The sequence below is a fragment of the Hemicordylus capensis genome, chromosome 3 (assembly GCF_027244095.1).
Source record: "Hemicordylus capensis ecotype Gifberg chromosome 3, rHemCap1.1.pri, whole genome shotgun sequence".
In the NCBI taxonomy this organism is placed as follows: Eukaryota; Metazoa; Chordata; class Lepidosauria; order Squamata; family Cordylidae; genus Hemicordylus; species Hemicordylus capensis.
The window spans coordinates 332130894-332202982 of NC_069659.1; the positions used below are offsets into that span (position 1 = coordinate 332130894).

Sequence of the window (72089 nt, forward strand, 5' to 3'; positions counted from 1 at the left end):
AATCGAACAACCCTGACATTTTAAAAAAATATTATGCCTAATGACTAACATGAACCTAAAACCATATGGAGATGATAGGACTTGTAGCACAACTGGAGAGATCAGGTAATAGTAGCAGAACTATTACTGTGAATGGGAAAAGGTGTAGTAGTGCTGCCAATGAGATGAGGTGAGTGGCTACTAGGGAGAGGGCCTTTTTGGTGGTTGCACCCCTTTTATGGAACAGCCTCCCCAATGAGGTTCACCAGGCTTCATCAATTCATTATTTTAGATGCCAGGTAATGACCTTTTTGTTCACCCAGGTCTTTTAAATTTTGATTTTCAGTTTTGATTTGATTTTTAACTAATGTTAAAGAGAATTTTTAAACTGCTTTGTATTGTATTTTCTTTTCTCCCTTTTTGTCTGTTATGATTTAATATGTTATGTGTTTTTATTGTATGTTTTAATCCTGGGTTGTGAGCCACCCAGAGAACAATTTGTTATGGGGCAGCTAACAAGTAACATTAGATCCAGTGTGGTGTAGTGGTTAGAGTGCTGGACGAGGACCGGGGAGACCCAAGTTCAAATCCCCATTCAGCCATGAGACTTGCTGGGTGAGTCTGGGCCAGTCACTTCTCTCTCAGCCTAATCTACTTCACAAGGTTGTTGTGAGGAGAAACTTAAGTATGTAGTACACTGCTCTGGGCTCTTTGGAAGAAAAGTGGGATATAAAATGTAAACATCATCATCATCATCATCATCATCATCATCATCATCATACCTATAACAACAACAATATTGATAACAAAATTCAGGCATCCCAGGTCCTTGGGAAGGATTCAATGTCTGGATAAAACAAACCAGTCAATAACACCTGTTTGACTGTGCAAACAAGAAATAATAATAATACCACCTCCTATGTCTCCAATGATACCACAAGCCCTACTCTCTCCATAGGACTTGTGGGTCATGTCATCCAATGTGGATAACATTTTGTTTAACCTCCACAAAAAGGAAGAGAGCAGAGAGGATTCCGGGAGGACCAGAGCTAGGAAAGGAAATAATGAATCCCACCTCACTGTTTTTCCGCTCACAGTGGCAACCTTTGAGTCTGTTTTTAAATAACAAACACACCATTAGATGAGAAAAACTTCACAAAACTGCTTGTAATATGCAGTTCAGCCCTTAATTTCTCACCCAGTTGGGAGCACTTATTTGTACACCTATTCTAATGACCACCTCCATTTAATTTTATATTGTTATAAGCTTAATTGCTGACCTCCATGAAGAAGCAAAATGGTCAGGTTGATGGTTTTAATATAGTTTAATCTGGATGTTTAATTGCATCCCACCAAGTGTTGTCTTCTTCCTGCGCATTCAGACACAACGGGTTTAGTTGATGTACAAGAGGGAAAGCTCTGATGAGATATCTCCAAAGGCTGTCTTGAGAAAGTCCTTCGCTTTGCACAAAATTCCACCAACTGTAATGGAGAGTGCTCTACCATTCAGTGATGACACAGAGCAGTTTTTGGTATTTTGATAGGCTATTAAAACTCTAATGACCCTAAAGAAATTAAAGAAGAAAATAACCCCTTGCTGCAAGCTTGGGCTGTGATGGACTACTTTAATTAAAGAGTTTTCTCTGTTTGGCTAGGATTCCACCAAGGATATGCAGAATGATTGTTTTAAATTAAATGTTCTGTATACTCATCCTTAAATTAATAACCTTAACCATTCGCTTCCAAAAAGTAAATGTTAAAGAGGGACAAGAGGATACATGTTGTGTCAAATGAACGGGCAAGATTTCCCCTTTAATAATGTATTTCTTCAGTTCCAAGGCAAACTTTATTGAATTATATCCTATTTGAGATAATGTCAGATCTAATGATAATATATCTAGGTTGTTTCCTTTCCAATTCAATGAGCAAGCAAAGAGCAGCATTTTCTTTTTCCTGTGGGCTATAATGACCTTAAAGCCCTTGGCAAGTTTGGTATCAGGATGAAGAGAGAAAAATACCAAGGCCACATTTTTCTTTACCTGAGTGAATGTTATATCTGGCAGTATTCCAGCATGCCACTGTCACTCAAGACACTCACAAAACTGCTGATAGAGCAAAAGAAAAAAGGAAAAAAAAGATTTCAGGTTCTTCTATTGTCAGCCAAATCAAAGTATGATTTGACTATTGTCAGCAGACAATAATTTAGCATTGTGGAAAATGTTATCTTTGATGCTGAATACAAAGGGTGAAGCAAAAACGAGTCAATTCTTTTTAAAAGACACTTCTGTGGAAAGGAAATTACTAAGATCAGTGTTTCAGTTTTTGAAGATGCTTTTTACATTTGAAAAGGAACAGAGGATCTGCTCAAAACACAATAATTTAAAGTAAAATATTCCAAGCCCATACTTACCTCAAATAATGCTTTATTAGGCTATTGGCAAGCTAGTGCAATGCTGCACGTGGGGAAAGAAACCCCAGTGGAATTCCTTTCAGTCACAGCACCTCCATTCTATAGTGCAGGGGTTGCCGACCTATGGTACTCCAGATGTTGCTGAACTACAACTCCCATCATCCCCGCTACAATTTATTGTGGCTGGGAGTGATGGGAGTTATAGTTCAGCAACGTCTGAAGTACCACAGGTTGGGAATCCCTGCTATAGTGAATCTCACAAGATTTGACACAAGACACAGAGAAGACAGGATATAATTCAAATGGGACTTTACCACCTTGGCATGCAGGTGGGGGCCGTACATTTGACTGCTTCCCCCATGTCAAACACTTCCTCTACATTGCACATCAGGGAACTAGCTAGGTTACAACTATTTCTCCCCCTGGCATGCTAGCTTTCTGCATAGAGAGAGTTTGTTACATCAGGGAGCGTTCAAATCTGTACCTGGATTGTACAATGGGACTCACCCTCGTCAGAAGGCTTTGGTCAGATGCCAGAGAAAATCAATTGGCTAGAATATTTTGCAATCAAAATGAAATATAAATAGCTAAAACTGTTCAATTTCTTTGCTCCTCAGGCTCTTTTATATAACGTTATTTGACGCTTGTATAGGAACATAGGAAGCTGCCTTATGCAAAGTCAGACTATTAGTCTATCTAGCTCAGTACTGTCTATGCTGGTTGGCAGCTTCTCCAAAGTTCCAGGCAGGAGTTGTTCCCCTCCCTACCTGGAGATGTTAGGGATTGAACCTGGGACCTTCTGCATGCTAGCTACCACTGATTAGGGGAATATCTTGCTGCAGACCATGCTCACAGGTAGTCATCCATTGAAATGCAAACCAAGGTGGACTCTGTTTAACAAAGGGACAATTCATGTTCCTTACTGCAAGACCAACTTTCCCAGTATACCTCAGTGCAGCACTTTGTGAGTCTGCAGAGCACTTTCCATGTGTTATTTTTGATGTAATCCCCACCACAACCCAGTACATATTATTGCAGCTGAAGCTGAGTGCATTGCTAAGGTCATCTAGTGTTGCTAGCTGTGCTTATTCTGCCCAGCTTCCAGGAGCCTCTCTGTTTGCAGTTGCATCTCCAGGCTTGGATATCGTGTTGGAGATCAAGCTCTGGATGGCATTGACCTTTTGCACCAGTAACCCTAATGACCACTAGGGGCATTGGGAGCAGAGATAGATAGTTAGGTTCTCCTTCTCTTTCTTATTTATCTCTGCCTCTGTGACCCCTCTATGGATAAAATGCACTCAGGAACTTCCTGAGAGTTCCTTCTCCTCCTCCTCATAATACTTCTAGCTCTCTCTCTAAGCACCATGCTTCTATACAGTCTCTTTCTGACCATCATGTAGCCAGTAGGGATGTGCATGGAACTGGCTGGCCAGCTTCAGAGTCCGGAGTGGACTCGAACCTGACCGGACCAGTTTGGGGGCCTCTGTATCCTGGCACGGCAGCCATTTTGTCTGCCGCCACACATGCACAGATGGTCTCTGCAAGGCCTGGCATGGCCCAGGGCTTCGCAAAGGCTATTTGCATGCGCACAGTGGCCATTTTAAAAAGGGACTAAAGGTTAAAAATAAAAAATAAAAAAGCCATGACCCCCCCCCCCCGAACCATCGGGGGAAGGGTTTAGTCCGAGGTCAGACCGAACGGGGGGGTTCAGTTTGACCCTGGATGGGTGAACCGAACTGGTTCAACCTAGAACATGAGGAACCTGGTTGCACATCCCTAGCAGCCAGTTGTTAGATATAGGACTTTTCTGTCATCATGGTCTTCTGAATAAAGTAGATTAGTTTAACCTTGCATCTGTCTCCATGCTTGTGATTTGCAAGCTGTTGCCCCTGAAACAGTTAACTTCTGTGGTAATGGGTTAGCTCCTAAAATACTCTGCTATATAAGTAATTTTCTATAACAGATCACACTTTGGATATGTTCAGGAGCTTACAGTAACATGAACTCTCTTTTTATTTGCCCTGCAACTGGACCCTCTCTACCCCTTTCATAGATCTAAGCTACACCCTATCTCTCTCGCAAGCCTCTTTCTCTTGCCCACCTGGAAACTTGCACAATTAGGACTTTAAGTTACAATGCTTCATTGCAGTTAAATGTACTTCTGATAGTAATATTGCTTTAATCACATATTTCTTTCTTTGTGTACCCCTCCCTACAATAAACATCTTCTTGATATTTGAAATTATAATCTTGTCTCAATCCAGTCATTTCTTGAGTTCAAATGTTTGCACAAATTAAAACTGACATGGAACCGACCCCCTTTAAGAGCTAATTCCCCCACAAAGCCCAAACACTGGGGTGCTAACCATATACCCCAGGGCAGTTCCATTAACACTAGTGAGCTCAGGGCAGAGGTAAAAGTTGGACCAGGGAGGTCCTTATTTGCAGCTCAGTCTCTTAGCCACGATGCTACACAAGCTTCTGGGTATAGAGAAAAGACCATAGCTCAGAGGTAGAGTGTCTGCTTAGTGTTCAGAAGGTCCCAGGTTCAATCCTTGGCATCTCCAGGCAGGAAATATTAATTGAAAACCCTGGAGGGCCACTCTTAGTCAGTGTTAACAGTACAGAGCTAGAAGGACCCATGGTCTGACTTGGTAGAAAGCAACTTCTTATGTAACCTATGTGTAAGGAGCATTCAATGGATAGACACATTTCTGATATATATTTATTTCAATATCTATACCCCTTTTCATTAAAATCACCCCAAAGCAGTTTATAACATGATTAAGACAATGCACAATTAAAATACAAACAGTGCAGATATTAAATATAAATATAAAAGTCATGTATCTCTATTTAAAAGTGTAAAAGCCCATATAAAACAGTAACAAGCAAAACACAGAGCAGCAGCAGCAGTAAAAACTGTACTCTCATATAAAAGCCTGGGAGAAGAGCAGTCTTCCCTCTAACAGGGATTTCCAGAAGTTGCTGACTACAACTCCCAGCATTCCCAGCTGCAATAGCCTTTGCTTGGGGAGAGGGGCATTGCTAGGGGAGAGGGGCCCCGTGTTCATCCCTCTTTCTGGCGGCCCCCCAGACTGAGGGAGATAATGAAGAAAATAGGGAGGGATGCAGCTGGCGGGCCCTCTGGAGCTGGGGGCCCATGTTCTTTGAACCCTTTCATTCAATTATAGCTACGCCCCTGCTTGGGGATTATGGGAGTTATAGTCAACAACATCTGGGAATCCCTGTTAGAGGGAACACTGGTGAAGAGCCACATTTTAGCTTATTTTCTAAAAACTGTGATGGAGGCTGAGGAGAGGATGCCAGCCAGGAGGGCCTTTGGAAGCATGCTGTCCAATGCTATCTATCTCCCATATAATGGAGGAGAGCATTCCTGGTTCCCAGTATTTTCTTTTCACAAAGTAGATGAGCTCCTAAAGCTGTTCCCCACATGAATATAGCCACACATGTGTCCAATCAGGGGGTATAGCAAGGCTGAAGTGGGTACTGGGACAAGAAGTGAAGATAAGCCCTGGGTCCTTTGCTGCCTTCTCCCCTTCCCACCTGTGTCTTTGCAGCAAAAGAACTATATAGACATGGTGGAAAACAAAACATTCTTGGCATGCCCTTTCTAGGGGTGTGCACAGAACCGGCTCCTCTGGTTCAGTTCAAGTCCAGAATGAACCGCAACTGGACCAGGCCAGTTCAGTCCGGCACTCCCTCAAACCCCCTGTCCAGTCCAGGGAGGGGATTCATGAACTTTTTTTTAAAAAAAATATTATTTAACTTATCCCTTCTGGGGGAGTTGTTGGAGGAAGTGGCAGGGGCGGTGTCCTGTGGAGGTTTCTCCTCCCCCAGGCCATGCAGAGGCCAACTGCACAGGTGTAGCGGCCTCCAAAATGGCCACGACCCCAGAGGGGAAGGCCAAAAGCTGGCCAGACAGCTGGTATGGGCATCAAGGGAGGCCGGCGGGGAGAGGGGGAACCTCCGTGGACCCCCTTGCTGCCTCCAACAACTCCCTTGGATGGGGTAAGTAAAACATAAAATAAAATAGAATAAAATAAAATAAAGATCACGAACCCCTTGAATGGTCGAGGTGTGTTCAGTCCAGGGTCCGGGTTTGGTCCAGGTTCGATGTTCAGTGCTGAACCCGTCTGCACATCCCTAGCCCTTTCTCTCACTCCTGTTCAAATAAGATCATACATTCAGTATGCCCAGAACAGGAACCAGCAGCTTGCCAATGAGCCAGGGTGGCAGGAAGGGAAGTTAAGAGAGGGCTCTTTGCTAACAAGTGGACTCTCCCTCCATCATATGGGTCCAGGGACATTTGTCCCCCTCCTTGTTCAATTTTAGCTACACCCCTATGTCTGATGGAATCTTCTTCTCTTCCTCCACCTCTCTGATGTGTGCATTGCAGCCTGCACCTCCTCTTTCCATTTTCAACCTGCCTTCTGCAATCCAGGGATTTGACAAGGAATTTACTTTTTATACGTTTTCTGCCAAGACCCTCAGTTGCAGAGTGAGGCTGGATAGTAGGCCTGTGCACATATTAAAAAATTGGATCAGATCTGAATCTGATTTGATTTGTTTTTGGAAATATCAGAATTGGATTCTTGGGGCTCTGAGGGTATCGGACGTTGGGTTGGAGTCACATTTTCAGTCGGAAATCCAACTCGGATTCTTCTTCATAGAGGTCAATGGGGAGATGGGGGGGGGATCAGGAAAAATAAAGGGCTGTGAGTAGGATTTTGGAATCCAGCAAAAGTGAAGTACAGGATGGAAGGGCTCTGTGTGATGAATTTGAAGTGAAAAAGAAAATCCTACGATTTTAAATGATTTTTAAAATGAGGTCTTCTGGTGTAAGCAATGACTCTCATTAAGGAGACCACTCCATCCTAGACTATTAACCAAAATCTTTCTATGAAATGAAAAGGCCAGTCAGCTCAGCAGCCATTACAGTATACTTCAGGAACTGCAGTGCATGAAAGTAGCAGACAGTATAGGCCTCATATGGTACCTTAGTGTTCATGTACATGCATTTATGTGCAAGTGCCCAAGAGACCAAATGCATCAAACTCCACACATATACAAGTAAAACAGCTTTAGCGGTTAAGCTAGAGAGCCTGGAAAGAATGCTGAACTCTGAAGAATGCTAATTCTAACCATTAAGTTTAACAGTATTTAACAAGGCAAAAACAGACACAAAAGAGACATATATTAGAAAATGGGGACTATTCCTGGTAAACAGAGACCAATAGATCCTGTGATCATGGCTGGTGTGCTGTTGTGGGTGGGCATGCAGGCGTACATGCCAAGAACGGAGGCACATGGATGAGAATTTCCAAGCAAAGTTTTCAATAAAGCAAAGCTAAGAATAAGGGGTCCCCTGGAAAACATATTGTTTATCTTGCAAGGAATAATTGCAGTACATTAGTCTAGTTTAATTACTATGGTAATTTAAGTGACTTGTGCATTTTTACTGTAATTATACTGCCATTTAGACCACAAATCTTGCAGAAGAAAAAAATAAATATTGCTTTATTGGAGGAGTTGTTCAGGCTATTATGTTGGAGATAGCATTAGAGAGCCACAGGACTTCATCAATCTAGTCCTTCTTCAAACACATTATTTAGAGTAATTTTTGCGCTATATATGTCAAATAACTTGCACAATATATAATCAAAGTAAGGCTAATTGAAGACTGTTTTCTAATGGCTGGCTTTTAAAAACACAAGAAGAGCCTTGCTGGATGAGGCCCAAGGCCTATCTAGTCCAACATCCTAGTTTCCCACAGGACGGTTTTTTTTCTGCTAACAATGAGTAGTAGTGTAGTTAAATTGTAAGAGATTTCACACGCATACCCTTCTTTCTATGCACCCCTATCCAAACGTTGGCAACATGCAAATTCATCTGAAAACCAAATGCCATTGATCAGTTGACAGCACTATAATTGTAACAATGCTTCAGAAGAAAAAAGATAGGTGAGATTTGACTCATCCAATGGAGTGTGTGTGTGTGTGTGTGTGTGTGTGTGTGTGTGTGTGTGTGTGTAAAAAGGTCTGGTATTGGGATGAGGGACTGGGAAATGGTACTTTACTTGTAGAAGTGATCCTTATGATCGCTGCAGGAGGCTACCGCCTTCTGCAGGGAGGAAGCCCCAAAGCGCTTACCTCCCTGCAAACGATCACTGCCTCCTCTCTGAGAGGACGGATGAAATATCATAGTGGTTATAAGGAAATTCCAAGATCATTGGAATTGCCTTATAGAATCTTGAGGAGTATTGGGCTCAGGTCATGATGGCCAGGTCATGAATTGGATACTGTAGAAGTTGCATGTTTAGCTAACATTGTTGGTAACCGTTTAATTAATCCCTTCATTAGTTTGTTCATTTCAATTTTTACCCTGCTCTGCTCCAGAAACTCGGAATGAATTAAAGCACATACAACAGGAAGCAAAACTAAAAGTAGGCATGAACATATATGGAGGTGCTTCTCATGAATGCATTTGCTCCCTTAACCTAATTTACAAGGTGGGTTCCCTAGGCAGGTTAGCCGCCGAGGCGCCACTGGGAGCCACTCAGCTCCCAGCAGTTCTTACAGGCCACCAAGCCCAGGCTTGCCTTCCTTATCCCAGTCTTGGCTGCTCGTGAGAACAGCCTTCTCGCGTTACACCCCACAGCTTATCCCTCTTTACAAATAGAGTTCTGATCCTGGTTATCTGTCCTAGTTAAATGTGGGTTAACCACGGCAGTTTGACCAGGATTGCCTAGGAAATCTGCATTCTCACATTCAGCTCCATGGAGCTCAGCAAATCTGGTTAACTCTTTAACCAGAATTGTCATGCTTGTGAGAACACAGCCCTAATAAACAAACTACATTTTGAGGTAAATGTGAAGGTTCCTACTTAGGAAAATATTAGAGGGAGGAAGAAAGAAAAGACAGACAAACCCGGAGAGTCTGTCTGCGGGGTGGGGAAATCCGAGTAATTCTAAAGAATCCGTGGTCAGCCTCTGAACTAACACTGTGCTCATGCAGCAGTACAAATTCCAGATTATTGTTGTGCTGTTGCCTGAGCAGGTGAATGGTGGATTTTTGACAATCTCCTCTTCCCTCTGAAGCTCACTGTCCATCACCAAAATACATCCCTGAAGGTCATGGGAGGCTTTCACAATCAAAGAGAGAATTCACATCCAAGTTCTGGAGTTGCACATGCAGTGCTCATTTTCATCTAGTGACCCACGCATGTGTTCCCACATGTGTGGGTCACTAGTGACGTACACAGTAGGCTTCAGAGGGAAGGGGAAATAACTGAATGTCAACCTTTCCCCCTCTCGTGTGATAGTGCAGTGGTAGCTTGGAACTCACATTGCTGCAGGCATAAAGTGTGAGTCCAGATCTCGGTCAGTGTTAGCGTAACAGTAATGAGCTTTCTCAGGCAGCTCCACACCTCTCTTACTGCAGCCTCTAGTTCTGGGAAACACGACTGTGCTTTTAAAGAACCTGCACACCAGAACTGCAGGACCTGGATTCTGGCACTTAAGGGTAGGTAGGAGACCCCTTGGTTTGTATTCTTGTTCAGTATTTGGGAAACTGCTATGCACACATTGCGGTCTTCCATTTTTCTGTTAGCAAATAACCTCTGAGTGAGTTATGTTTCTTGGAGTGCTTTCCACAGACATCTACAGTAACAGCATTCTGGTGTCATGAGGTGACATGAACTGTCTTACTCTGCATTACTCCTGTCTTCTTCCTCTCTTGCATCACTGGCAATGCCCACAAGGCACAGAATTAGGGAAGGGGGGAAAATACAGTTTTCTCCCTTGGTGCCAACAAATTTAAGTATAACCAACAGATGGTTTTGGAGTGAATAATCCAACTGGAATAATGTCAACACCTCCATTGACTTTGCCCCTGACTATATTGGATTATTCTCAAGATAAACTACTCGCTGAGCTCATTAGCTACATGATGTTCCATCCTGCTCCAAATCGAATGCATAAAGAGGGGGGAAATAAAGAATTGTAGCTGACAGTGGAGCCTTGAAAATAGCTTATAAGAAGCTTTTAAATGCTATCAGCAAACATAAAAGCAACAAACCAATTGGCCCTGCAAATGGTAACTGAGTAACCTTAATAACTGAGGTGAACATGGAAGAGAGTACATTAACAGAGGCAGGCATCCCCCTTAACCCTATGCATTAGACAAATCTGACGGTGGTTCTATATATCCTTTCTTTCTAATGAATGCCCTACTATGCATTCTGAACAACCCAACAGTTCTGCATGCATAAAGAAGGTTCTCACTGGGAAAATGTCAGTGTCTTCTTCAGAATTGCATGTTATTTCATAGGCACATGATATTTCTGCAGTTCTGTTATCTTTTTGTTGCTGTTTAATGGGTGAATGAAGCTGGTGTTTCATTGATCTGCACACAGCAGCAAACTCTTCATAGACAGCTGAGGAAGTTATGGATTGGTGTAATGATAAAGGGTGGGGGGATACAAAATCCCTCCTCTACCTGTGAGGAGTCGTAGGTAGGCTGCCACCATCCATTTTTTAAATAGGAGCAGACTCACCCTTCCAAGGGAATATTCTGGGAGAGTAAATATTCCCTCCCTACAAGAGAGGCTTGAGCAGTTTTAGGCCTTCAGGAGCGTGTGACTAGGGCAGGACCCAATGAAGAGTGACACTATATAATAACAACAACAGTTGATTTAAAACTGGATGAAAAGGAAAACTATAGAGGCATCAACAATCGCTGCTTCCATTCAAGTAAAACCCTTCCCCAGGAACTACAAGAACCATGCAGTCAGATCCAAACACTTAAACAAAAATAAATTCCCTGAAGCATCTAGCTAAACAGGTCCCTATTCTTCCTACCTACTTCCAGGTAAGAAACTCCCAGTTTATTCCCAAGGCCGTTAGACTCCCTTTGTCCTACAGTAGTTGCTGATCAGACCTCACTCAGAGACCTCCAGGGAAGAAATGAACTCTAACATACCCTTCCTTATTTCTATTGAGGCTGTTGTCCAGTAAAACCTGCCCCTTACTCTGGATTAGGCCACAGGGATTTGAACCTTTGGTTTGTCGTAAGTTTTGCAGCCCCAGCCTGAGGCAGCTGCATTGTGTCCAAACATGGACGGTGCCATAACCATGGTTTTGTTCACTTTCTGGAGCCCCAATCATAGAGACAGCAGCACAGACCTGCCCGGGATCGTGCCCGCTCCATGCCAACGGCACTTCTTGCAGGCCTCCTTTGTGATCACTTGCCACGCCCCTTTTGTCTACAATCCAAAAAAGCAGTGACCTGGCAACAGGGATGCTGCCACGTCCCATCCCAAGCTTCAAAGCCTTGTTAAACGGCCAAGACATACAGTAACATTCCCTCTGGCAACTCTGTCCCTTGCTCCCCCACTCCAGGCAATCAGGAGAGAAAGGGGACGGGATGTCACTTTGGGCACTACATGGTTTCCTCCTTGAAAAAGAAGTGAAAATGATGTAAGTTCACAAGCACACCCCTTCGAGATGGCAACACAGACAGGGCAATGCCATTTGAGTGCTGGGATGGAAATATATGGCTGTGCAGGGATACCCGGGGTTGAGTTTAAAAGGCAGCACCAACCAGGGATTTTTTAAAAAATTATTATTTCTTCTTTACACAGTCAGACAGGTGTTATTGACTGGTTTGTTTTATCCAGACATCGAGTCATTCCCAAGGACCTGGGATGCCAGAATTTTATTGTCAATGTTGTTGCTGCTGTTATAGATATCATCGCAGAATATAGGCTGTTCCCAGTAATGCTGCTTTTTGTAATTGGCTGATGGTGATTTCTGTGTCCCCTATGGTGTTGAGGTGCTCTTCAAGGTCTTTTGGAACTGCACCCAGGGCGTCAATTACCACTGGGATTATTTGGGTCTTTTTCTGCCACAGCCTTTCAATTTCAATTTGTGGATCTTTGTATTTGGTGATTTTTTTCTATTTATTTTTCTTCTATTCTGCTATCCCCTGGTATTGCTATGTCGATTATTTTGACTTGTTTTTCTTTCTTCTCGACTACAGTTATATCTGGTGTATTGTGTGGCAGATGTTTGTCTGTTTGTAGTCGGAAGTCCCATAATATTTTTACATCTTCATTTTCTTCAACTTTTTCAATTTGATGGTCCCACCAATTTGTGGCTACAGGTAGCTTGTATTTTTTGCAGATGTTCCAGTGTATCATCCCTGCTACCTTGTCATGCCTTTGTTTGTAGTCAGTCTGTGCGATCTTTTTACAACAGCTGATTAGGTGGTCCACGGTTTCATCTGCTTCTTTACAAAGGCGGCACTTGCTGTTTGTGGTTGATTTTTCGAATTTTGCTCTTATTGCATTTGTTCTTAGTGCCTATTCTTGCGCAGCCAGTATTAAACCCTCTGTTTCTTTCTTCAAGTTGCCATTTTTAAGCCATTGCCAGGTCTTGGTGATGTCTGATTTTCCACTTATATTGTGCAAACATTGATCATGCAGTGGCTTCTTTTTCCATTTTTCTGCTCGGTTCTTGACTTGTTCTTTCTTGTAGGCCTGCTTGGTTTCATTGGTGTTGAATAGTTTCTCGTTCTTGACCATTTGAAGTGCATCTTCTTCACTGTCCTTGAAATATTCTTCAAGGCCTCATTTCTCCTCCTCTACTGTTTGATGGACTTGCAGCATTCCTCTTCCACCTGAGCTGCGAGGGAGGTATAGCCTATCTACATCACTGTGGGGGTGCAGAGCATGACTGATGGTCATGATTTTCCTGGTCTTACGATCTAGCGTCTCTAGCTCTGCCTGGGTCCAGTCTATTATTCCTGCAGTGTATCTGATAACAGGTATAGCCCAGGTGTTTATGGCTTGTATGGTGTTCCCGCCATTGAGTTTGGACTTTAGGATTCTTCTAACTCTCCTGATGTATTCACTTCCAATTTTTCTTTTAACTTCAGTGTGTGCGATGTTATCTGCCTGGAGAATGTCCAGATATTTGTAATGTTCTTTCTCTTCCAGGTTCTTGATGTTGCTTCCATTGGGCAGTTCTATTCCTTCTGTTTTTCTTATTTTCCCTCTGTTCATTATTAATGCAGCACACTTGTCTAGTCCAAACTCCATTGCTATATCGCTACTGAATATACTGACAGCGTTTAGCAGTGATTCGATTTCTGACTGGGACTTTCCATACAACTTCAGATCGTCCATGTACAGCAGATGGTTGATTTTACTTGATGTTTTAGATGTTTGGTATCCGAGGCCTGTTTTGTTTAGTATTTGTGAAAGTGGGGTCATGGCGATTACAAACAACAGACGGGATAGTGAGTCCCCTTGGAAAATGCCTCTTCTAATGCTAACCTGTCCAAGCGTCTCGCCATTGATTGTTAACTGTGTACTCCACATGCTCATGGCTTTTTAAATAAATATCTGAATGTTTTTGCTGACACCAGTTGTTTCTAAACATTTTAGTATCCATGTGTGAGGCAGTGAATCGAAGGCTTTCTTGTAGTCAATCCATGCAACACAAGGAATTTTATTATTTTTATTATTTTTATTATTATTATTTATTTTTAATTATTATTATTACTAATTATTATTTCTTGTTTACACAGTCAGACAGGTGTCATTGACTGGTTTGTTTTATCCAGACATCGAGTCCTTCCCAAGGACCTGGGATGGCTGAATTTTATTGGCAATTGTTATAGATATCGTTGCAGAATATAGGCTGTTCCCAGTAATGCTGCTTTTTGTAATTGGCTGATGGTGATTTCTGTGGCCCCGATGGTGTTGATTGTTGAGGTGCTCTTCAAGGTCTTTTGGAACTGCACCCAGGGCGCCAATTACCACTGGGATTATTTGGTCTTTTTCTGCCACAGCCTTTCAATTTCAATTTGTGGATCTTTGTATTTGGTGATTTTTTTCTATTTCTTTTTCTTCTATTCTGCTATTGTTGTTGTTGTTGTTGTTGTTAATTAATTTATTTATTATTAGTAGTAGTTATTGTCATAGTTTTAAACAGTCATCCCTTGCCAACTACGGGTTTCTCAATTGAGGTTTAAATCCGCAACTGGGAAGTTGTGACAGGTATTGCCAACTGCAACCCAGGTATCCATGATTTGGCAAGATTTTTTGGTAATTTGGGCTTTTTTCACAATTTCCAAGGTCCAGGGGGAGAATTTCAGGGCTCAGGGGGTGATTTTCAGGGGTTTGGGAGTGATTTTTTCCCTATTTTTAACTGTATTTTGTGGTCTTTTTGTGATCGCAATTCCCCTAACTCCATTTGTCATTGATTTCAATGGCTCAACCATGAACTGGTCACTTGCGAGATTTTCCCAGAACAGAATACTGGCCGGACAATACTGAGAGGCTCTATTCAGCCTGAAGAGTGAGGTATTGGTACTAATGATGTTAAGGAGGCTGATGAAGCTATCTTCGCGAAATGGCTTATATCCGGAAGAGCCGTACGACATGTGAAGTCTGCTTTCATCTACAAGGGCATGAGGGGGCTTAGTCTGTGATTGATGATACCCACATTCTCCTGAGGCAACGCTTGGTTGGACTTATCTTTGCAACTTGAAACTTTTACTCCTGCATGGACGGTACTGAGATCACACCATTCGCAATATCTTCTGGCAGCCGTGTTTCTGACATCATCTTCCTTTTGTCCCTCCATACTGGCATTTATTGTTCCTTGTTATGCCATTTTTGCATTTCCTTGGTTACCCGGGTTTTTGCCTTTTTCATTGGTTTGAGCCATGTTTATGTTGGCCAGCTAGGGACAGCCAGCTGAGAGCCCTACATTATCCAGCAGCCTCATTTTTGCCCTGTTCAGTAATATCTCCTCTAAATTTCTTTGATCATTATTGTATATGTTATTATTCATGTTTCATTTCAAATTGTTATCTTGGTTCAATTATTAATTATCTTATTAGTATAAGAAATTAGATACTACATTACTATTGGCCTACTGTATATTAATACATATTTCCAACTGGTGTTTGATATACATGATTTTTAATACACTTTCGTCCCAGTCACGTTTGGTTTCCCCCCCCCGCCCTCTATTTTGCAGTAAAAGATGAGGCAAAAGTTAAACTGAGAAGTCTGTTGCTTAGACAGAAGAACACAAAGAGATCAGGTCCCATGCTTTGTTTGACAGTAGCAATGTGTGTGGTCAGCACATTTCAACCCAGGGTCTTCTTCCTGGGCAAAGGGTCTTCATCTGAGTTATTCTGGTATCATTGTCAAAACAACTCAGTATACTTCCCAAAAACCCATGGGTGAAATGTGTTGGGTGACTGTGACAAATCTGCCATTTTTATACACCAGATAGAAGCCTGCCTCTTCCTTAGATGTTCTGCTTTGGTTTGGGGGTTGCATCTCTTGCTCCCCTTCCTCTTACTCAGGCAAAAGTTAATCTACAAATAAAGTGGAGCCATTTATAGCCAGGCCAGGCTATGAGGAAACAGCGGGATTCCTCAGTGCAATGATTTTTCTCTATTTTCCAAGCAGGCCCCACTTTAGCAAAGGAAACCTTCAGCATGAGAGCCATTTCCCACTGTGCTGCCCTCTGCACAATACCATGTTTTACTCAGTTCTGGGAGGGCCCTTTGAGAGAGACATAGGCCTCTCATAAGAGCTCTAGGAAGAAAGCATTGGAAAAGGTTACACTTCCCAGCATTCCGTCCATGCCTGCTAAGATGGTAAGAGCTCCATTTCTCTTTTTAAAAGCCCCCAGCACTGGGATGGCACAGCACTGAAGTCAGAATGGTCATCTCCACGTGGTGCCAGGGCAGACTGTGCAGAGTATTCAGCTTTGTCTGAAGTTTCACATAGGCCCAATAAACAACTTGATTAGCAAGGGTTCAAATCCCTGCTGGTATGTTTCCCAGATTATGGGAAACACCTATACTGGGCAGCAGTGATAGAGGAAGATGCTGAAAGGCATCATCTCATACTGCACGGGAGGAGGCAATGGTACCCCCCCCCCATATTCTACCAAAGAGAACCACAGGGATCTGTGGTTGCCAGGAGTTGACATTGACTCAATGGTACACTTTACCTTTAGGGATGTTGGGGTCACTACTGCAATGAAGATCGTTGCCTTAGTGCCTTGCCGGGACCTAGGAAAATACTGCCCCTTCTTTGACCATTGGAATGGTTTACCACAGGAGGCACAAGTGCATTTTAGGGATGTGCACGGAACCAGCTGACCCAGTTCAGTTCGAGTCCGGACCAGACTCGAACCTGACCAGACCAGTTTGGTCCAGCACCCCATCAGAACCATCCCCCCACAGTTTGGTTTGGAGTGGGCTTCATGATTTTTTTAAAAAATCTTTTTTTTAACCTTTAGCCCCTTCGGGGGGGTTTTCCTCTAGGCCGTGGGGTGTGTGTGTCCATGAAGGTTCCACCTCCCCCTGCCAGCCTCGGTCATCATTGCCACAGGCTGTTCGGCTGCCTTTTTTGGCCTGTTCAGGCCTCCGTATGTTGGTGAGGCAGCCATTTTGTCCACCGCTGCACATGCGCAAATGGCCTCTGCGAGGCATGGCATGGCCCTGGGCCTTGCAGAGGCCATTTGTGCATGTGTGGCAGCAGACAAAATGGCCATTGCACCAACATATAGAGGGCTGAATAGGCCAAAAACCAGGCCGAACAGCCCACAGCAGTGATGACTGAGGCTGGCAGGGGGAGGGAGAACCTTTGTGGAACACCCCCACCCCACCCCACCCCCCATGGCCTAGAGGAAGCCCCCCTAGAGGGGCTAAAGGTAAAAAGAAATTGTTTTTAATTTTTTAAAAAAATCACAAACCCCTGAACCGTCGTCAGAGTTCAGTCCAAGGTCGGACTGAATGGGTGGGGTGTGTTTGGTTCAACCCCGGAACCGTCAAACCGAACCAGTTCAACATAGAGCTGAACCCCCTTCGAACTGTTCGCACATCCCTAGTGTTTTTTATCAGGAGGCTCTGTGTCCCCAGCTGATTCTAATGCTGAGTTGCAAAACTAGTGGGATCACCATATGGTGCTGTTAACTTGGGGGAGAAGGTAAAGAAGGATGTCCCCAAATATAGTGATGGGTGGCAGTCTCCCTCTCCCATTGCATTTGTGGAGCTTTGGATGAAGGTGAGCACTGCCCAGGCAACCCCAGAGACTGAATGTGAGTTTTTCTTTCCGATCCTCTGGTGGCAGCCTCTTATGCATAGATTGCAGGATTGCCCTCTCCCCAAGGAAATTGGCAAAATGATCCAGCAAAATCAACATATGTGCCATGAAGCTTCAGCACATGCTGAATCCCAGAGGCATGTGCGAAATATAGAGATGTGAATGCATCAAATCAGTGCTATGTGTTTGCATTCTAACACCAGAGCTCTTTTGAGGTATACAGTATAAAAAGAGCGCAAGGTTCAGTCCAGAGTAGTGCTGGGCTCAACCTCCTCTCCCATTTTTGCTGCTGCTTTCCTAGGTTCTCTCCCCACACTGTTCTTTAACCTGTAAACTCCACCACTTCTGCAGGCAGTTTTAAGTTAAAGGACAGCGGGGGGAGGGGGGCACACCCATGTGAACCAATGTCCTGACACCACCAGGAAGCTTTCACTCTCACACTGTTCTTGGAGGGTTACCTGCATTTATTTTTATTTTGCATTTGAGGGGAGTTGCCTGAATTTTGGCACAGGACTCCCAGAATTTGTTCTCGTCCTGTAGTACATTAAAAAGTTCAAGGTCAAATTGAGTTTGGCCCAGCAGTGGTGGCTGGTTAATAAAGGCAGGAGGAGAAGCCAATATCAGGCAGCAGCGATATAGGAAGATGCTGAAAAAGGCATCATCTCATACTGTGTGGGAGATGGCAATGGTAAACCCCTCCTGGATTCTACCAAAGACAACCACAGGGCTCTGTGGTCACCAGGAGTTGACACTGACTTGATGGCACACTTTACCTTTTACCCCAAGACCGGCTCTCCTACCTAAATGTTTTTACAAAAATGGTGAGATGCTTCTTAAGAAGATGCTCATTTCCCAGGTAAGCTACAAGAGTAATATCACAGAAAATTTTGATTCAATCGCTTAAAAAAACAAACCAACAAAAAAACCCTCATGTAAATAATTTTCGTCTCAGTGATCCATTCCAATTGATTGTTTGTTTTCCACCTACAGTATAAAGGATTGTGGGAAGAGAAAAGAAATCTCCCCTGCCTTCCCCCCACCCCCTGCCTCCCCTTAATAACATTAGAGTTTGCAAATGATGATAGATTGATGGCAGCGTGACAGTTTCATGATGCTCTGGCAACCATGAAATGGAAGGCCTGTTTTGTTCTCGGCAAAAGCCGAGAAAGCTGATTTCGTCCCGGTGGCACCTGCCTGCAGAAATTGCTTTGCGTTGCCTCAGCATGTGGTCGGTTTGTGACACGAGCTCCCAGTTCAGGGGAGCCGAGCTTGAATAACTAATCCACATTGCAATGACCTACTTTTAATCTGACACAAAGCATGTGAAAATTTAGTGATCAGGAATCCTTTCAAGGATGCAGCTTAGAGTGCCACTTACCCATGGGACGAGTTTCCTTTGAACTGTTGCTTAGTTGGAATTCCTCCTTCCTTTCTCTGAGCAGCTCACTGGATCCATGGTATGGGTTTTAAAAATCTCATCGACACATCTTTGCTTCAAATGCTTTCAGGCCCTTTCGATTTGTTGCATGATCCAAATGATCAGTGAACTTGCTCTCAATACCAGTTGCAGGGGAATAACAGAGACATCCTTTACAGAGGTATCTAGTGGGACGCTATGGGAAACTGAATGCTGGACAAGATAGGTGCTGTTTTTATGCTCTGATGTTCAATCCTCAGCCTCATATCTACGATACCGTGATAGGCATGTTATCATGCTTACTGTACAGGTTCGTGGTAAGCATTACAGCAAATGCTAAGTATAATGATGATGTCAGAACGGTGATGCACAGAACCTCACACCATTAGTCTGAGTAGACAGCACTAGCTACCATGCTGGGATTCCACAATATCCACATCTCTGTAGGGGCTCTGATGTGCATAAACATGGCATGAAGAGCTCATGTGTGTATGAGGTGCCCTTCTTGCCACCTGGAAAATGTACTGCATGCATGATGGAAGAAGTACCGTTGTACGCAGGAAGGGCAACCCAAGTCGTGACCCTGTGTATATGAGCTCAGCATGCACTCCTGTGCTGGATCTGGGTGCATTGCTCCAGCTTGTAGCTGAGACATGAGCTATCAGATGTGCTCCTGCAGAAGGACCCAAACAGAATTCCCCATTTACAAATAATACGCAGCAAGCATTTTGCTATTTCATAATGTCTGATTACTGTGCACAGTGATGTTAAATCTGTGAATGGATTCCATTGAGCAACACTGAACTTGAGGTAATGTGAGGTGATGTGAAAGTTCTGTCAGGGGCATTATATCTGGGATGGCCTATTCATTCATGCAAGTGATCATTTGATGTTACAGTCAAGTGGTTTAATTCGATGGTTTAATTCAAAACAGGGGTGTGGGGATTTCTCCAATTCCATTCCTTTGTTTTCCACTGTGTTCCACTTCTCCTGAATCCTATGTGGACTAGGGGATTTTCCAAAATCAGTTCCACAACTGAAGCATGCACCGTATGCTGCAACTTTTACTTCCTCCATCTCACGTGCATCTTCCCCCGAGATGTTACTGATGCAAATCTGTCCATGGACCGAGCACTGCAAAAAATAATTTCAGTAGCTTGGAAGCAGCCTCAACATTGTTCAAAATTAGCAGTTGCACAAGCAAGCATTTGTTGCAATGGGGGAAATTGCGGCAGCACTGCTCACACAACTTCTAGCTATGAACAGCATCAGGGCTGCTTATGAATCCACAGCAGCCCCGGGCTGTAGCATTACAGAAACATAACACTATGCATCATGTAAGGCAGTGTGATTCTTTCTATGACTGCACTGAGATTCTTTATATGATATGTTTTACTGACACATTCTTGTCCACTGCTAAAGCACTATCCAAGTCTGTTGCTGCAACACTGCCCAACTTGCACCGAGTTTGCTTTTCTGTGGTGTGTGCTCCACAGTTTGCTCCAGCTGAAACCCCACACAAAGAGACTCTTGATTGCTCCAATTGAAACACCACACAAAGAGACTCTTGATTGCTCCACTTGAAACACCACACAAAGAGACTCTTGATGCAGCCATGTACATGCTCACATAAAGATGGCTTTTTGCATGTTTTATCAGTGCACATTGGAAAGACAGAGGGATAGCAGGACATGATAGAGATAGGTAGAACGTGTAGGAACTCAAAGAACTGATAGCTGTGCTAACCTGCACAAATGAGTAGCTGGCAATAATGGCGATAAAGAGGACAAAAGCCCACTGAAGGAGGGAGTCCCATATTTAAGTTGTCTTGCCCAAGCCCACCCTCCCGTGGGGGGGGGGGGGGAATCTGGTGTTGGCACTGCTGCTCATTCATGATATTCAGTACCAAATCCAGACAAAATCCATTCTAATATATTTGAAGGGCTGTCACGTGGAAGAAAGAGCAGACTTGTTCTGTGTTGCTCCTGAGGACTAGAACCTATGGCTGACATATAGAGCAAGGATGCAGTTAGGGATGTGCACAAAACCAAATTGCCCAGTTTGGTTCGAGACCCCCCTCCAAGGCTGCCAAAGCTTTTTTAAAAAAAAACACAACTGTTTGTAATCTTTTAAAAATACAATTTAATATCACCCAGCACCCCAAATCTGGGCCCAAACTGGTGTGTGTGTGTGGTTGGCTTGACCACAAGCCAAACCGGGCCCAGTTCGATTCGAGGTCAAGCCCTCAAACCAAACTGGCTGAAGCTCGAACCTGCTCGAGATCGAGCTGGTTTGCACATCCTGAGATGCAGTGGTGTGCAGCAAGTGAACTTCCCCACTAAGTGCACCAGTGCAGTGGAGAAGCAGCAATTTTTTATACCCTCCCCTCCCTCTGTGCTATCAAAAACTATGTCCTTGAGGACTGCAGAAAATTCAGGGACATAATTTTGAGTGGCACAGAAGCTTTGTGGGGAAGGTGAGGACATCAAATTTGCCTTTCCCCCACTGCACTGGTGCACTTAGTTGGGAAGTTCTCTTAAGCAGCTCTCTTACTGCACTGCTTCATCCTTGCTCTGTATGTCAGCCAATATATTGAAATCACAAGGAAGAAGATTTAGACTAGATTTTGTGAAGAATTTACTCACTATAATAGCTATTTGACTTTGGAAAAGTCTGCCTCATGCCATGGCAGGCTATCCTTCTCTAGAGGTTTCCCTGTTTCTGTCTAGATAAGAAATGTGAGTTTGGGGTGGTGTACAAACATACTAAATAAATAAGCTGGGGGCCATTTGTTGGGGATTCTGTAGCAGTTTTGTGCACTGCACAGGGGCCTGGTGTAGATGACATCTCAAATTCTATGATTCTCTCTCAATCAATAATGAACATGGGAGAATCTTAATGCTTTGGTCCCACTTTGGAAACAAGACCAGAAAACTCAGAACTCTAAAATCCAGGGGAAAATTCAGATGAGAATTTTAGAAGCATCTCTAATCTGACCTCTGGGAAGCCCACAGGCAAGAAGTGGGGGCATGCCCTGTCGCTGTTGCTCCCCTGCAACTGGTATTTAGAAGCATCTTGCCTCTGAGGCTGAAAATGGCCTATAGTCATCAGATTAATAGCCATTGATAGACCTGCCCTCCATGAATGGCTTGGATGGAGTGTCTTGCCTAAGGCCACCTAATTCAAGGCAGAGGTGAGATTCAGATTGCAAAAGTCCAAATCCATATCTTTTAGCCACTGCACTACACCAGCTTGAAGACATCTAAAGTGCTTCATGGTCCCTCTCCCTTCTACTTCCTGGCATGTGGAAGCAGGAGGAAAAGGTGGGGGGAGGTGCACACCTGAAAGGCACCACCAGGAGGAGAACCACTCAATGTTCTGTTTTGTGTACAATGTTTTGATTTTGAAACCAGCCACTTGGTGGGAACTGGCAAACTCTTTGCCAGTATATTTCCATATTGTTCCTCTAGAGGCCGTTTCATGAGGCAAGGTGAGGAGGTTGCCTCAGGAGGCAGAGTATTGGAGCAGGGTTGCAAGATGCCCCCAGCCATCACTATTGGAGCAGTTCTTTGGGAGTGATCTGACCTTTGCAAGGAGCACCTCGCCTTGTGTGCACCTTGCAAAATGTGCAACAAGTACAAGGAGAGAAGAGGAGGCTGCTGGCAACCTGGCAACTTTCCCTCCTCCCTGTCCACTGTGCCCCTTTCAAACTTGCAAGGGCTAGTTTCAAAAGGGGGCCAGCCCCCCACCAGGGACATGGGGGAAGGCAGCATTTCCCCCCCAGGCACCACAGTACTTCAAGCTGCTCCTGGCTGGAGGCTTGTTTTCCAGTTTGGGTGCTTAGCTTTTTGAAGGCCCACCAAGAAGAAGGCCCATCAGGAAAAGACTTTCCCTCCTGCTCTGTTCTAACCAGCCCTTCCACATGGATACACAATGCCTGGAGAGAGAAGTGATGCTGTACCTGCTGGTCCCACCTCCAGTGCTCACGCATCTCCTGACCCTACCCTCTGGCATCATTAAAAAAACCCACAACTTTTATTTTTTTAATGTCTGGAGAGGAGAGCTAGTCTTGTGGTAGCAAGCATGACTTGTCCCCTTTGCTAAGCAGGGTCCACCCTGGTTGCATATGAATGAAAGACTACATGTCAGCACTGTAAGATATTCCCCTTAAGGGATGGAGCCGCTCTGGGAAGAGGATCTAGGTTTCAAGTTTCCTCCCTGGCATCTCCAAGATAAGGCTGAGAGAGACTCCTGCCTGCAACCTTGGAGAAGCCACTGCCAGTCTGTGAAGACAATACTGAGCTAGATAGACCAATGGTCTGACTAAGTATATGAAAGCTTCCTGTGTTCCTGTTGCATTATGTTGCATTGCAAATTAAAACATACAACAGCAGCTTGTGATATAAGAGAAACATCCCAAATCCACCCACCCACATAGGACACCTATTCCCAATTCTATCCGTGCACATGGAATCTTCATGTCCAATAGAACAGCCCTACATAGCTTTTCATGCTGTATTTTCAACAAAGTACAGATCTGGATGTGCCTACAGTGATTCACACATTACATTCAATGTACAAACAGTCTGACACTCTCTATCTGTCCTCTACCTGAGGGGGTCTGTGACCCAGGTCCACTTTTTAAATCAATGCACGTACTATACCATCATTCACGTACGCAAAATGTATACGTGTTCAGACACCAGCATGCACCTAAAACATCATGTGGACAGCATAGCGTACAGCCCTCCTTTTCTGACATTCCACTGAAAGTGCAGATGTTAAGGCCAGGAAGCATGTGGATGTTGGAGACAAAGCTGGGATACCATGTGCACTCTCTCCTCCCACATTTTGGGTGCATGCATGGAGCTGCTGATTAAAATAGGGCCTTTTTGCTTGCTGTGTACATATGCAGAGATTTTAAATATGCAGTCTCTTTTAAGAAGTCAGCCCGAGTTCCCATCTGAGGTACTGGAAACCCATGACAGCTAGCAGTTGCTTGCTATGAAAAATGAGCCTCCATGGTCAGAGGCAGTATACCTTTAAATACCAAGTCTTGGGGACATATACAACGGGGAAGGGCCTTTGTCTTTGTGCCCTGCTTGTGGGGCTCTTGGGGGACAACTAGCTCTAATACAATGTTTGGGAAAGAATTCTGGATTAGACAGACCTTGGTCTGATGCACCCAAACAACCTATTTATTCTATTGACTTCATCATACACTCTGTTGAATATTTGAATGAGGGCCACTTGTGGATAAAAGCAACAGGAATTCACAGTGTTAATAGCTGGGGATAGATCCTCTGACTGGTGATTATCCCTAGAAGGCATGAAAACACTAGGTTTGTCTTGATACCATATATGAAGGGGACCCTGACAGATAAGAAAAATGTTTGATTTATTACTGTAACTTTCATAGTGCAAGCAAGGTTCAGATTACACCAAGTCTCCTCACATTTGACATTTGGAAAGCACTACAGTACAGTGGTCAGCTGACAAAATACCCTATTCCCCCCACTCCTGAACTAATGTGAACCTGCCCTAGTTGCATCTGGCTGAAGACAGAAAATTCCACATTTGGCCTTGATGCATGCCCTTTTACACTTCCATCCTGACTATGCTGATTGCTCCTAAAGCTGTAACATACCACAGGCTAATTTGTCTTTCTGTCATGCTTATCATCACAGCATATCCGTTCTACCATTTGCTGCTTTCTTGCAAAGATATTTGCTATCTCTTAAAAGAGAGATGCCATAGAAGCCAACCATGACTTTCCATATGAACCTGCTTTATACCAAGTAAAGACTATTGGTTCATCTGTCCTTATACTGTCAGCTCATTGCTATTTTTGGAAGGGTGGTATATACATCAAATAAATAAATTAAAAAACTCAAACTGGCAGAGAACATAAGAACAGCCATACTGGATCAGGCCCCAAGTCCATCTAGTCCAGCATCCTTTTTATGCAGTGGCCCACCAGATGCCTCTGGGAAGACACAGACAAGAGGTGAAGGTATGCCCACTCTCCTACTCTTGCTCCCCTGCAACTGGTATTCAAAGGCATCTTGCCTCTGAGGCTGGAGGTGGCCTACAGCCATAAAGACTAAGAGCCACTGACAGACCTGTCTTCCATGAAATTTGGCCAAGCCCCTTTTAACGCCATCCGAGCTGGGGGCCATCACGACATCCTGTGGCAAAGAGTTCCACAGTTTAATTATGTGCTGTGTGGAAAAGTTATTTCTTTCATCAGTCCTAAATTTCCTGGCCATCAGTTTCATGGGATGACCTCTGGTTCTAGTATTGTGAGAAAGGGAGAAAAGACTCTCTCGCTCCACACCATGCATGATTTTATAGATCTCTATCATGTCTCCCCTCAGTCACCTTTCTGCTAAACTAAAAAGCCCCAGATGTTGTAGCCATAAGGAAGGTGCTCTAGGCCCCTGATCATCTTGGTTGCCCTCTTCTGCACCTTTCCCAATTCTATAATGTCCTTTTTTAGATACGTTGTCCAGAACTATAAACATTTCTCCATATGTTGCCATACCATAGATCGGTATTAAGGCATTATGATATTAGCATTTTTATTTTCAATCCCCTTCCTAATGATTCCAAGCATGGAATTGGCCTTTTTCACAGCTGCTGCACACTGAGTCAACACTTTCAAAGAGCTATCCACCACAACCCCAAGATCTCTCATATTGTTTGCCCCAATATGCATCAGTTTACACTTGTTTACATTGAACCACATTTGTCATTTTGTTGCCCACTCCCCCAGTTTGTAGAGATCCTTTTGGAGCTCCTCACAATCTGCTTTGGATTTCACTACCCTGAATCGTTGAATGGAGGGGTGCACAACTCCAATGTCCCGGTGGGCCGGAACCATCCATGACTTGATGTGCAGAGGCCAAAGTCAACTTTCAGTACATTAAAATTAATAATTAAATTTAAAAGTTTGGTGGTGGGGTGGTGGAGAGGGTCATTGGGCTCCAGCCCAGGAAGTGGGGACATCTGGTCTCAAGTGGTCAACTGCACTGAGCCATCGCTGCTTTTCAGCAGACGGGTCAAGAGCTCTTCATGGCTCCTGCTGTTGCTGCAGGATATTTCTAACTGCAGACCAGCAGAAAAGTCCTTGGGGCTGGACCCTGGGCTTTTTCTTGTGCAGGCCCAGGGTCTGTTGTGCAGGCTCAGGGTTTCATGTCATCAGCAAATTTGGCCACCTCACTACTTGCCCCAACTTCTAGATCATTTATGAATAAATTAAAAAGCACTAGTCCCTGTAGAGTTCCTTGGGGGATGGTGCTTCCTACTTCCCTCCATTGTGAAAACTGACCCTTGATTCCTGCCCTTCAAGGTTGCAAGAAAGGCACATTCCAACCTGGCATCCTCATAGGAAATGCCGTGGATTGAACGTGAGACCTTCTGCACACAAAGCCATTCTTCCTAAATGCTGGATAGAAAGCCTCTTTTATTCATTTGAAAAGAAACCAGAACCTGTAGAGTCAGCAGATGTAGGAATTGCATTCAATGAAATGTGTCACTTGACTTACACAGGCATTCCCTTCTGGTAGGCAAAGTGGAAAGCTAAAATGTTTTGGGGTGCATATTGATTGAGGGCTGGTTGCACAACCAGGGATATAAATGAGCCTCAAGAACAATTATATGCATAGTGTATTTTTACAAAGAGGATAATCTGGCTAGAGTAAAGCTGAAACTACAGTTTGAATACTTTTGGCAGTGCTAGGAAATGCCCCCATTTTTCAGTGACTTTTCAACATGTCTGGTAAATTTTCTGGACCAGCAGTTAGTAAGGGGGTCTCACCCACAACCCTACCCCCAGGCACCTCCCAAAAAAAAACACAATTTTGGGCAGAGGTACAATTCACTCAGAGGTACAATCCACTCATTCTTCTTGCTGACCTTGCCAACTCCTCATGGTTTAAAGTGACTTGGAGTAGTTTTTTAGGGTTCAAAAGTGCCTTTGAATGATTTTGGGGGTTCAACATTTTCCAGAGGTTCAATATGCTCACTCCTCTTGCATACCCTTAGTGATTTTAAGGGATTCTGTGTGATTTTTAGTAATCCTTTTGTATTTTTTTCTTTGATTTTTTGGTCTTTTCATGACCACAGTTCCCCTTACCCCGTCTCCTATTTATTTCAATTGCTCGCCAACCGTGAATTTGCCAATGGTGAGGTTTTGCCAGAATGGAACCCTTGCAGTTGGTGAGGGATGACTGTACACTTCAAATGTTCATTCACATTGGCAGCTCCAGAAAAATTTGAAGGGTGTGCATAATAGGGGCAAATTGCTAGCTTTAACCCAAGATTAGATTTATGAAAGAGAAATAACAGTATATTTCACATTGGCGTGTCCATTTTAAACATATTGGATGACATACACAGCAAGGATGCATTAGTGCTGGGAGTGAGCAGCCTAACAGAACTTCCAACTAACTGCACTGGGAGTTGCAGCAGGGAAGTGGCAATTTTTGACTCCCCCTTCCCCAGGAAGCTTCACCCAAGAATATGTACCTGAGGTCTATACAGACCTTAGGGATATATTTTAGGGCACCTACCTCTGCATATTTAGGGATAATCAGTTCACATACGTTCGGTTACGGGCACAGCTAGAGATGTAGATTGCCTCTCCAGGTTCAGGATTGCCATTCCCACTTGTGTGCATTTAAATGAACATTTACAATTTTTTATTTTTTAAAAAATCCTATTTAAAGTTGAGTACAAAATTCTAGGTTTCAAACTGGAATAATAGGTTTTATTATCTGATGATTCTGGGAATATTGTGCAGTATTTGGTGCTAGACTTTTTGAAAAAGACTATAGGTGGCATTTAATTCTTGTGCAGTTTTTGTCTATTCTGCAGTTTTTCTTGTGCAGTTTTTCTCTATTCTAACCCCTGCTAACTTGGCAAAGAGGCATCTTTTAACATGGTGATTCTCTTTATTTAGTAGGGGGAGAGTAACTGGCACTATCAACCCCTAGCACTGTACCTCCAGTGACTGTTGCTGGTATCTATCTTATGCTTCTTTTTAGATTGTGAGCCCTTTCGGGGGACAGGGATCCATCTTATTTATGTATTATTTCTCTGTGTAAACCACCCTGAGCCATTTTTGGAAGGGTGGTATAGAAATCAAATCTAATAAATAAATAAAATATTCTAATTAATATTCTATATTTGTGCATGGAAATGAGCATACTCAGCTGCCTTATACCAAGTTAGACAATGGGTCCATCTAGCTGAGCGTTATCTGTATTGACTGGCAGCAGATTCTCCAAGGTTTCATGGAGGATTCCTTCTCAGTCTACCTGGAGATGCCAGGGATTGAACCTGGAACCTTCTGCGTGCAAATCAGGTATTCTACCAATCAATTTCATAACCTCCAGACTCTACATCTCCATTTCTGACAGTCTTCAGAATTTCATTTTGGCTTTAAACATCAGTGACCTTGTTATGCAAAAATCATTTGCTTAGTGTTGAGTCAAATATCTTGTAACAGGAACACACTTCAATTGTTAATGAAATACTTATTTACATATTGGATACATACGTGGGGCAGTCCAGTTATGGTTGCCACCAGCTCATTTGGCAGCAACTCGGGACTGAGTGTTTGCTGTGGCTGCCCCAAAGGCTTTGGGATATGCTCCCTGTCAAAATTAAGAGCATCTCTGTCTCTGAGTGCTTTTAGGAAGACCCTCAAGACACACCTGTTTTCTCAGGCTTTTAACTGAAATTAATTCTAAACTGTTTGTTTTCATCCAATGAAAATGTTTTAACTTTTTCATTCTGTGAAATTGTTTCAATTGTTTTTACTCTGCTTTGTATTTGTTGTGTTTTAAATTGTGTACACTACCAAGAGATACACATATCAGGTGGTATAAAAATATGTTGATAGATAGATAGATAGATAGATAGATAGATAGATAGATAGATAGATTTATCCTAGTCACAAAGACCAATTTTATTTGGAAATTATGCTGACCATTTTTAAACCTGTAATTTCAGATAATGTGGTAAAGTGCTGTTTTGTGGCATCAACGCTCCGTAAAGACTGTATTAGTAATTTGAACAGTTAGTGATTTTGTAAACTTTGAAATTTCCTGAATTTTCTTATTAATGCTATTAATTGTTATTGTTTGTAAATCTGGTCTGTGACCTCAATAAACTTACTATTAGATAGATAGATAGATAGATAGATAGATAGATAGATAGATAGATAGATAGATGAAATGAAATACTCTGACTGCAGTGTCCTCCTTCTGATGACAGTAGAAATTAGAGATTACACAACAAACACAAACTCTATTAAATCCTCATCTGCAGCACAGAAAGATCTTGAGAACATAGGTGCATTTTAAAGAAGTGTGGTCATGAACAGTATACTCTTTCACACTGCAAAAAGCCCTGACAGCTGTATATAAACCAAATATCAATTTCACACGAGTATTTTGCACTTCTCTCTCTCCCTCCATCTCCATACATACGGGATGAAGAGGGGGAAAATGACTTCTACCTCAGAAACATTAAATAGCAAAGGAGGGAGGGGAGGGGAACAAAACAGAAACAGAGATACGGCCTTGTCTCTGCTCCTCTTTTCGAAAGATTAGTATCATTTCCCTAAAAGCTGCCTTGCCTTGAGGGAGGTTGAGGTGGTCACCTCAGTCAGCATATTTGAAGGCAACAGATTTGCCTTGCTTCCCTCTCTTTCTGTTGCCCCCTGCTTGCTCCTTTCCCCCTCTCATCCAGCTTGAAGAAGGAAGAAGGGGCACATCAGCTGCCCTAAATGGCTGACATGCTCTCCCTCCTCCTCCTCCTCCTGTGAGTGAGGAGGAAGGGATTTGCTGGCTCAGTTGTCACTGGGGTGGGAGCAAAGGGAGAAGCAGGGCAAAGATATCTTCCTGCCCTGCTACTCTGCCAACAACCTTAGTGCTTGCCTGCATAGGACAGTCACCTGTCCTCTCTTCTTCTTTCCCATGTGGGGGCTGCTAGGAGGTCCCTCCCTATACCATTACAGGATCACTTGACTGAGGGTGTATTTTTATATATCTATCCACCCACCCACCCACCCACACACACACATGGACCCTCACTAAAAAAACACCCAACACCCCCCAAACCCTTGATGACTTTCAGAACAATGTTGGGGGGAAGGGAGATCATTGCTTGATTTATTGTTGGACAACGTATGTCCTGGTTCTCCTTGAGCTGACACACTGCAGAGGCATCCTGCCTTTGAGGCTGGAGGTGGCCTATAGCCCTCCACCCCTGAATGAAAGTAACCTTAGCAGTATTGTGGTTGTTACATACTGATTTACCTAAAGTGAATATGTCATCAACGCAACCAAAGAGAGGTTAACCATACAGTTAACATAAAATTAAATTTCTGGATAAATTTTTGCCGTAAGAACGTAAGAACAGCCCTGCTGGATCAGGCCCATGGCCCATCTAGTCCAGCATCCTGTTTCACACAATGGCCCATCAGATGCCACTGGAAGCCTACAGGCAGGAGTTGAGGGGATGTCCTCTCTCCTGCTGTTACTCCCCTGCAACTGGTACGCAGAGGCATCCTGCCTTTGAGGCTGGAGGTGGCCTATAGCCCTCCGACTAGTAGCCATTGATAGACCTCTCCTTCATGAAGTTATCCAAACCCCTCTTAAAGCCATCCAGGTTATTGGCTGTCACCACATCTTGTGGCAGAGAATTCCACAAGTTGATTATGTGTTGTGTGAAAAAGTACCTCCGTTTGTTGGTCCTAAATTTCCTGGCAATCAATGTCATGGGATGACCCCTGGTTCTAGTCATATGTGAGAGGGAGAAAAAATTCTATCCACTTTCTCCACAAAGAACATGTGTGACACACTGGCTGACATATATACCACACCACCCTTCAAAGAGAGAAGCACTTGTGTGGCTGTTGCGAGCCAGCCAAGATAATTCCCAATGTCAGCAGAGGTGGAGCAGCAACTACACACAGCTGGGTTTGCACGGAGCCTCCCCTGCCAGTGAAGATGGGCTCTTGGCTGGCTCTTAAGCTTAGCATCCACGTCGCTCTTTGATGGGCAGCGTACTGTGTGGTATGTCAGCTAGAAAAACAATAAACACTGAGGTCACTCAGAGCGGTCATTCTCACGATCAAACACTGTATTCTACATGGGTTTGGGAGCTATGTGTGCTCCCAATTCTCAGTTGCGTGGAAGCAAGGTACCTTGCTTCCACACAGTCCCTTCTTCCCAGGTTTTCCTCTTACCCTGCTTCCACACAACCAAATATTGGGAGCACACACAGCTTCCAAACCTGGGCAGAATAGTTTTTGACTGTGAATGACCTCATTGTTTTAAAAATCATACCTACATGCAGATTATACACCCAACACCACAAGTATTCTGCAACTTTAGTCATTTAAAACAAAGAAATAAATGAATACCAGGAAATCTTGCTTATCAGAATCAAGCACTGAGCCTCTTCTCACGACCGGTGAGAAGGGCTCCAGAGCAGGCTGCGGACAAGACAGGTTACTTTCCTTCCCCACAGATGACTGCTCCTCCTGTGCTGGGTGTGTTCCCCGCATACCCAGATGATTCCCCGTGCACCCTGGCAGTGGGGAGGGTCAGGGACTGGGATGTGTCATCCCAGCCCCCCCAAATACCATCATGCATCATGTGAGTGCACAGTGCTTCATGGGGATCCCCCTCCCCAGACTCCGATCAAAAAAATTGAGTTAAGGAAGCACTCGCTCACTGATCCCTCTAAGGCATGTACACAGTTGCATGCTCACAAGTTTTTGGATGTCCACTCAGTTCAATTTAGATTCCGCTCAGGATGGATCAGGAAGGCCCAATTCTGAATGCAGGTGTGCACACATTGCCTTATACTGCCGCCCAGAACAAAACTCATTCTGCAAGAAGATGAAAAAAAATCAGAGGGACCACTGTGCTTGCTCCCTTAACCTTGTTTTAAAGGGTGGCTACTTAGGTGGGGTTTGACGCCATGATGCTGCCGTGATTGGCCCAATCCTAGTGGTTCACATGCATGCAAAACCAGGCTGATCTCGCTTAGCCCGGTATTACACGACTGTGTGAATGGCCTCACTGTGTTGTACTTAAGCACAATGAATTAACGGGCCCTTGTGCTGTCCTATTAAGAACAGCTGAGCCTCCAGACTCCCACTTAGAGTAAGAGAAACCCTGCTGCAGGCATGCATTAAGCACTCTGCCAGGGACCTGTAGATAATCCTGTTGAATAACCCTGTTCTGATACCAAACTGGCATGGAGTCTGACTATGGTATGTTCAACAGACAAAGCAAGTATTGCACTGCCCATTGCAATTTCATGCAAACGTGCTTTTCCACAAACTCAGTTGCTTCATCATAAAAGCTCTCGTATACAGCTTTCATAAACTAGCCCTAGATACTTTTGACTCCATTTTAAGAGCTACAAGCAGCTATTATTATTTTTCTGCTGTCTCCAAAGAGAAAAAGTATGTGTTAGCTTCTTTGCTCACCTGGCAACTGGTTCTCCTTACACTGGATGTTATTCTGAAGTGGTACAAGCTGTGGAGGACTGTGCTTCATGATCACTCCTTGTATGAGCAAAGCTCCTTTTACTAAATCAGATCATGGGCCCATCTAGCCCATTCTAACACAGACTACTCTTTCCTATCCTTATTGGCAGTGATTTCCCAAAGCATTAGGCAGATGTCTTCCCCAGTCGCAGGTCCTTCAGCTATGGCGATGCTAGGAACTGAACCTGGACCCTTCAGAGGTGATCTCCCACTAGCTATCAGTCTCCAGTGTATTTGTACTAATGATTCACCAGGACATTTGTTGAGGGTAGCCATCGTAATGGCCTGTTAAAAAAAAGTCAATGCAGTTTAGTGGCAACTCACAGAAGCTGATAGTAGGATTTATTTGCACCTGGTCATAAACGCTTGCCCAAGTTACAATGGCAGACCTGTGCAAGTATTTATGGTTGTTATGTGAGTTGCTGATAAGACAGGGAAAAAGAGGAATTGCCTCTTGAAAAATCCAATCTTTTTGAAAAATAGACATGTGTTTTTTGATCTCCACTTCATTTTTTTGTCTAGAAAAGAAAGTGTAATCTAGAATACTTATAAGAACTTATTCTTAAAATGTATAAGAAGCTGTTTGCCACTAAAACAGCGAAGCTGTTTGGCATAAAACAGTGAAGCTATTCACACACACAGGCAAAACTGGGATAAGGATAAAGGATAAGGATAAGGAAACCAGCCTGGTTTTACCTGTGTATGTGTGTGCCACTGGGGTCGGGCCTGATCCCAGTGGTGCCTTGGCAGCAAACCCGCCTCTGGAGCCAGTCTCCTAAACGAGGTTAGGAGAGCAAGCATTCTCCTAACCCTGTTTTCCTGATCGTCTGCCAAACCTGGTGCAAGCAGTCTGCAGGGCTCCTGGTCAGCTTCGGGGAGGGGGGATCCCCATAATGCCCTGTGTACTCACATGGGAGTTCCGGGGGCAGGGTGATGTGGGTGACACATCCTGACACCCCGACCCTCCATGCTGCTGGCAGAAGTCAGCAATCGTCTGGGCAGGCAATCCACCCACACCAGAAGGAGCCCTCAATCGTCTGTGGGGAGGTAAGCTTTTTAAGGCTTCCTCTCCACTAGCCCTGTTAATGATCGCGAGAAAGGGCTCGGTGAACATAAAATTAGGTCAGATCAAGAAAAAAATCAAGCAAATCCCATATTTATCGGAATGAAGAATGCCATTTTCCTCTACAAAACATACCATATGAAAACAGGAGAGTTAGCCAAAATAATATTTTGGCATAATTACCAAAAACAAAAATCATGCTTTGCATCACAGTTTGAGGTACACAACAGTTAATAGAGCTCTGCTTGTGCAAACATTAATTAATATCAACCCTGGCCACACAACATCATACTTGTCAAATGGTTGAACTTCAACCTTGGCACTGGTCACAAAAAGAGCTTCAGATTTCATGTGTACTTTGTACACATGAAGTTACTTGTTGATCACTTTGTTCTGGTGCCTTTAAAATAAATAATATTACATATATATTTGTATAAAACCCCTGAGTTGTACATACATGCCTTAATAATAGCTAAGGAGAGCTGTAGATTTGTAGGAAATTGGTGTCTTCGTCCACCCAAAAACTGTGCCAGGTGATTCCTTTTCTTGGGGGAGGGAATGAATATGTATGCTCTTTCCACATGCTAATTCCTGCCATAGCCCTCAATAACACTCACCCAGCTTTGAATGCTTACCTTCAACACTATCATATCACATACCAAGGTCACTCACAGTCAAAAGCCGTGTTCTACCCAGGTTTGGGAGCTGTGTGTGTGCTTCCAATTTTTAGTTGTGTGGAAGCAAGGTAGGAGGGAAACCCGGGTAGAAGTGATTATGTGGAAGCAAGGCAGGAGGAAAAGATACCAAGGTTTTCCTCCTACCTTGCTTCCACACAATCCCTTCTACCCAGGATTTCTGCTTAACTTGCTTTTACACAACCGAAAAATGGGAGCATGCACAGCTCCCAAATCTGGGTAAAACACAGTTTTTGACTGTGTGAGTGACCTCACAGGTGTCTTCCTCCTATAAAACCACATTCTGTAAGGCCTACCAAAGACAATGCTCCATGACAGAAGAAGAAGAAAATAACCTTGATTCCATTGTTGCAGTATTTACTAATAATAGCTTTTGTAATAAACATGTAGCAGCAATGCGACATATAAAAGAGACCTCTGAAGAAGAAACACTGGTCAACTCCAGTCTCATACACAGAGAACGAAAATTCATACTGGTAGAAATGCACACTTTTTGTTCCCGTCATTTAATGGGAGGTTAAACCAGGAATTCCCAACCTGTGGTCTTCCAGATGTTGCTGAATTACAATCCCCATCATCCTCATCCAGAACTGCGGTTGGGGGTGATGGGAGTTGTAGTTCAGCAACTTCTGGTGCACAGAAGTTGGGATCCCCTGTATAAAAGCGTTTGCTTTCTGTGACTCAATTTGGCTATCAATGAAAGTCTGTTCAAATAAGGAAAATATAGGAACATAGGAAGCTGCCATATACTGAGTCAAATGATTTGTTGTGTGGGAGGAGAGCTGGTCTTGTGGTAGCAAGCATGACTTGTCCCCTTAGCTAAGCAGGGTCTGCCCTGGTTGCATACTAATGGGAGACTAGAAGTGTGAGCACTGTAAGATGCTCTTCCAAGAGTGGCTCCATCCCTTAAGGGGAATATCTTACCGTGCTCATACATGTAGTCTCCCATCCATATGCAACCAGGGTGAACCCTGCTTAGCAAAGGTGACAAGTCATGCTTGCTACCACAAGACCAGGCTATATAGACATTTACAGAGACATATCAGCAGTGTCAAAAGAATGTTATTGTGCCAGTGTGCACACACTCACACTAAATTGGTAACTGAAAAAGAAAGTGCTAATTCTCTTAGTCCTATTTTTTTTTTTAAAAAAAACCCATAAAAATCCAAAGATCTGTTGCAGAGCTTAAGGCTGCGTATGATTCTCCCTTGATCCTCCAGGGGGATCAATCCCCCACCAATACAATCTAATGCAAAAATGTGTGCAATTAGAAGACTGGATTCCAGATATGGATGCCTGGCTGTATCCCAAAGAAGCTCATTCGATTTTCAAGTACACCATCACTACCATGACAATATTTCAGGCTTCTATGTAACTAACCTCCCCATCTCTGCCCTACAAACATATACTTCCAAAGAAAGATAGGATTTACACAGGTCCCGTGCCTTTAGTCTTTATGATGTGTGTGCTTGTCTCTTCCATAGCTATATTATGGAGGATACAGAAATGCCAGGGTTGCTAAGCAGCTGACTTTTCTCCACCGCCCCCATCTGTTCACCAGACCTTGTTCTCCTCCCCCAGTTAGGATTATCACACATCCCAGAGGGGTCAGGACTCAAAGCATCACTTTAGGAGACTGAGCTCTACCATACAATATTTAGCACAATACCGACTGACTGACTGAAATTGCCATCATTTTGCTAGCACAAAACAGATTAAATAAAAGGAGGGTTTTCCTTCATTAGACAATTTTTTGCATAATACATTTCTCCTGTGGATGTAGATAATCTTGCTTTATCCCATTGCTTCCATCCAATATTATTATTGCTTCTAATAATACTGCTATTAGCGATCAACCATCTCCACTAATTAGCTATCACTCAGATTAATGAATGAAAATAGGCAACAGTACGATGACCCACTTTTGATAAATGAGCAACAACAGTCTTGTCCATCAGCAATTCATCCCAACAGTATCATGAACTATTAAACCATAATATTTCACAGAAAAAATATCAGTGACATATTCCAACGTGCTGATTTGAGAGAATTTTTAACACACTCGAAAACGGTGTCGCCTACGTAAGGGAAAATAATATAACTCAATTATAGCCAAAGAAGTATTTTTAATACAAAAATCCATTATCATAAGCTAATTTCAACTGCATAAATAAGGTGCCTTCACCATTTCCAGATGAAAATTGCTACCTCTATTTAAATTGAAATGTTCTTGCCATTGATAGTATAAATAAACTATAAACATCGTTTATAACCACTTGTTCCTGCTATACTTTGATGTGCAATACTGGGTTTTTTTTCAGATGAGTTCAGCACCTTGTCAGGGTAAGATGTGAAGTTTAACCTGTTCTGTACAATACAGCATTTTGTTTTCGTGTGGAGCATTTATCAATGAAAGCATATGCCTTTCAAAGTATCTGGCTAAGCATGCTTAGCTACCAATCATGAAAAACAATTGGTAAAATGCTTGATGCAATACTAAAAAAAAGAACATAAAACCATATTGGTAAAAGATCTGTATGTTATACTTGAACTGATAAGATGGAAGTGATAGATGTATAGACATTTGGAAGAGTTTCCAATATCAAAGATTTAGACTCACTTCTAATTCACAGGAAATGTTTTGGTTAGTCTGGTGGATGGAGGTGACACCCAGAGGACTTAAGATGCAAACACCCTTTGCTAACAATACCCTTTTGAGTATATTTGACCAATGAACCATAGGCATTCTTAAATGTAGTCCTACAGAAACGCAATCCTTCCCAACTCTTCCTCTAGCATCCACCATTCTCATCTGCCTTATTTTTCTGTGCTCCTGGAGTTCAGTTTGCAACCAACCGTGTTCTGGTCCTCATGCTAGTCAAGCTCCAAAGATTCCAATTGTCTTCCTACAAGTGGGGACATGGCAGGTTCTCCCTGCTGTGGGATAAATGAACAGCCACCATATCCTGGGCTGCAGGGAATTCTAAAGGAAATCAACAACATAGGGGACGGAATGTGTACTTTTCAGGGTATAAAGGTGATCACACTCACCTCACACAAGAGGTCACTAGTTCAGAACCAAGGGGAAAGCCTTCTGGAGAGAGGCCAGAGCTTATCAGTAGAGCAATGTTTTATATGCAGAAGGTCCTGGTGGTTAAAGCATCTCAACTAGCAAGCTTGGCAGGGGGGGGGACCTCTCTTGGGCTAGATGGACCAGTAACTAAGTATAAGGCAGCTTTTCAATGTTTTAATATGCATATATATAGGCCCATTCTTCACACAGTGACACACTCTGTTACAAAGAGGCTATTCCCACGATCAACGGAAAGTAGGCTAAGCTCCCTTAGGCTGCTTTCTGTTGATTGTGGGAACCCAAGGCTGTTGATTGTGCCCCCAAGGCGGCTAGCCTGCCTAAAACACGCTCCCCTTAAATGAGGTTAATGGAGCAAGTTAACCTCATTTTGTTGCTCGTATGTCGCTGCGGCGTGTGGCGACACATGAGTAGACCCCCGATTTGGAGGCTGCAAGCTGTCTCCTGGGCTTGGGGGTCTCTCCAGGATGCCCTGTGAACTTGTGCAGGGCATCCTGGGACTTCTGGGGGGCCATGTGGACCCCGATCCCCACAGCCCCTAACAGCTCCCAGCCGGTGGCCGGCCAATCCAGCCACCCAAGGCTACGAGCTCGGTTGTCTGCAGGGGCAGTGGCCTAAGCCTGCTCTCCCCGCAGACCCAACTGAAGCGCTTCTCACTGATCATGAATAGAGCTTCAAAATGCCCAGTGTGGTTGCAGCCCTATTCTTAAACATACTTTGAACTATGTTTAATCTAACCCTGATTACGACTACCATCCTGTGGAGAATCTGGACCTTGTGCACAAACCTGTCTTAGTTCAATACACTCCATATAGCAGGAATGGTATGATGTAGCTATCTCCATTATATCTGGAGACTTCCATGGCTCTAGATATGGGATAGGCCTGTAGCTCATTGGTAGAGCATCTGCTTTGCACAGGTTCAATCTGGCATCTCCAGGTAGGGCTGGGAAAGACTCCTGCCTGAAACCTTGGAGAGCTTCTGCCAGTCAGTGGACAATACTGAGCTAGATGGACCAAGGGTCTGACTCAATATAAGGCAGCTTCCTATGTGTCTACCTTTATTTGCTATCTATAAACCAATTCCTTCCTAATACGAATAAGGTGAAGGAGAGATTGTGCAAATATGCCAATCTCCAATCCTTTGCCAGGGGTACTGGTGGCCATTTTTTAATTCCTATGTAATTAATTAATTAATTAATTCCTATGTAATCAATTCCCTATGATCCCCACACTAGTGAAGTTGGGGTGTTTGATTACAGACCAATGAAGCCCAGTGAGGCTACCCTGGCTTCAGTTCTAATGCTCCCAATGTTATTGGCAAAATGTCATGTAGGAGGAGCTGCCTGTATGTATATTTATGTATGTAGGGGAGGGGAGATGATCTTATGGTAGCAACCATGAAATGTTCGCTTGGCTAAACAGGGAGATCATTCACACAATCAAAAACTGTGTTCTACCCAGGTTTGGGAGCTGTGTGTGCTTCCGATTTCTGGTTGTATGGAAGCAAGGTAGGAGGAAAACCTGGGTGGAAATGACTGTGTGGAAGCAAGGTAGGAGGAAGGCCTGGGTGGCCTTTCCTCCTACCTTGCATCCACACCCCAGCTTCACTAGTGTGAGGATCGTGGCCAACATGTCCCAGTTATTACATAGGAATTAAAACCGCGTCTACCTAGATTTTCCTCTTGCCTTGCTTCCACACAACCAGAAATTGGGAGCACACACAACTCCCAAATCTGGGCAGAACACAGTTTTTGATTGGGGGAATGGCCGCAGGGTCTGCCTTGTTCTGCATTTGAATGGGAGACTACATGTGTGAGCACTGTAAGATATTCCCCTTAGGGGATGAGCCATAGTTCAGTGGAAGGTCCTAGGTCCCTCCGTGGCATCTCCAGGTAAGACTGGGAGAGACTCCTGCCCGCAACCTTGGAGAGCTGCTGCCAATCAGTGTAGACAATACTGAGCTAGGTGGACCAATGGTCTGACTCAGTATAAGCCAACTTCCTAGGTATGCAATATTATTTGTACCAGTAATGAATGGAACAGACTCCCCCCCCCGCCCCCCGCCCAGCCAGCAGACATTATTAGCATGTATATGACATTATGGCATGGGCAAAGTCTAACCTTCCACCCCAAGTTTCACTTCATGCAATGATTCCTTAACAAAACTAGAACAAATAGAATAACAAGAACACTGGTGCCTGCTCAAAAGGGTTATTTTCAATATAGCAGAAACATTTCATTTCCCTTGGATAGCATTTTGTTATTTTTTAGTAAGACAAATAAATAGATTTTATTTATTTTATTTTTAAATACATTTCCCTCTCTTTCTGTACGTGTGTGTATGTATGTGTATACATACACACACACACACACACACGTATGTATGTATATATATATTTATTTTTATATATAAATATAAAAATCATTGCTTGAAATCTTCAGGATTGGGGGTTTCCCCCTTGTATCTGTACACACCAAAGCAGCTAATCATATCCACATTTTCCCCTTTTATTGGATCTCTCTCTTGATGTAAGGCATTAGTGACGTCTGGTGAGTTACATTCAACGTGATGATTTTCTATTAAGGGCAGATTCGGGAGTCCAAGTGGAAAGCACCGGATGGGTTGTGCACAAGTCAAAAGTAACCTCTGGTCTTTGTGCGGCAATTGCTGGAGCTCGGACGCCATCTACTGGCCATACTGGATATTTTTCCTCCACCAAACAAAGCTTTTCCTTCGGCTTTATTCATGTGTCAACCCAGTTCTACAAGAAACAAGATACCAGCTAGATACCTCAAAAGGAAATGAAATAAACAAACAACCCTCCCATTTGTTTCCTCTTTGGTTTCACTCTAAAAGAAAGGGGGTTTACCCATAATATGCTTTAACAAGTCAATTTGGCAGCATGGTATCAATTTCAAAGTTAAAAAGAAAATCCACACAACACACAGAAAACCACTTCATCTTCTCATCTCCAGCTATGATTTCAGCCAAGCAGGTGGGAGATAAGAGAAGCCAAGATTGAATTCATGCTATTAGGCCTAATTTCTCCAATTGAGAGGGGAAGAGGCAATGTGGTGGATAACTACCCCAAATGCACCAATTTATGCTTGCCATTCTGAACAACTCCCCCTCCCCTCTAGAACCTATAAATATATTCCCATCCACGCACTTTTAAATAACTTTATGCAACTTCAACTGAAAATCCTCACATGATTCTTTCCCCCCATATCCTTGCAGTGGAACCATACATAATCCTAGGAACCAAAAGCACTGAAATAATTCAATTGCATATTTTTAACTAAGTGGTGGGGGGAACCCACTTAGACCGAAGCCAAGCAAACTGAAATGGAGGAAGAAAGAGACAGAGAGAAAGAGAAAGAGAAAGGGAGAGAATGAAAATCAGACCCCCAAGGTGCAGAACTGTATTTCGTCAAAGAACCTGCACGAATAATGATGGTGGTTAGATATTTTAACACCACAGTGGATTGTACTGCTGGCAATGAAATAGTGTGTGGGCTTAAAGGGAAGAAAAGGAACATTGATATGAAAAAAGGTATAGCTGAAGTTTAAGACTCAAGTTTTTTGTCCTCTAATATATATCTATATAATTTTTTTCAAAACTTTTTATTAGGAAAGCTATACCAGACGCATCACTGTACAATGATTAAACATTACCTTTACAATTTATATTCACTTTAAAGTACAGAATAAATATATGCACAGTTGCATTTGTGTGTCTGCATGTGAGCAAGGAAGAGAGAAAGAGAGAGAACATTAAAAGTGCTTCTTCTATCAAGATGTCTGTGACAGGTACCCAGGGTTTTTCTCCTGTATGTTTTTTTAAAAAATATGTTGGAGGCTCTTTAATTAGAAATGCGGCTCTCCGAAAACAAACTTAATGAAATGATAATGACCTTTCTTTAGGTGTAGGAGAGCCACGCAAGGGAACAAATGAAGGGCTTCTTCACTTGAGGGGATGATTTCCAGCTAGCAGTAGGTATCTCCCCCCCCCACCCACTTTTGCAGAAGGCAGAGAAATTAGAGTGGTGCCCCCTTTAGGGGTGGGAGAGGGCAGGAAGAGGGGAATGGAAGAGTACCAGGCACATTGGAATCCCTAAGGAGCTGTCTAAGGAGGCCTGGGGATTCAGAGCTGGGCTGAGACGTTTGTATTTGTGTGCATGTACGTGAGAGAAAGAAGAGAGAAGAAGACAAGAGAGTGAGAACATTCGAACGAGACCCTTCCCCTCCCCTCCCTTCCTGCAGTTTCCAGACATGCAGCAAACTGCATTTTGTTGTGGTTTTTCCCCCCTTTTGTTTTTGTTTAATAAATGTACAGAATCTGTGCCATGGTGCGGGAAAGAAGAAACCAAGCCACAAAAAGATGTTGCCTTTTAAGTCCGCCTCCCTCCCCGTGACATAAAAAGATAGAATGGAAGGGTTTCCTTCGAGAGAGGAAAAAAGCGGGGGGGGGGGGGGAGGGAGAAAAGAAAAGAAAGGCAAAACCCCAAAAGAAACAAATTTTTCAAAACCCGACAACGGGGGTGGGGGGGTGGGGAGAGCGGGCAAGAGAGTAACACACATAGAATTTACTTTGTCAGGATCCAGACAAGGATCCCCCATCGTAATAATTATAATAATAATATTCTTATACCTTAGACAACATGGCACAGTCAAAGTCTCAGTTTTCAGTATAAAAAAATAATGATTGATTAACATCTGCTGGCAAAAGTCTGCAAAGGCACTTTATCGATTACTGATCATCTGAGTTGGGCCCTCCCTCCAAACCAACATCTGGCAAGGGGGAAGCGCAGAGCTGTATCCTCTAGTATCAGCATGCGGTGGTTTGGGGGGAGGAAGGGGTGGGGAGAGGGGGGAGGGGGTCCGGGTGGGGGGTGGGTGGGTTTTGGCCATAAAAGCTAGACATTTTCAAAACCTATACGTGGTCTTCTCCAGGACTTCGAGGTAATCCGGCTTAGTTTGGAGTTTGGCCCTTAACTCGAGGTATTCACTTGGGGGGGTTTGGTGGTGGTCTGGGAAGCCCTTACCAGCCGAGAAGAGAAGGGTTTCTTTCAGCCTGGCGTCCTGCTGCAGGTCTGGGTATTGCATGCCAGGGGGGTGCACGTGCAGTTCCTTTAATTTGGGCACCGTGCCGTAGAGGCAGTCCACAAAGCCCACTGTGCACGGAGGGGCTAAGGGGGGCCTCTCCCTGCTGTCTAGAAGGGCCCCACTCGGGGGGAAGAGAACCACCCCACCGTTCTTCTCGTGATGGAAGACGGGCGGCACCAGCGCTAGCTCCCCCATGAGAGGCAGCCCCCCACCAAGTCCCCCTCCCGGTGGATGGGGGTGTGGATGATGGTTGGTGGTCACTATGGTGTTGAGCTGGTTGCTGGATACTGCCAGGCTCCACTCCTTCTCCTTCTCCAGCAAGGTCCTGTAGCAACTGCTGCTCCCGCTGTCCTTCAAAGGGTCGGCGAATTGTTCCCCTACACAGCCACTTCCACCACCTCCTCCTCCTCCTCCACCCAGAAGGATGTCCCCAGGTTGCCCGGGCTCCCCAGCCACCACGTCGTCCTCTTCCCGGGGCTTGTAGATGGGGTTGTTGCACATCTGCGTCACTGGGTGTGGGATGTAGTCATAGACGTGGCCCACAGGGGGGGCCTTCTCCGGGGAAGCACTGATCCCCCCGCCCCCGCCGCCACCTCCCTCCTCAAACAGGTGGTGGCACTGAATTTGGATGCCCGTCAAGTCGAGTGCCTCCTGCCGCTGCTTGTTCCGGAAGGGGAGTTTCTTGCGCCGTCGGCGGAGGACAAAGGCAAAAAAGCCTGCCGCGATGAAGACGGCAGAGAAGAACAGTACGAGCAGGCTGAGGATGAGCACGGAGAGTGGCACCGGGCCTCCCCCAGCTGGGGAGGCCTCAAAGGGACTGGTGGGGCTAGGGTGGCCCCAGGCCGGTGGGGCTGGCGAGGCAGCAGGAACATGTAACATCTCTGGGCACAGCACCTCCAACTCTACTGAGCGGACATCTCGGTTGGTGAGGTTCTCTGGGCTGGCGCAAAGGACATCCCCCACCATGATGACAGAGCTGATGGTCTCGATCCACTGCTTGAGGGGCACCAGGTCACACGTGCAATCCCAAGGGTTGAGCTTCAGGTCAATCTGCACGATGGCGTTGAGGTGCTCCAGGACACCTGCCACGGGCAGGTAGAGGAATTTGTTGTTCCTCAGGTTGAGCCTGGCCAAGGAGGTGCCTGCGAAGGCATCAGTAGGCAGGGTCCCCAGGAGATTGTCGTTGAGGAAAAGCAGCTTCAAGTTGGGCATGAGACTGAAGGCGGCAGGCTGGATCTCCCTGATCTGGTTGTACTCAAAGTACAGGTAATGCAAGCTCTGCAGGCCCCTAAACATGCCAGGGGTCAGCCTCTCAATGTCATTGCCATTCAAGTACAGACTCTTCAGGTTGGGCAGGTTAATAAAAGCCCCGTCCTGCACGTAGGAGATCCGATTGTTCCCGAGATGCAGGAGATCCAAGGAAGAAAAATTCCAGAAATCGGAACGGTAAATTTTCTGTATCAAATTCCCACTCAGGTACAGCTTCTTGGCGTTGAGAGGCCTGGGCAGGAGCTCAGAAATGTTGTGGAACCCCCTTTCCTTGCAGTTGACTGTCAAGCCCAGATCGCTGATGTGCAGGCTGCAAGAGCAGCCAGTAGGGCATATGATGGGGATGGGGGGCCTCGTCTGGTAGGCAGCAATTGGAGGCTGGTTGGGGGCAGGGTATAGGCCTCGAGGTGTAGGGGGCGGCTTGTGTGCCCTGGGCTGTTTGGTGGGCTTGGGTTGCTTCATGGATGTTTTGTATTCGACAGAGGAAGCAGTGAAATGGAAGGAGGACAGCATGGAAGAAGGCTTAGTAGGCCACGCGTTCTCCTTGCTTGAGGGCAACTGAGGAACACCTATACTGACCAGCTCAGAGTCAGACAGCATAGGGCAGAGTTTGTTTCTTTTGATTTCCCTCAGGTCCTTACCATGGAAGTGGAAAGGGGTCTCACAGGTTATGTCTCCCACAAGGGCAGTGTAAGGGATGCGCTCCAGCCAGCTCTTGAGCTGAACGATCTCACAAGTACAGTTCCAGGGGTTTTCCTCCAGCTGGATTTCCATCAGGCTCCTGCCAATATGGTCCAGCATCCCTCGGTAGGAAAGCACTTTCAACCTGTTCCCACGCAAGTCCAAGTGAGTTAAGGACACAGACTTAAATAAGTTGGTGGGAAGCATGGGGATAAGGTTGTCGTTTAAGATCAGGACCCGCAGCTTGCTCAGATTTCGGAAAGCCCCACTTTCAATCCGCTTAATGACATTGTAATCTGCCTGCAGATATTCCAGACTTTCCAACCCCAGGAAAGTATCATTTCGGAAAATGTCTAATTTATTCTCATGCAGGTACAACCTCTTCAGAATTTTGAGCCCATTAAAAGCTCCTGTCTGAATGTCTTGTAGAGCGTTGTTCCCAAGGTTAATAGAAACAGCATTGTTCAAGTGGAGAAAACTGTTGGTGTATAATCTCCTCATGGAGTTTCTCTGCAGATAAAGTTTGAAAGGTCTCGACCAGGACTCCGTTATCTGACTAATATTTATAAATCCCTTGTTGTCGCAGTGTATATGAAAAAGGCTTTCTTTGACTTCACAGTAACAAGGCTCAAAGCAAGGCTCCTCAATTTCCTCCGAGTCCTCTATCAAGGGAATGGGGGTAGTCCATGCTACGGCGATTGTGCTTAGAAGAATAATCCACAGCATCCTTCTTTGACGGGGAGGATCTGCCGTCGGAGACTTCATGGTTGTGATGGATTTCAAAACTGCAACAGAATTTAAAACACAGAGGGATTACAGTTAATCGGTGTTTTTATCTATCCAACTATCTATCTATCTATTTAAAAAGCCCTACCTGACAGGGGCTTTGCTGGGTTGCTTGGAAGTTCAGCAATTGTTGGGGAGGCATTCAAAACAAACTCTAGCATTGCTATTCAGAACCTTCCCTGGTTGTCGACTTAAGTGATATTGAAACATTTAATCATGCAATGGCCTTCTCCTCTCCACCCCCACCCCCTGTCCACCTCTCTTCTAGGCTGTTTAGCAAATGACACCATAATAAAAAGCAGCAAATGAACCAATAGGGCCTATACTGTGAGATGTATAGAAACATTGTTCGGCACTGAGACAACCAATGCTTAGGCGGCATATGGTATGTAATCTCAGCCTTACCTCTATATCTGCATCAATTACAGGACAAGGGGAGGGGGGGTAGAGATTTTTATCTGGTACAGATACACGCATTTGCTCCGATAATGTCTTCATAAACACACATCCACTTAACTTCCAGAGCTAATAGGTTCCAACTGGGGAATATCCACCCCACCTAACACCAGGATAGCCATTCTTTAAGGAAGCAGGGACGAACAAGTTTCCGCTATCCCTGATGTCTGTAGAAATGTCCATTACTGGGATTTGATCGCTGTACACGGTTAGCAACACTGGCTTCGAAACAGCAAGCAAGCAAAAGAAAGCAAGCAAATAAAGAAAAAGAAGAAGCCTCTTCTCTTCCGAGCACACAAAATGGATTAACGCAACTGGTATCGTATCAGATAAATGCACACTCCATATTAGTCATTTCAGCTGATTAAAGCATTTAGAGATGATTAATCTTTGGGAAGCACATGCCTCTGCCATCCGCACATCCAAGGGGGAAGGGACAGTCAAAGGCTGGGGATCAAAAAGGGTGATGCAAGGGGTGGGGGTGGGTGGAAATGAAGGTCCTGTGCCTTTAGGACCATCCAGGGGTGATCCGGCCAAAGGAGGAAGGGAGTGAGGCAGAAAGTGAGAGGAAAATGCCTTCACACTCACCACAGCAAAATAGCCCTCACTTTACAGCAAAAGATCAGCAAAGAATCTACTTAGAGGAGGCAACTACAGCACTTGGACCTACGGCTTCCTTGGTGGGGGGGGGAGGTCTTTCTCTCCTTGATGCCTCCCCCCCCCATCATTGCAACACAGGAGAATAAATCACTGTTAAAGACTCTGTCCTGACAAGGATAGCTTTGCAGCTTTTCTCGCTGCTGCCCATTCAAACCTTTTGCCAGGGTCCTGGTATTTAGTTCTGTTCTCTTCATAGCAAAGAAGCTTTACAGATATGGATTAGCTCCCACTCCCCTCACCCCTCATGCAGAGGAAAGGGAATTCCTCTCTCCCCATTGGGGAAGGGGAAAAAAACCCTTAAGAGCAAACTGATATATTTAGAAAGAGAAATAGGTGAGGGAGGGAGGCTATCAAATAAGGAATCCAACCAAGGGATCAATTTGCAAATGATGGAAATTGCCCCTTGGAAGGCAAATACCAGCTACAATGAGAACCATCAAAGAAGGAAGGTTTTGTTTTAGCATTTTCTTTTTTGCTCTTGGTTGGCTGTTTGCAAAAGAGAAACCTCTCTATTTGCCACTTAAGTTCTTTTCTCTTCTGTATTAAAATATCCAGGCAGAAAAGGGAGAGGAGGGACCGAAGAGAGATCCAGAAAGAGCTTGTACTTACCGGGTCGAAGGAGAGATTTTAGCACATTGGGTGGGTGGGTGGGGGGGGATAGCCAAACCCACTTGGAAAAAAAATATATATGTTTATATATATAATTGCAAGGATCTTTAAAAAAAAAGGATTGCTGGTTTCTCTCTTTCTCTCTCTGGTTCTATACTCCTGCTGAGGGCTGAGGCAAAAGGAAAGGGGGGGGGAAGCAAGCAAGGATGAGACGTGCTAGGAATGCAATGAGGTTCTTTAGGATGCAGAGATGCCGCTTGGCACAGTCAATGGAGGAGGGAGGCGAAGGGGGCTGCTGCAGGCTCCCAGCTTTGCTGCTGCCGCGGCGGCTGCCTTCTCTGGGTACCACCAGCTCATCTTTGGGAAAGGAGGGAGGGAAGGTCTATGGCTGGAGACACAGGCTGGAGTTTCTCCCTTTCAGTCCGTGTGTGTGTGTGTGTGTCGTTGTTGCCCCGGATCAGGCATTTCCACGTCATGAATCCGAGAGCTTCAAGAAAGGGGAACAAATGTAGGAGGGCGCGCTTGGCACCAGGTTAGCGGGTGGAGGGGGGGTGCGTCTGGGAAGCCCTGGCTGTACCAGGTTTGGATGCTTGGTCACCCCCCCCCCCTTTTGTAAGAAGGCGGAGGAGGATGAGTTATTTGAGGGGAACAAGAGTGGGGGAATCCAAGATGAGGGGGAGGGGGAGTGGCCAAGTGAGCAAGGATGGGGGAGGGGCTGATCTCCTCCCTCCCCCCCTAAAAAAATGCTCTACGGAGGGTGGGGGGAGGGGGAGATAGGGAAAATCCCCTGAGCTGCCAAGTGTGCAAATTCCATCAAATCCTTGAGAGCGGCAACCATTAAGGGGAGAGGATACCAACCTGCCCCCTCCACGGAGCAAGGAACGCTCTTTGCCTTGCTGCTTCCCCAAATACTCTGGGTAGCAAGCTCGTTCCAGCCCTTGCCTGCAGTTCTCCATCACACTTAAATCCGTCCCAGCAGAGGAAAATGAAAGGGCCGCTTGGGAGAACTTGGAGAAGGACCTTCTCTCTCTTCTTTGCTCTTTCCCACCCTCCCCTTCCTCTTTCCAACCCCCCCCCCCACCGCTGCAGCTGAAAAGGCTTCAGTCCACCGCCCCTCCGATCATCCAACAGGCTCCCGTTTCTTTCCAGCTTTTTTTTTTTTTTAAAAGCTCCTAGCCAAGTGTTAGAGCCACTTGGGTGACAAGGGAGCATTTTGCATCTTTCCTTCCCTTTCCCCAGAGAGAACAAGTGGGAGAGGATTTAACCCCTTCGTGCCTGCTGCTCTCCTTCTCCTCTTCGTCCTCCTGTTTCCCTTCTCTTCCCCCCTGGCATTGGCTTTGACATAATGCCCGGCACAAGAAAAGGAAGATCAGCCTCCCTCCCTGCTCCCCCAGTGCCTGGATCCAAGAAGAGGACAGCAAAGGAAGGCAGCCCAAAGGTAACTGACATACATCGGTGTGGTTGTCTGTGTGTGTGCATGGGTGCAGGAAGCCAACAAAGGGTTAAAAGGGGACATGGGGTGAGAGAGATGATTTCCTGGTTAGTCTCTAGAGGACAGAAACGATTCTGACTGAAACCCCTCACCCCAGTGGATCAAGTGGAGGGGGCTTGATCCCCCCACTCCAGTTTTCCCAGGACCAACTTGGCAGTCCAGTCAAGTTCCCTGAAGTGGTCCGATTATTTGCTGGTGGCGGTAGGTTTATTTGGTCCAGTTTCCAAATCCACCCACCCCAATTCCCCCAACTCTTCCTTCTCAGGAACCAGATGCCTTTAAAGGAAAACACCCAGATTATTATAACTGGTGGCTGTTTTTGAAGGAAAACCTTCGCTTGGAAATCCACTTTGTTTAGGGATCAGAGAGGGTTGGGGTTTGGGGGTTCAGGAGATCCCTGTTCTCTAATTTGATGTGGGTTTGGAATCGATGCTTTTTCTGAGCACACCCTTGAGGAAGGAAGAGGGTGGGGCACACACGCAGGTGGCACATTCATCGATTCTTTGGAGACAAGCTTTTGTCTCGAAGGAATGCCGCTTCTCTCCCCCCCCATCCCGCCCCATGAGTGCGCGCACACACAGACACCCCCCCCCCACCACTATACTCACTGGCCTGAGATTTCACTACAAGCATTCAGAACTAGATCCGTGGTGGGTGCGTTGGCAATCAGACAGTTGGGCAAGGCAGAAACGCAACAAGAGACCCACGCACCTTCTTTCCATACACCTCTTTCTGCCAACTCCAAGAAGCCCCACAAAGGTGGCCAGGCAGGATGCACCTCCATTCCCCTCCCCCGCACCTCACCCCCCCTCCCCCGCAATCCAATCGCGCCCATCAGAAGCAGCGCCCCTTATTGCATCGAACAAGTCTCTTGCAAGATGGAAGCGGTGCTAGTTGCGAATTAAAAAGAAGCTCCATCATATATGTATATATCCATATCTATCTAGAACTGAAACGCCAAGCAGTGGGGGGGGGGATCATGCTTGCGGGGGCGGGGGGAGCAGCAGAGGCAGAGAGGCTCTTTTCCCGCCAGATCTCTGCTGGGACTTCTTTCGCAACACTGCCACGCGAGCAACCCAAACGTACCCACCCCTCCTGTTCGGCGCTCTCGCACACGCGGCGCAAAGCCCCGCGATCCAGCTCCGTGTGCACGCAGTAGCCGGATCTATAGGCAAAGAGGAAAGAGGGCGAATACCTAACTAGACCCCGGCGGTGCTGGCTGCTGCTGCCGGCTGGCGGGCTCTCCCTGGGCGGCGCGGCGGCTTGGCAGGGCGAGGGGAAGACTCTTCCCTGTCCTCCTCTTCTTCCTGAAGCGCCAGCAGGGGAGGCTCCATCGTGGGCCCGGCAGAGCTCGCCCGGGTCGATTTCAGTCTCGCCGACCCGGCGCTTTCATGGGAGTAGCGACGCCACCCCAAGCCGGCTCTGGCTGTTGGTAATCCTGGCCGAGGGCTGCGGCTGCTGCTGCTCGCTTCCTTCCAAGTTCGGCCGAGGCGGCGAGCAGGGCGAAGGCGAGCGCATCAGGGCAAGGCGCGCCGCTGGGTGCAAATCGCCAGCCGAACAGGGCATGGCGCCTCCGCTAAGACGCAGCCGCCAACGCACAGGCGCCTCGCCGCCTGCCCGCAACGGCTCCTGACGCTCGCAAGGACGGACACGCGGCTCCCTCCGAGGCGCTGCTGGGCAGGAGGGCTGCTGTTGCTGCCGCCGCCGGAGCTCGGGCACCGTCTCGCCTGCTGCATCTGGACGGGCGGCTCCACCTGCCTCCTTCCGAGAACGGCCACTCTGGCTGGAGCCTCCCGGAGCCGGCTGGAGGTGGGACGCCAAGCCTCCACTTTCCCCGGCTTGGCGGTATCCTTTTCTGCCTGAAGTCCCCCGGGAGAGCTGGTGCTGGTGGGTGGATCTGTGGCGTGGCGTGGCGGCGCGGGGCGGGGGGGGGGGGAGGAGAGCGAGAGCGCGCGAATGGAAGATCAGGTCAGCTCCTTATCCGAGCCCCAGGCAGGCTGGCAGCAAGATCTCTGCGAGGAGGGCGGAGGCGGGAGCGGGAGAGGGGATCTCCTGGAGGCTGTGCATGCTTTTAAAAGCTGGAGGGTGGGGGGTCGAGAGCGAGAGGTCTGCAGTTGGGCGCTCTGCTGCTGCAGTCCGATTGTGCCGAGAAGGCAGGTTCCTAGGCGCCCCGGTTGGGGAGGGGGACTGCCCGCTGTGCTGTCAGGTAAGGACTCCAGTGCTGCTCTGCTGGGGAGGACGGGGGTGGCGGCGGGGAGGGCTTCGGGAGTGGGAAGAGGAGGAGGAGGAGGAGGGAGCGGCACGGCAGCCCGAGTGGAGCCACCTGCAGCTCACGACAAGTGCCACTTCACGCAGAAACACCCCGTCGCTGACGAGAGCCTGGGCTTGAGCCGTATGGCGCGGGCGCGGCTGGGCAGGTTCGCCGCCCTCTTCGAAGATGCGGGGGCAGGATCTAGGGGGAATTGTGGGTTTTAAAAAAAATAATGGGCATTTCATCCTCACAACAAACCTGTAGAGTAGCTTTTGGACTGAGAGAAAAGCTGCTTGCTCCAGGATGGCCAGGGAGCTTCCCTGTCACAAACACTCTCTAGACACTATATTGGACTGATTCGAATGATCCCTGGTAAGGGTCTCCTAGGAACTGCCCTTCCAACAGGAAGGACAAGGTGCTCCTGGCATCCTTGCTGGCTTCGCTCCGAACCCTCTCTGTGAAAAACCAGGAAGATTCTGATGAATCATCATCAGAAGAATCCTCTGACCCCCTAAACAATTGTGAATAGCATCCGATAATTATTCGCTTTCTACAATCCCAGGGTCATGATTACTCAGTCTGAATTGGGTACTTAACACTCTTTCTTTACCTGTTGGGTCAAGAAGGAGCCTTTACCTCCTAGTCTGTGTCCAGAGCCAGTAGCATGCCAGTTTAGCACTCTGGCACTAATGCACTAACATGGAAGTGTGTATGGGTGGAGTGGACAGGGACAGGGGTCATCCTTAGCAACTGCACCATCTCTTGGTTCCTGGTCTGCTGAGCCAGCATGCCTGGTACCTGAAAAACCCTCTGTCCGTCTGGAAGCAGAAGAGTGCTGAAATGGTGGGTTCTTTCCCCCACCCTTGCAATGCATGCTTATGGGAAATGAGGAGACTACCTATGTTGTTGGTTATGCTACCTAGAACATGTTACCTGTGTTATTGGTTATGAGCATGGAGGTAGTTGTTCTGGGTGAAATTAAGGCAGCGTATGTCTGACCCTGGGCTGGCAATTCTGTTTTTAACAGAGACTGTCTGTTGAACTGGATCAGGGGCTGAAGTGCTATAGCAGCCTGGGCTCTGCTTACTATAAGGGCCAAACTACATGTTACACTGAAATGCATAGTTTGGCAGGGTGCGTTTGCTTTACCTAAGGGATGAAGCAACCACGGGGAGGGAGATCAGGATTGGAGCCGCATCACAAGGGGAGAGGGATTTTAACCCTCCCCCCTGCCTCTGGCCCTGATCTGGATAACCCCCTCTCCCTCCCAATGGAAGCTGTTTTCTCCTAGCTCCCACTGGCACCAGTGCAGGTGCAGCAGGGGCAGGGGCAGCAGGACTGTTTAACCCCTCCCTTCCCCCTTTGAACGAAACCAGAAGTTGGGGTAGACTTTTTGTACACCTGAGCTGCTCATTCCCATTGGCATGTGTCGGCGGTTGAGGGGCTGAAGGGGAGAACTCTGACCAAGTCTCTGCTGTTGTTCTTACTTAGTGATCGTGGGTTGAGGGAGGGATTTACAAGTCCTTGGTTTGGTTTTGGCTTGGGAGAAAGCAAATGAATTGGGTAATAAGGGAGGAGGTCCTCACCTTGAAACTCTATCCCAGGGCCAGAGAATAAGTCCTTGGAGAACAGATCAGAACCCTGGGAAACCAGTTGCCTGTCTTTAGTACATGGTGCTGTTTGCTGTTGCTTATACTGTATCATGCACAGCACACAAGCACACCCCATGGAAATCCCTGACAGAGGTCAATGCAGAGATTGAGAAGCTTCTCCATGCACTTTCTTTCCCGAGCATTTTGTTCATATTTAATCTCATAAAAAATATTCATGGCAAAACAATGGAGCCTTTGCAATACAGGGAAATAAATAAATTTATTTATTTATTGTTTGATTTAGGGACATAGGAAGGGGCCATATAGCAAGTCAGACCCTTGGTTCATCTAGCTCAGTATGGAGATGCCGGGGAGGGAACATGGAACCTTCTGCATGCAAGCAGAAAGAGCGGCCCCATCACCTGTGGGGAATATCTGCTTAACAAAGGGGATAGGTCATGTTTGCTACCACAAGACCATCTCTCTTTTCATTAAAAATAATACCAAAGTGGTTTACAAAATAATTAAAATACAAAAAGGACACATAGGAAGCTGCCATATACTGAGTCAGACCATTGGTCTATCTAGCTCAGTATTGTCTTCACAGACTGGCAACGGCTTCTCCAACCTTGCAGGCAGGAATCTCTCAGCCCTGTCTTGGAGATGCCAGGGAGGGAACATGGTACCTAGATGCTCTTCCCAGAACGTCTCCATCCTCCGAGGGGAATATCTGACAGTGCTCACACTTCTAGTCTCCCATTCATATGCAACCAGGGTGGACCCTGCTTAGCTAAGGGGACAAGTCATGCTTGCTACCAAACGACCAGCTCTCCGCTTCTAGACCAGCTCTCCTCTCCTTTAATATAATATGTTTATATTAAATATAATTATAATATATCTCTGTTTAAAAGTTTTAAAAACCTATACAAAACAGTGACAGAAGTGAAATAGCTTAGATTGGAAAATTAGGAAACAAACGTAGCACTAGAGCAAACATGCTCTTTGTGGAACAGATGTCTAAATATATAAAATGCTGACCTTCAAATGTTTTATTATTGTCGTTACGAACAGAGAAGTCATTATGACTTTTTAAGCTAATCTTTGCTGTACTGTCTTCCCACCCGGTCTTTCCCCCTGTCTCTTCTTGTTGTTTTAAAATTATTTATAAACTGATCAATTTACACTATTTTTATTTCACTTTTTGTTGCCTTTAAGCGCAACAGAGAGAACTGGTTATGAGGCCTGAAGCTTACCTTGGCTTTCCAAAAAACAAATAGAATTAAATAAGCAGTACTGACCCCAATCAAAATTAAATGATCAGGGAAGCATACATATTACTGGATGCAGTCTCTCCCCCCCCCCACCCTCCAATTTTACATCCATTCTTCGGTCTCTCCTCTTAATGATAAAGATGCTCTTGTCTGAAACAGCCTTCTACAGCCACACCTTTGGGCACATTTTTGCACAAACCTGACAAGGGAATCTGCCCAGAAAGCACCCCTTTCCGAGAACATCACCAGAGCATCACGTTTCCTCTGGGGACCACCTTTAGCCTCACTGCAGTTCCATTAATGCAGTCATTTAATGCTCACTTCCACTTGCTATGTAAAATCAGTTCATTGCCTTTTCTGACAGCCCTCCCTTGATGCTTCCTTGGGAGATATCAGAATGAACATAAGAACAGCTCAGCTGGATCAGGCCCAAGGCCTATCTAGTCCAGCATCTTGTTCAGGGGAGCAACTATAATAGGGCAAGGGGAGACAGTTGTCTGGGGGCCCACTGCCCCCCCCCCCCCGAGGCAAGTCACATGACTGACTCCCCCAACCACACACCCAGCGCCCGGGCTTCCTTCAGTTGTATTCATCCTCTGAAATTGATGTGAGTGTTAAGACCAGGAGCTACCAGAACAGCATGTCTTTCTCTAGTACCATTAACCTTTTAAAACATAATTTAGGATGATGTTCTATTGTGGCACACAAGTTATTCAGATATAGGTATAGATATCGATGCTTCTTGTTACCACTATTCAGCCTCATTTAAGATTTCTTTACTTCATAAGCTGAGATTCAGTTATGGGGGGGGGAGGGCATTTTAAAATCTTGTCTCTGGGCCCACTCCAACCTTGCTACGCCCCTGATCTTGTTTTCACACAGTGGCCCACCAGATGTTTGTAGGAAGCCCACAGGCAAAAGATGAGGGCATACCCTCTCTCCTGCTGTTGCTCCCCTGCAACTGTTATTTAGAGGCATCTTGCCTCTTAGGATAGCCCTTAGACTACCTGTCGATAGACTTGTCCTCCATGAATTTATCTAAGCGCTTCTTAAAGCCATTCAGGATGGTGGCTGTCACCAAATCTTGTGGCAGAGAATTCCATAGGTTAATTATGCATTGTGTGAAAAAGTACTTCCTTTTGTAAATCCTAAATTTCTTGGCAATCAGTTCCATGGGATGACCCCTGGTTCTATTTTTATGCGAGAAGGAGGAAAAATTCTCTCTATCAACTCTCTCCACGCCATGTATAAGTTTTATAGACCTCTATCATGTCATCTTTTTTTCTAAACTAAAACTCAGTCGTCTTTTTTTTCTAAACTAAAAAGCTCCAAGTGTTGTAGCCTTGCCTCATAAAGAAGGTGCTCTAGGCCCCTGATCATCTTGGTTGCCCTCTTCTGCACATTTTCCAGTTCTACAATGTCCTTCTTAAGATATGGTGACCAAAACTGTATAGTACACAGTACTCCAAATGTGGCTGCAGCATAGCTTTGTATAAGGGCATTATGATATTAGTTTTATTTTCAAACCCCTTCCTTATGATTCCAAGCATGGAACTGGCCTTTTTCACAGCTGCCATGCACTGAGTCAACACTTTCAATGAGCTGTCCACCACAACCTCAATATCTCTCTCCTGGTCAGTCACCGACAGCTCAGATCCCATCAGCGTATATGTGAAGTTGGGGTTTTTTGCCCCAATATGCATTCACTTTACACTTCCTAACACTGAAATGCATTTGCCACTTTGTTGCCCACTCCCCCAATCTGGAGAGATCCTTCTGGAGCCCCTCACAATCTGTTTTGAATTTCACTACCCTAAATAGTTTGGTGTCCCCTGCAAATTTGGCCACCTCACTGCTTACCCCAACTTCTAGATCATTTATGAATAAATTAAAAAGCACTGGTCCCAGTACAGAAGCCTGGGGGACCCCACTTCTTGCTTCCCTTCATTTAGAGAGCTGTCCATTTATACCTGCCCTCTGTTTCCTGTCCTTCAACCAGTTACCAGTCCACACATGAACCTGCCCTCTTATCCTATGTCTGCTCAGTTTTCTCAAGAGTCTTTGATGAGGGACTTTGTCAAAAGCTTTTTGAAAGTCCTAGTATAGTATGTTGACTATATTGCCAGCATCCAAATGCCCATTGACACTCTCAAAGAACTTCAAAAGGTTGGTGTGGCAAGATTTACCTTTGCTGAAGCCATGCTGGTTCTCCTTCAGCAGGGCCTGTTTTTCTATATGCTTAACAATTTTATCTTTAAGAATGCTTTACATCAATTTGCCTGGAAAAGGCATTAAGCTAACCAGCCTGTAATTTCTTGGATCCTCCCTGGATCCCTTTTTGAAAATTGGTGTTACATTGGCTACTTTCCAGTCTTCTGGTTCAAAGCCTGCTTGTAGGGATAAGTTACATATTTTTGCAAGGAGATCAGCAATTTCACATTTGAGTTCTTTAAGAAATCTCAAGTAGATGCCATCTGGTCCTGGCGATTTGTTAATTTTTAATTTTTCCAGACAGTTTAGAATGTCATATTTTGACTCAGTTCTTTAGCCGATGTTCCTCAGAAGCTCGGTTCAGACACAGGTATATGCTCAGTATCCTCTGTTGTGATGATCGCAAAGGAGAAGAGAGCTGGTCTTGTGGTAGCAAGCATGACCTGTCCCCCTAGCTAAGCAGGGTCCGCCCTGGTTGCATTTGAATGGAAGACCACATGTGAGCACTGTAACATATTCCCCTCAGGGGATGGAGCCTCTCTGGGAAGAGCAGAAGGTTCCAGGTTCCCTCCCTGGCTTCTCCAAGATAGGGCTCAGAGATAGGGCTCAGAGAGATTCCTGCCTGCAACCTTGGAGAAGCCGCTGCCAGTCTGTGTAGACAATACTGAGCTAGATAGACCAATGGTCTGACTCAGTATACAGCATCTTCCTATGTTCCTATGACATTAAAAGAACTCGTTTAGCGTCTCTTCAGTCTCCATATCCTCCTTAATTATCCTTTTCACTCCCTTATCATCTAAAGGTCGAACTGCCTCCCTGGCAGGTTTCCTGCTTCTGGTGTATTTAAAGTTTTTGTTAAATGTTCCTCAAATTCTCTTTTCCCATCCCTTATGAAAGGTATGGGGAAGCTACCACCAAGTGATGGAGGCAACTGAAGAGGGGGGGAAAGGTTGCTGCAGGGCCAGCTCTTGAAGGTGGCAAGGATTAGCCATTGGGCAAGGCCCCAAGACTGGCAAGGAGCTCACCGCCCCAAGCCACTGCCATTCACGCAGATCACCCAACAAGTTCAGAGACAGCATGAGATCATTTTCAGGTTGCACACTTCATCTAAGGACATAAGAGGAGCTTCTTGCATATTTTGTTCTGCTAAATCAAAAAGGTCCATCCAGTAGGGGTGTGCAATTCGGATTTTCGGGTGATTCGGCTCGGACCCGAGCCGAATAACCCCCGTTCTGTTTTGTGCCCGAATCTGGGTCACCCGAATCACCCTTGATTCGGTTCGGATTCGGATTTAATCCGAATCCGAATCTGAATCGATTCGAGGGGGTAAAAAGGGGCCCAGGGGCAAAATTTTGGGGTGGGGTGGTAGTTCCCAATGGGTAGAGTCTACCACCCCAATTTCAGGGGGATTGGGCAAAGTCCTGATTTTTTGTGAATTTTTAAAGTTTTAGTGACTTTGGGGCAGTTCGGGGGCATATCATGGGATTTGGGCAAAAGGAGTGGGGTGGGGTGGTAGTGCCTAATGGGTGCAGGCTACCACCCCAATTTCAGGGGGATTGGGCAAAGGGCTGATTTTTGGTAAATTTCTGAACATTTCATGTCTTTGGGGCAGATTGGGGCATATTGGGGCAGAAAGTGGGGCCTGGGGCAGAATAGTGGTGTGGGTTGGTAGTGCCTAATGGGTGCAGGCTACCACCCCAATTTCAGGGGGTTTGGACAAAGGGGTGATTTTTTGAGAATTTTTGAAGTTTTGGTGACTTTGGGGCAGTTTGGGGGCAGAAAGTGGATCTGCCCCAAAAGAGTGGGGTGGGGTGGTAGTGCCTAATGGGTGGAGGCTACCACACTAATTTCAGGGGGATTGGGCAGAGGGCTGATTTTTTGAGAATTTTTGAAGTTTGGGTGTCTTTGGGGCAGATTGGGGGCAGAAAGTGGATCTGCCCCAAAGGAGTGGGGTGGGCTGGTAGATAGTGCCTGATGGCTGGAGGCTACCACCCATCCCCAATTTAAGAGTGATTGGGCAGAGGGGTGAATTATGGTGAATTTATTTGTATGAGGTTTGTCTTCATAAGGTGAAGTGTGCTAAAGTGATTACTTCCTCATATTATTCATAGTAAAGGAAAGTGTGAAAATGTGAAAGTGGGGTCATGAGAGTTGTTTAATTGAAAAAAATCTCATTTGCTATGATAGAATGAGAATTCACACCTCAGAAAAAACTTCTGAGGTGTGAATTCTCATTCTATCATAGCAAATGAGATTTTTTTCAATTAAACAACTCTCATGACCCCACTTTCACTTTTTCACACTTTCCTTTACTATGAATAATATGAGGAAGTAATCACTTTAGCACACTTCACCTTATGAAGACAAACCTCATACAAATAAATTCACCATAATTCACCCCTCTGCCCAATCACTCTTAAATTGGGGATGGGTGGTAGCCTCCAGCCATCAGGCACTATCTACCAGCCCACCCCACTCCTTTGGGGCAGATCCACTTTCTGCCCCCAATCTGCCCCAAAGACACCCAAACTTCAAAAATTCTCAAAAAATCAGCCCTCTGCCCAATCCCCCTGAAATTGGTGTGGTAGCCTCCACCCATTAGGCACTACCACCCCACCCCACTCTTTTGGGGCAGATCCACTTTCTGCCCCCAAACTGCCCCAAAGTCACCAAAACTTCAAAAATTCTCAAAAAATCACCCCTTTGTCCAAACCCCCTGAAATTGGGGTGGTAGCCTGCACCCATTAGGCACTACCAACCCACACCACTATTCTGCCCCAGGCCCCACTTTCTGCCCCAATATGCCCCAATCTGCCCCAAAGACATGAAATGTTCAGAAATTTACCAAAAATCAGCCCTTTGCCCAATCCCCCTGAAATTGGGGTGGTAGCCTGCACCCATTAGGCACTACCACCCCACCCCACTCCTTTTGCCCAAATCCCATGATATGCCCCCGAACTGCCCCAAAGTCACTAAAACTTTAAAAAATCGCCAAAAATCAACCATGAACCGAATCACCCGAATTTTTTTTGCCCGAAATTCGGGTGATTCGGCTCATGTCCGAAAAAATTCGGGGGACATCGGGGGTGATTCGGTTCGGCCCCGAATCACCCGAAATTGTTCGTTTCGGGCACAGATCGTTCTGTGCCCGAAATTTTTTGCACATCCCTACCATCCAGTCCAGCTTTTTGCTTTCCACATAAGCCTACCAGATGCTTTCAGGAAGCCCAAGAATCCTCTGTTGCGAATAGCAACTGGTATTCAGTGTCATGCTGTATCCAATCATGGAGGTTCCACATAGCCATCATGACAAATAGGGGTTTGTAGACCTATTCTCCATGAATTTGTCTAAGATTTTATAAAGTGGTTGGGGAGAGAGCACAGATCTAGAAATATTGTTGCTTTTTTAAGTGGCAGCAGGGCTTTCACCATCTCAACCAGTTCAGCACTCTGAGCATTACGATTCTGCACATCTTACAGAGCTAATCTTTGGCATTCACAACAGGATCAAGAGCAGAACTCTAATAAGCTCTGGCTCAAATTAAAACAGTCCGAGTCAACAACGAGACTCCGCATCGAGTCTGCATCGAGTCCAAAGCGTTGCTTGGAAAGGACCAGAAAAATTCTATGTTTGGAAAGAGGCTAGCTTTATGCACCCAATGCAGCATTTCAAGGTCTATTTGCATTTCTAATAATACCCAAAGTACAAGCATGAATATGTAGCTTCGCAGGCACGTTCTGTGTGGAGAGAACAGAGTGGGTTCAGTTTGGTGGTGAGAGGAGATTCATCAGATCAGGGGAACATGTGGCAATTCTAAGTGGGAGGGTGAAGCACAGACAAGAGAATCGTGAAGCTGATTCATTTGGTGAAGCACAAGGATCTTAAGGAAGCTGCCAAAGGCAATCGCTCTGAAAATTGAGCTCTCGCTTAACCAACAGGTACGATGATGGCATGTGGGGCTAACACCAGTGCCTTCTGCTCTCTTGAGAGCTTCATTTCCTAGACCGATTAACAAATGTCTATTTTATTTTCCTCCAATCATCTAGCTGTGCTGGGAAACCTGTCAATCTAATCTCTGTTCTTTGGCATGGCAGGGGGAAGCACCATATGCCCAATATGGGCCAATTCACACAATCATTTTTAGTATGGTGAATCATAAGAGCTGGTCTTGTGGTAGCAAGCATGACTTGTCCCCTTAGCTAAGCAGGGTCTGCCCTAGTTGCATATGAATGGGAGACCTGATGTGTGAGCACTGTAAGATATTCCCCTCAGGGGATGGAGCCGCTCTGGGAAGAGCAGAAGGTTCCAGGTTCCCTCCCTGGCAGCATCTCCAAGATAGGGCTGAGAGAGATTCCTGCCTGCAACCTTGGAGAAGCCGCTGCCAGTCTGTGTAGACAATACTGAGCTAGATTGACCTATGGTCTGACTCAGTATATGGCAGCTTCCTATGTTCCTATAACCAGTTGGCTTTTTTTTTTTTTTTTAAGTGTGGTTAATCTTAATTGTAACCAGTTGGCTTGTCTGGGAAGTTTGGAGGGCTGAATTAGCTTGTATGAATGCTCCAGTGCATCTCCTGATCGTGAATCCCCATATTTTGAAATGTTGTAGAACTAAAGCAGGTGAGCAAAAGCTCTTTGTGATGGATGTGTTTCTGGGCTATACCATTTCAGACTGCAGAGGAAGGATTCATTTGAGTGCTCCCCACAAGATCATAATGTCACCTTAAACATACAGAACTGGCACATCAGAGGAATGGCTAGCTTCCAGCCTTCTCCTTGATGCGTAGGGAGCATTATGTTGGAGAGCATTCAAGCAGTCCTCAGCCTGTGGGTCCAAAATTGTACAGCCCAGCAGGAGAGACATCCTGGGATGGACTTCTGCTTCTCTGTTTTATCTTTCAGTAGCTCCATTCATAACCATTTTTTGAGATGAAAAGACCAATAAGAAGTTATTTGTTCTCATCTCAACCGAATCATATGGTTAAAAAGGTATTCTGGAGAAGGTTGTTACTAGTGTGAGAATGGTGAAAGAGAGTAGTAATATATCCATCGAACACAGACTCATTAAGCTAATTTATTGAGATAGTTTACCAAGATTCCATTTTAGTGTAGGGCTGGTGAGTCATCCAGGTGTCTTCCTTGTCAGCCAAGGACCCTCAAGCTATTTATTAACTCCCATGGTGTTCTCAAAAGTATGTAAATACTATATGTAATAGTCCACATAATCCTTATATCAAGCATATCATTATGTAATAATTAACTTACTGATTTGACCGCACCCAATTTTTTAAAAATAAAGGCCAGATACTTACATAATTGTAACTAGGTCTGATTATGTTTAGGGGTGACTTTGGTTGTGCTATCTCTGCATTCTGTTAGGTCTCTAAACTAAATTTAAAGCCACTGGCTGTACAGTATATCCAACTGCCATCTCTGTTCTAACATGACATAATTTACCACACTTAAGATGCATGGGTGTGGCTCAACTAAAGGTAAAGTGTGCCATCAAGTCGATTTTGACTCCTTGCGCCCACAGAGCCCTGTGGGGTTTTTTGGTAGAATACAGGAGGGGTTTACCATTGCTTCTTCCCGTGCAGTATGAGATAATGCCTTTCAGCATCTTCTCATATCGCTGCTGCCCGATATAGTACCAGAACCAGCAACCTCCTGCTTGTTAGTCAAGCATTTCCCCACTGCTTCACTTAAGGTGACATGGCTCAACTACCTAATAATAATAAACTACCCTGTAGTCTACAACAATTTTTTTTTGGGGGGGGGGGAATAGGCCAGTTTCATCCTAGTGGTCCATCATCCTAGTGGTCCATCAAACTTCTAATTCCATGTAGTGCTATTCGAAAGACTGCCATGTTCCATCCTGAGTTCACAATAATAAATCGGAGGTATAATTGCATTTGAACAATTTAGACCCTTGCTTAGCGGTGGGTGAATTTAAGGTGGCATACTGACAGATTACAAGAGAAACAAGAAGGGAATATGCAAAAATGCAATGACACTGAAAAAAGAAATGGAGACGTCAATGGCTTTGTGAATGATATCTCATCTTAAATCAAACCACTGCTCGTTCAGTAGGTACAGCAATACCTTTCTACTTAAAATGGAATTCCCCCAGAAAGACCAAAGTGAAATGGCAACAAACAGCCTTCAGTGTATTGCCTCAAGGAATTGGGTGGTGGGCAACATTCCGTTAGATGCTAGGGTGGTTTTCTAGGAAGGCTAAAAACTCTGATTTTGACAATGAAGAGGGTTTTATAATTTATTGGCATTTCAGCTGGTAACTCGTTAAAAGAAGAATACCTCATTCTACAATGTTCTGTGAGCGTGTTCTACTATATTCTGCAACAAAGAAAGGTCGTTCTCATGACCATTTCAGCCCAGAGGAGAAGGTGCGGGGGGAAGGCAGGATCGATCTTACCTTCCCCCCCAGCGATCTGGATCCTTGTGTGCAGCACTAGGCTCACATGCCCACGCAATCCGTGCTTCTCTGGGCAGTGCAGATTTCAGGAGGCCAGGAAATGCAGCCCGGCCTCTGGATATCCCTAAACACACTGCATGAGGCAGACGGTGCTTTGAGGGATTTCCCCTCAGGCTGGACACACTAGGCACTTAGAGCACACACATGACCCCAGACTTGGGTATTGCCCTTCTACCTGGGTAAAAACCGAGGCAAAAATCCCAGGCTAATTGGATGGGCCTCGATTCCGGTGCTTCAAACAAGCAGCTCTACCCAGGTAAAGCTACCCAAGCCTGGGTAGGGCTGCTTGTGTGAACAGCCCTAACGCATGTTTTTGTCCATAAATTTCCTAGAGGTCAAACTTGCTTTCCCCCAGTATTTTAGCAGACCTCAGAACCTGGAGGTGCCATAGGGAAGAATAGAGAAAGAAGCGTAAAGATATAGTCATAGAAAATAGGCACCATATGTCCTCCACAGAATGGGTCCATATGTTAAAATGGCTGGTTTCCACATCCTGAAAAATGCTAGAAAATAATCACAGATGATGACACCTTGCACTATCATATAGGGGCATTTGTGGAAAGTTGTTTACCATGTGGATATGGAAGGGGGAAAGTTGGCTTGTAGTGGCTTTTCGTGTTTATATGAAACAGGTCTGGATAAAGTTGGTTCAGCCAAGCCGCCGTAGGTTTTGAGCAGTCTGTGGTGCACCATTTCACATGGGCAAGCCCTAAAACAGTAACTCCATTCAAGCAGGTAAAAACCTCACCAGTGGGTCACAGAAGAAGCTTGAAGAAGGTCTCCAAGATGCAAGCGATAGATTGGAGACAAGTGCAAGAGATTACAGACACAATCCAGAAAAAAGGTAGCTGTGACTGTATCCTTGTTCAGCGGTCATCGTACCCTGAATAATGTAAGCAGGTACAAGGCGAAAGGGAATGCTCGGGCTAGCTCTGCCCACATGTTAGCACATTCTGTAGTCAAGCCCCCTGCTTTTCCTGAGTGCAGCATTTGTCTGCTGAAGCCAACACTGTATCCAGATCCCCACGATCAGATGCCAACACTACTCCCCATGATCTAGAACAATGGGTGGCCAGCATACCAGATCACAGAAAGAACTCTCCCTGGGCAAAGCATTTACTTCTGCAAGCAGATGCTGTATTCAAGGAAAGCCGGGGGTAGCTGTGGAGTGTACTGGCAGAGGGGCAGGATTAGGTACTACATAATCCTTCCCCCCTGTGCCCAAGTAGACTGTACCCACTGTACACTAAATAGAGCTTATGTGCCATTGAAATCAATAGAACTTGTCGTGATTAGGTTAGCTACAGGTTAATTTCAAACAATATCTGCTGAATTGTGCCCGAGGACAGGATTTCCAGGACAGAAGGTCCTGGAAATGAATTGCAAGCAGCTGTAGGTGACCTATTAGGAATTTTGGGCACAAATTGGGCTCAGAATAGTCCAACACATGATACCATCACATTGATAAAAACTAATCCGATCTGGGTCAGATTCATCTGATCAGAATCCATCTTCCTGGCTGAAAGACCACTTTGGATCCTTCAGCAACCCAGAGGACATAAAGTTAATTAATTTTAGGCAGCTTCTCCCACTGAAAGTGTACTTTATGCTTGTCTGATTAGATTTTTGTAATGTATTTGTGTATATAATACATTATTAACCCATCTTTCTGTTGTCATGAAGATCAAGGTATCTTGCATGGGGTATCTTGCACCTATCCCAGCACTGGCCAGATCTAAACCTGTTAGCTTCAGCAAAGTGCTCTCAGAGCAAGACCCTGATCTACCCTGAAGGTATGGAGGCATAAATGCCCCAGAAAAATGTTAACAACTGAATTATAGTTTCTCAAGAAGTCGTCACCTTGACTTAATCAGCTTAATCCTGATCTTCAAAAGCCAGCCTTCCACATATTCTAAATTGGTATAATGATGCATATAAGGGGAAGGTTACAGGCTTCATCCTAACCTACACATAGTCATTAGAATAGCTGTCGAAAAACCCTGCATATACCACAGTATTCACAGAAGGCTCTCTGCATGATCAGGAAACAAATATGACAACTTCCCCTTCCACAGGAAGTACTTTGTGCCTCCTGAAAATACATCCCTGAAGGTTGCAGTGCCCTCAGGGACATATTTTTGTGTGACACAAAGGGCTTCCAGGAGAAAGGAAGGTCCTTTTAAATCCCCACAAATGCTAGTACTAGTGTAGTGTTAATCTGAAACACTTCAGAAGCACTGGTACTACACCAGTGCATTTCCTATCACACTGTTGTTCCATTAGCAGAATGTCAGCCACTGTATAAATGTTCAATTTAAAAGTGAAGCTGTGTACAGGCCCTCTCAAATGCAGAATACAGATAGGAAATGTACTGCTGTGCATGTGCTGAACATATTAAGGCTATGCACACAACCAGGAGGTGGGGAGGGTGGGCTGTTGGGGGAAGGCTGCGGCAAACTTAATCTTCCCCCAGATGATCATTAAATGGTGGTGGGAAGCACAGATCTCCAGAGGCTTGGCCAGGAACTGTCATTACATCATCAGCTGTCCCCTGATTGGCCACAAAGGGGCAGGAGGCAGGATCAGCCTTAATGAAGGCATTACAAAGGATTATTGAGTGTGCCTTGCAGAGCAGCACATTTCTTTCTTTCTTTTAACATATTTTTATACCGCTCAAAACTCACGTCTCTGGGCAGTTTACAACAAGCAAACAAACAGAAAACCTAAAACATTAGTTAAAACAAAATAAATGATACAGTAAAAATTAAAACATTACAACAATTTAAATTTTAAAACAACATGTTAAAACTGTTAAAACAATATTTAATTAAAAGCCTGGGTGAATAGATGCGTCTTTAAAGACTTTAAAAACGTTTTCAGAGATGGGGAGACTCTTATTTCAACAGGGAACGCATTCCAAAGCTTTGGGGCAGCAGCGGAGAATACCCATTCCCAAGTAGTCACCAGATGAGCCAGTGGCAAATGCATCTCTCCTGATTATCTCAATGGGTGGTAGGGTTCATAATGAAGAAGACATTCTCTTAAATAACCAGGGCCCAAGCTGTTTAGGGCTATATAGGTTACAACCAGCACCTTTTATTTTGCCCGGAAATTTATCAGCAGCCAGTATAGCTCTTTCAATACAGGAATAATATGGTCTCCAAAATGACCCAGAGACCAACCTGGCTGCTGCATTCTGTACCAGTTGTAGTTTCCGGACTACACACAAGGGCAGCCCCACATAGAGTGCATTGCAGTAATCTAGTCTGGCATATGAACTGCTGTTCTGAGGTCATTTATCTCAAGAAACAGATGCAGCTGGCCTATCAGCTGAAGCGGATAGAAGCCACTTCTGTCCACTGCCTCAACCTGGGACACCAGGGAGAGGCATGGATCCAGAAACAACCCCAGACTGCATACCTGTTCCTTCTGGGGAGGTGTTCACAAATGCCAACCCCTGTAGCCACAGCACTCTGTTGCAATAATGGCTGCTGCTGCCTGAGACCAAGTATCAAAGGCAAAGGCACACAGATGACCAAAACATTCTGGTAGGAGTGCTCACTTTTTGTCCTACCTAGGTTAAGAGCAGGGCAGAGGATCTGGGTTACCCAGATTTGAGTGAGCTGAGTAGGAGGGATTCCTGTGCGTTCATACAAACATGAATCCTTGGCTATACTGCCTCCTACCTTTTTCTTGGTTGTGAGAATGGGCTCAATTGGTTGTGAGAGTAGGGCTTATGTATAAAAGCCCTGCATATGTGTGGGTGCTCTCTATACTACATGGGTATACATAGGTTAGGAGCAGAGTCTGTTTCAGGGATGCCACCCACTCATGCATTCATTATACCAACTTGGAACATCTAAAGAATTTTAAATGTGGTTTTAATTTTGATCATTTGTTTTTAATTGTTTATATTATTGTTATCATTTTAACCCATTGTAAACTGCCATGAGACACTTGTTTTTGGTGGTATAGAAATGTGCCAAATAAATAAGAAGGGCTACAGGACCTGTGAACATTGCTCAGCTTTGGATTTTGATATATCTCCAGAAAGGAATCCAATAACTTGTGAGAGCAGGGCAGCCGATGAGAATGGCTTGTTGTTGAACCTGAAATTGAGCTTCTTGAGCTTCCTTCACTGAAGCTGGATCCTGTGTACCCACACATCACTAACTGATTGACTCCCATGGCAGATTGGAGTGTACAACCCATAGCAGCTAGCAAATCAAGCAAAACACAAAATAAAAAGACTAAAACAATGCCCCCCCCTTGCACTCTTGAGTGTGCATCTGGCAGCAAAAATTAGAATATTAAAAAAGCTTATTTGTATTTCAGAATCTGAATTTGAATAACCAAAACAATACGAGAATATCTTGCAAGAGAAATGAATGCAGGCGCGTTTTGAAGCTTACAGGCAACTGAATGTAAGTTTGGAGAGCAGGGTGGGATACGGTTCACTGTGCAGCACAGAAGCAGAGTTGAAGAAGGCAAAACTCAGAGGTAGTATTGCATAATGGCAAAACGCTCCGAGTTCAGCAGGGTTAGCGGCAGTCACTAATGAAAACCTCCAGTGGTATTCACAGGGCACTGATCATGTAATAATGCCTTAGAGTCAGTAATGACCTGAAATGGCTTCCAACTACTAAGTAAAGGGTGAAAGTCTTCAAATCTAATTGCCAGTCTACTGAGCCATTGATATTTTGTACAGAATATACTTGTTTGTCTTTTTATTATTGCTGTTTTGGTCAAGATAAGTGTGTTTTAAAATGTGGGTGTCTTGCATCTGGTTCTCTCCCCCCCCCCCCCGTTTCCTCTTCCTTTGAGCAAGTAATGATATAACAGGTGCTATTGACCGTGATAGGTGAGCATCATAGAGTGGCAACAAAGCCAAAGGCCATTTATCCTCAACTACAGATTCCCACACCACAGTTTAGTTCATATCCAGACTTCAGAAAGTTGGTGCAGAATGAATACAATTAGATATATTTGGTAAATAGCCAATCAGACCTGGAGGACAATTTGATCCCAATAGTGATGATCAGCCAGCCCCTAAAGAGAAGTTACGTAGCTCAGTTGTAGAATACAGGAATTACATGCCTAAATTCCCAGTTCAGTCCCTGATTTAAAACTTCAAACAGTAGGGCTGAAAAGACTGCCTGAGAATATGGAGAACCTTTCCCACTCAGAGCAGACAAGGTTGAACCATGTAGTCTCTACAGCACTCTGCAGAGATGTATTTATTTCTGACATTTCTATCCTGCCCAGAGTGAATATTGGGTCCTAGAGCATGGTCTAAGGCAGCGGTGGGCAAACTTGGTCCTCCAGCTGTTTCTGAACTACAACTCCCAGCTTCCTCAGCCACAATAAAGTGTAGCTATGGATGATGGGATTTGTAGTATAACAACAGTTGGAGGGCCAATTTTTGCCACCCCTGCTCTAAGGGCACATGATTCTGTTGATGAGGAGCTGTTTTGGACTCTGCTGGGCTATGGAAGCTTGTACCAAAAAGGAACCATGTGCCCAGAAACTGAGCCAAATGAAGACAAAGAGAAAATGTAACATTTTGCTTTGTACTATGAAAGACTCTAGCAGAGATGCCGTACTTAGGTTAACTTTCCTTGAAGGAAGAAAGGGCCTCTGAGCAAGAGAGATGCACAATTTGGTACCATTTAGCCAAAGAGTGCTTGAAGATAAGGCAGTAAATATTTCTGGCAGTCACAGGTCTCGGAATGTGTGTGAGGAGGAGACTGGAAGACCAATTCGACCCATGCCTTGTCAAGTTGGTATATGGTTCCTGGTACCGTATTGAATAATGAAGAAGAATTACAAGGCCTGAGGATAGCAGTTAACTGGAAGAGTAAAGAAGCCCTGTCAAAAGTGGGGGATTGGATTTTTTATGAGCTCTAGTTTGACATGATCAGCACAGAATATTAGATTTCTAATGACAAGAGAAATAGGGAACCCAAAGAGCCAATGAGAATCCTGGTGCAACAGGTGGAAACCAATCAAGGGTCTGAGAGTACAAAGAAGAGAAGTTTGACTTTTGGGGCATAAAATGTAAAGTCAGTAAGAAAATGGATTTCCTCTCTTTGTTCCTATATATTTTAACTTCCTTTCTTGCACATCTCTCCTTTGTTTCTCTCCTCTTGAATTCTCTGTCCAAGATGCTTTATCTCTCAATTGCTATTTTTAGCCTAGTTTCCAGTAGGCTTATGAGATTACCCAGCATTCTGTGTATGTGTCCGTCTGTGTGTGCACCCCCCTCCATCAACTTCACAACGCCTGGACCAATTTGAACCAAATTGGGTACAATTGCATTGAGTGACACTTCAATGGCATAGATTGTGATGATGTCATCCACACCGATTCAAGATGGCAGATGCATAAACTTTTGAGGCACAAGTGGGCTAACTTGTAAACCGCTTAACTTATTTGAACCAAATTTGCTGCAGCTGTAGGGACACCTAGGGACACCTCAATGGCATAGCTTGTGATGATGTTATCTCCCCCAATCCAAGATGGTGGACATGTGAACGTTTGAGCCTCAAGTGGGCTAACTTGTGGACTGTCTTAACTGATTTGAACCAAATTAGGTACAGTTGTAGTGAGTGATACACAGGGACACCTCAGTGGTGTAGTTTGCAATGTTGTCATCCACTCTGATTCAAGATGGTGGAACCATAAACTTTTGAGGCGCAAGTGAGCTAATTTGTGAACCGCTTAACCAATCTGAACCAAATTTGCTACAGCTGTAGGGACACCTCAACGGCGTAGTTTGTGACAATGTCATCCACCCCAATTCAAGATGGACATGTAAACTTTTGAGGCACAAGTGCACTATCTTGAGAACTGTCTAACTGATTTGAACCAAATTTGCTACAGTTGTAGTGAGTGACACACAGGGACACCTGAATGGTGTAGTTTGTAATGATGTTATCCACCCCGATCCAAGATGACGGATGCATGAACATTTGAGGTGCAAGAGATCTAACTTGTGGACCTCAATTTGAACCAAATTTAGTCCAGTTGTAGAGACAGTGAAAGGAAAGTAGGCTGATTAGTTCTTACTAGAACATCTTGTCTTTCTCTTCCCTTCTCTCCTTCACAACAATAGCCTCAAGTATTCTATCCTCTCCTAAGGATACAGACTTCATCTATACAACTTACTATATTCCTATAGACTTATCTATTCACTGAATAGCTAATTCTTTACTCAGTTTCTTATTTTTAAGTTTTTTCCTGAATGCTTTTTGGAGAAGCCTGACTATACCACAAGCTGCCAGAAGGGTAAATATAACTTTTTCTTTAGGGGTATAGGTTAAGGGGTTTAGATTCGCTTACTATAGAAAAGGGCTAGGGAACATTGGGGTGGGTTTTATTATTCACAACATTTCTCTTAATAATAACTTCAAATGCCACACATTTTATGTTTCCTAGAATGTTATAGTTCAATCTGCACTTTGGGACCACTTTGTCATGAACAGTTCAGAAGTTCATAGTGGCCATGACAACTATTGCCCTGTCCCAAGTGGTCTCAGGACTGACACGTTGCTGGTCACATGCTCAGTTTAGTCTTCTGCTCTGGTCAGGGTAGTGTTTCGTGGGTGGCGACACTTGTGATTTCCCCATTGTCATGGATGGACCACCACTTTGTTAAGGTTGGGCTGACTACCACAACCCACCTCTCTGGGGGTGAAGGACATATTGGTATGGTCCACCCAAAGAGGTCATTGGATCCAGTAGGGTTCCAAGAAGCCTTAGAAGGGTTTTGAGTTGGCTCTGCTGATGATTCTGTCAATGCTCTGGGGCAGACATGGAATAAGGAACTCACTTGAGCAGTTAACACAATCTCTCGTAAGCGTCCTCTCCAACCAGCTTCAAAATTAGCACCATGGTATTCGGAAGAATTACAAGCACTGAAGTGGAAAGGCACTTATTTGAGCTGAGGTGGAGAAAGACTTGACTTAAATCCGACATTACAGCACAGCGCGCATATGAAAATCTATGCTCGGGCACTATGTGCAGCAAAGAAGCCGTTCTTTTCTGTGTGCATCGCATCCACAAGCTTGCATCTAACAAATTTGGCTATGGTTGTGAGGGGACTATTATATGGGTGTGCATGGAACCAGTACGCCCGGTTTGGTTTGAGTCCAAATTGGACTCGAACGGAACTGGGAATGTTCTGCTCTGCCCCCTGAACAGAGCCCTGTGGTTCAGCTCGAATTTGAGCCAGTCTGGGGATTCTAATGGGGAAATTTTTTTTATTAAGAACATTATTTCCTCTGGGGGGCACTACCATAGGAAACATAGGAAACGGCCATATACCGAGTTAGACCATTGGTCTATCTAGTTCAGTATTGTCTTCACAGACTGGCAGAGGCTTCTCCAACCTTGCAGGCAGGAATCTCTCTTAGCCCTATCTTGAAGAAGCCAGGGAAGGAACTTGAAACCTCCTGCTCTTCCCAGAGCGGCTTCATCCCCTGAGGGGAATATCTTGCAGTGTTCACACATCAAGTCTCTCATTCATATGCAACCAGGGCAGACCCTGCTTAGCTGTGAGGACGTCATGCTTGCTACCACAGGACCAGCTCTCATCACCATGGCCATGGGGGGAGTCTCTGGTGGTTTCCCCTCCCCCCACCAGCCTCCCCCCGGTCTCAATTCAACCCGGTTCGGGCTGTTTTCAGCTGTCTTCAGCCTGTTCTGGGTCTTTTTGTGCTGGTGGCAGCCATTTTGGAGGCAGCCATACATGCACACTGGCCATCTTCATGGCCATGCAAATGGCCAGTGTACATGCATAGCAGCCACCAAAATGGCCCCCACCCACGCAAAAATGCCCAGAACAGGCTGAAGACAGCTGAAAATGGCCCAAATCGGGCCGAATTGAGACAAGGGGAGGTGGAACCACTGGAGAACCCCTCCATGGCCGTGGCAGTGCCCTCCCCCGCAAAGCGGTGAGTTTCATTTTTAAAAAAAATTCCCATACATGCCCCTCCTCTCTTGAATCATAATTTAGAGCCATTAGTGACTTGCTCTGACACCTTCACTGAGTTTTTTGCAGATAAAATATCTCAGATTCAAGCTAAGCTGTATCCCATGGTTATTGCAGAGTCTGTTATGGAGGTGTCCAGCAACTCATCTTATATGGTTAGGTTGGATCAGTTTCAATTTGCGACTCCCAAGGATGCTGACAAACCACCTGGAAAAGTTCACCTTACCACCTGTTCTCTTGACCTTTGCCTTACATGGTTCATACAACCCAGCAGTGAAATTATTAGAGAGGGTAATGCCTCTTTGTGGGAGGGCAGGATGCCTCCTTGTATCAAGGAGGCTGTTGTTAAATCACTTTTGAAGAAACCTTCATTGGATCCCTCAGAGCTAGGCAATTATAGGTTTGTCTCCAATCTTCCACTGTCAGGCAAGGTGATATAGAGTGTGGTGGCTTCTCAATTCCAGTTAGTTTTGGAAGAAGCAGATCATCTGGACCCATTTCAAACTGGCTTTTGGGTGGGCTATAGGGTTGAGACTGTCTTGGTTGGCCTGATGGATGATCTACAATTGGTAATCGACGGAGAGTGTGATCCTGATGGTCCTCTTGGATCTCTCTGCGACTTTCAGTATCATCATCCATGGTATCCTTCTGGACCACTTGAGGGGGTTGAGGGTGGGAAGCACTGCCTTGCAGTGGTTCAGCTCCTACCTTTCTTGTAGATTCCAGATGCTGTCACTTTTGAGAGTGTTGCTCTTCAAAGTGAGAGCTGTTACATGGAGTCCCACAAGGCTCCATTCGATCTTCAGCGCTTTTTAACATTTATATGAAAC

The 72089-nt window shown here is 45.0% G+C and overlaps 1 protein-coding gene across 8 annotated transcripts; it reads right to left on the minus strand.

Annotated features, from left to right (window-relative positions):
• Positions 1-38975: 38975 nt before the first annotated feature.
• SLITRK3 (SLIT and NTRK like family member 3) lies at positions 38976-49783 on the minus strand. Of its 8 annotated transcripts, XM_053308799.1 has the most exons (3): positions 49645-49783; positions 42436-45231; positions 38976-40151 (listed from the first exon to the last, which is right to left on the minus strand). In XM_053308799.1, the coding sequence occupies exons 2-3, from the start codon at positions 45209-45211 to the stop codon at positions 40141-40143; spliced, it is 2787 nt and encodes a 928-aa protein (XP_053164774.1). In that variant the 5' UTR covers positions 45212-45231; positions 49645-49783; the 3' UTR covers positions 38976-40140. The 8 variants fall into 8 exon arrangements, with proteins under 8 accessions (XP_053164774.1, XP_053164768.1, XP_053164773.1 ...); XM_053308793.1 differs by lacking the exon at positions 38976-40151 and having other exon boundaries at positions 40163-45231; positions 49650-49747; XM_053308798.1 differs by lacking the exons at positions 38976-40151; positions 49645-49783 and adding an exon at positions 49161-49179 and having other exon boundaries at positions 40163-45231.
• Positions 49784-72089: the final 22306 nt, after the last annotated feature.

Excerpts from the sequence above, each read along its gene's own strand:
- SLITRK3 (XM_053308793.1), bottom strand. The coding sequence starts at position 45,211 with ATGAAGTCTCCGACGGCAGATCCTCCCCGTCAAAGAAGGATGCTGTGG.